At 43.7% G+C, this 72089-nt stretch overlaps 1 protein-coding gene across 1 annotated transcript; it reads left to right on the plus strand.

Annotated features, from left to right (window-relative positions):
- The first annotated feature begins 14645 nt into the window (after positions 1-14645).
- On the plus strand, positions 14646-40307 carry PIN1 (peptidylprolyl cis/trans isomerase, NIMA-interacting 1). The gene is made up of 4 exons (XM_069231781.1): positions 14646-14780; positions 25273-25473; positions 37076-37186; positions 39801-40307. The coding sequence occupies exons 1-4, from the start codon at positions 14723-14725 to the stop codon at positions 39908-39910; spliced, it is 480 nt and encodes a 159-aa protein (XP_069087882.1). The 5' UTR covers positions 14646-14722; the 3' UTR covers positions 39911-40307.
- Positions 40308-72089: the final 31782 nt, after the last annotated feature.

Consider the following 72089-nt stretch of genomic DNA (forward strand, 5'->3'; position numbering starts at 1 on the left):
TTGAGGGCTGGCACGTATTTTTCTGCCTCAAGCTTTTACTGCGAGCAAAAGACACACATGGGAAAGACGGAGGAAGAGAAAAACGTAAAAGCATCACAATGGGAAAAAGCAGAAAGGTGCAAGAGCGAGCTGAAGGGGCAAGGGGTGTATTTAAATGGATTGAAGAGGCCCAAGATTGCTTCAGGATTATGCTACCTAAGAATTCCATGTTTGCACATTTAATTTCAGCAGCTAGGAATTTACGAGGCGGGCTTTAGGCACCGGCACGTTTTTATTTGCAAATTAGGCACTGATCCCAGGCATTCCCAAATTTCACCTAGGCCCGCTGCAGCCCGCTTTGTCGTAGGTCTCCTGAAATTTGACCACATTTCCCCTGGCTTGCTAACCCTCCAATGGCTCCCCATTAAAGTGCGGGCCTGTAGGAGGCTGGACTGGCTTGTAGTGAGTACCAAGGGGTACTTGCACCAGGCCCAGTTATCCCTTATTAGTGTATAGGGTGTCTAGCAGCTTAGGCTGATAGATAATGGTAGCTTAGCAGAGCAGCTTAGGCTGAACTAGGAGACGTGTGAAGCTACTACAGTACCACTTAGTGTCATATGCACAATATCATAAGAAAACACAATACACAGTTATACTAAAAATAAAGGTACTTTATTTTTATGACAATATGCCAAAGTATCTTAGAGTGTACCCTCAGTGAGAGGATAGGAAATATACACAAGATATATATACACAATAGCAAAAATATGCAGTATAGTCTTAGAAAACAGTGCAAACAATGTATAGTTACAATAGGATGCAATGGGGAAACATAGGGATAGGGGCAACACAAACCATATACTCCAAAAGTGGAATGCGAACCACGAATGGACCCCAAACCTATGTGACCTTGTAGAGGGTCGCTGGGACTATTAGAAAATAGTGAGAGTTAGAAAGATAACCCTCCCCAAGACCCTGAAAAGTGAGTGCAAAGTGCACTAAAGTTCCCCTAAGGACAAAATAGTCGTGTTAGAGGGAAAATGCAAGGAAAACACAAATCAGCAATGCAACAACGATGGATTCCTGACTGAGGGTACCTGTGGAACAAGGGGACCAAGTCCAAAAGTCACAAGCAACTCGGAGATGGGCAGATGCCCAAGAAATGCCAGCGGTTGGTGCAAAGAAGCTCTTACTAGGCTGAAGAACTGTGAATACTGCAAGAACGACAAGGGCTAGAGACTTCCCCTTTGGAGGATGGATCCCCCACGCCTTGGAGAGTCGTGCAGAAGTGTTTTCCCGCCGGATGGACGCCAACAAGCCTTGCTACACGCAAATCGTGCGTTTGGCGTTTTTGGACGCTGCTGGGGCCCAGGAGGGACCAGGAGGTCGCAAATTGGACCTGCAGAGAGAGGGGACGTCGAGCAAGACAAAGAGCCCTCACTGAAGCAGGTAGCACCCGGAGAAGTGCCAGAAACAGGCACTACGAGGATGCGTGAAACGGTGCTCGCCGGAGTTACACAAAGGAGTCCCACGTCGCCGGAGACCAACTTAGAAAGTCGTGCAATGCAGGTTAGAGTGCCGTGGACCCAGGCTTGGCTGTGCACGAAGGATTTCCGCCGGAAGTGCACAGGGGCCGGAGTAGCTTGCAAAGTTGCGGTTCCCAGCAATGCAGCCCAGCGAGGTGAGGCAAGGACTTACCTCCACCAAACTTGGGCTGAAGAGTCACTGGACTGTGGGGGTCACTTGGACGGTGTCGCTGGATTCGAGGGACCTCGCTCGTCGTGCTGAGAGGAGACCCAAGGGACCGGTAATGCAGCTTTTTGGTGCCTGCGGTTGCAGGGGGAAGATTCCGTCGACCCACGGGAGATTTCTTCGGAGCTTCTGGTGCAGAGAGGAGGCAGACTACCCCCACAGCATGCACAAGCAGGAAAACAGTCGAGAAGGCGGCAGGATCAGCGTTACAGAGTTGCAGTAGTCGTCTTTGCTACTATGTTGCAGGTTTGCAGGCTTCCAGCGCGGTCAGCGGTCGATTCCTTATCAGAAGGTGAAGAGGGAGATGCAGAGGAACTCGGCTGAGCTCATGCATTCGTTATCTAAAGTTTCCCCAGAGACAGAGACCCTAAATAGCCAGAAAAGAGGGTTTGGCTACCTAGGAGAGAGGAAAGGCTACTAACACCTGAAGGAGCCTATCAGCAGGAGTCTCTGACGTCACCTGGTGGCACTGGCCACTCAGAGCAGTCCAGTGTGCCAGCAGCACCTCTGTTTCCAAGATGGCAGAGGTCTGGAGCACACTGGAGGAGCTCTGGACACCTCCCAGGGGAGGTGCAGGTCAGGGGAGTGGTCACTCCCCTTTCCTTTGTCCAGTTTCGCGCCAGAGCAGGGGCTAAGGGGTCCCTGAACCGGTGTAGACTGGCTTATGCAGAATTGGGCACATCTGTGCCCAAGAAAGCATTTCCAGAGGCTGGGGGAGGCTACTCCTCCCCTGCCTTCACACCATTTTCCAAAGGGAGAGGGTGTCACACCCTCTCTCAGAGGAAGTTCTTTGTTCTGCCATCCTGGGCTAGGCCTGGCTGGACCCCAGGAGGGCAGATGCCTGTCTGAGGGGTTGGCAGCAGCAGCAGCTGCAGTGAAACCCCAGGAAGGGCAGTTTGGCAGTACCAGGGTCTGTGCTACAGACCACTGGGATCATGGGATTGTGCCAACTATGCCAGGATGGTATAGAGGGGGCAATTCCATGATCATAGACATGTTACATGGCCATATTCGGAGTTACCATTGTGAAGCTACATATAGGTAGTGACCTATATGTAGTGCACGCGTGTAATGGTGTCCCCGCACTCACAAAGTTCAGGGAATTGGCTCTGAACAATGTGGGGGCATCTTGGCTAGTGCCAGGGTGCCCTCACACTAAGTAACTTTGCACCTAACCTTTACCAGGTAAAGGTTAGACATATAGGTGACTTATAAGTTACTTAAGTGCAGTGTAAAATGGCTGTGAAATAACGTGGACGTTATTTCACTCAGGCTGCAGTGGCAGGCCTGTGTAAGAATTGTCAGAGCTCCCTATGGGTGGCAAAAGAAATGCTGCAGCCCATAGGGATCTTCTGGAACCCCAATACCCTGGGTACCTCAGTACCATATACTAGGGAATTATAAGGGTGTTCCAGTAAGCCAATGTAAATTGGTCAAATTGGTCACTAGCCTGTTAGTGACAATTTAAAAGTAATGAGAGAGCATAACCACTGAGGTTCTGGTTAGCAGAGCCTCAGTGAGACAGTTAGGCACCACACAGGGAACATATACATGCACACCTATGAGCACTGGGGCCCTGTGTGACAGGGTCCCAGTGACACATACATATAGGCCACAAACCTATGAGCACTGGGGTCCTGACCAGCAGGATCCCAGTGACACATAACAACCATACTGAAAACATAGTGTTTTCACTATGAGCACTGAGGCCTGGCTATCAGGATCCCAGTGAGACAGTGAAAACAGTGACAAACACCCTGACATACACTCACAAACAGGCCAAAAGTGGGGGTAACAAGGCTAGAAAGAGGCTACCTTCTCACACAACCCCCCCCCCAAACGAAGGACAATAAGGCTAACCTTGGCCAGTTGAGACTTTATTGTCTAAGTGGTGATAAGTAGAGAGTAGCTCTGCAATAGACTGGTTACTCCCTTTATCATCCACTATATGGTTACTTCCCTGTGGGGATGTAAACCACCCTGTTTGAAGTTTTTTAGCTAAGCAACAATGTGAAGATGTATTTTCAGAGTTTCTATCAGTAAGTTTTAGTTTAGAGCAGTGGGAATTGTCCACTGAACCTATTTGTAGTGATGGAAATGCCAGACAGGGATGCTGTCTCAGAAAAGCCATAGCTGGGCAAAAACTTTGTCCATCTGGCTGGAAGAGAGAACAGGGATGCTGTTTCTCTTGAGTTGGAGCAGGGCAGGGATACTGTCCTATGAGCTCCACACTAGGGCAGGGATGCTGTCCTAAGTGTTGTGAGGTAGTGCAGGGTTTCTGCACTAAAGTTTCTCTGGGAGGGTTGGAGGGATGCTCCATGTTAACTAAAATGGTGCTGTTTTTCTCACCAATGTTAGTTGTCCCACAGAGAGGTACTTCCACCTCAGGGAGTCCAGCTTTGCCAGCTGATGATTCCCTTGGAACAGGTGCCACCCCAGGAGAGGTTTCTCCCACCACAGGAATAGTATCCTGAATGGTAGGGTGGTTAGGGGATACTGTGATACCCTTTTTACCTGTTGATGGAGAGGGATCCTGAGTTTTCAGGCCTTCTCTCCTTTGCTTTTTCATTTCACTTGAAATGAGAGGGAACAATTCCTCAGGGATGCCCAGCATGGCTGCATGGGCATAAAACTCTACATCAGCCCAACCTGAGGCCTCTAGGTCATTACCTAAGAGACAGTCTACAGGTAAGCTAGGTGATACCACCACCTGCTTAGGGCCAGTAACTCCACCCCAACTAAACTGAATTATAGCTAAGGGAAGAAACTTAGTGGAGTTATGGACATCAATAATCTTATACTGTTGTCCAATGATGTGTTGATCAGGGTGCACTAGGTTTTCAGTCACCAAAGTGAAACTGGCACCTGTGTCCCTGTAGGCCAAGGCCTCAACACCATTTATTGAAACTGTCTGCCTGTACTTATCCATTGTAAGGGGACAAGCAGCCAGTGTGGCAAGGCCAATGCCACTAGGTGTGACAGAAACTGTCTTGGGACTGATTACATCAGTTTCCACTATGGACCCATAAGTGAACCCAACTACACCCTTTCCTTGACTGTTGCCAGCAGTCCCACCACTAGTACCACTACTGCTAGGGGCACTAGAGCTTGATGTATTAGTGGTGGTAGGCTCAGGGGGTTTACCTGGACAGGACTTATCCCCTGGCCTATGGCCTCTGTTTTTACACACAAAGCACCAGGGCTTTTTAATGTGTGCAGGTTGGGAAGAAGAGGAAGAATTTGTTTTATCCCCACCCTCTGAAGAGTGTTTAAGATTTGAAGTGGGATCTTTGTTTTTACCCTTATCCCCATGCTTATCTTGAGATTTTTCACCATCTTTCTTCTTATTGCCATCTTTGTCACCCCCTGTATGAACTTTTCTGTTCACCCTTGTTCTGACCCATTTGTCTGCCTTCTTTCCCAATTCTTGGGGAGAGGTCAGATCAGAGTCTACCAGGTACTGGTGCAACAAATCAGACACACAATTATTAAGTATATGCTCTCTCAGGATTGTGTTATACAGGCTTTCATAATCAGTAACTTTACTGCCATGTAACCACCCCTCCAAGGCCTTCACTGAATGGTCAATGAAATCAACCCAGTCTTGTGAAGACTCCTTTTTGGTCTCTCTGAACTTTATCCTGTATTGTTCAGTGGTTAAGCCATAACCATCCAGGAGTGCATTCTTAAGAACTGTAAAATTATTGGCATCATTTTCTTTCACAGTAAGGAGTCTATCCCTACCCTTTCCACTAAATGATAGCCATAGGATAGCAGCCCACTGCTTTTGAGGGACATCCTGTACAGCACAGGCCCTCTCAAGTGCAGCAAACCACTTGTTAATGTCATCCCCCTCCTTATAAGGGGGAACTATCTTGTGCAGATTCCTGGAATCATGCTCTTTTGCAGGATGACTATGGGGAATACTGCTGCTGCCACCATGGGTATCTAAACCCAACTTCTGTCTTTCCTTCTCTAATTCTAAAGACTGTCTATCCAAATCCAGCTGTTGCTTCTTGAGCTTCAGTCTGGTTTGTTCCACTCTCAATCTATTGAGCTCCCTTTCTAACAATCTGTCATCAGGGTGGGTGGGAGGGACATTTCTAGATACAGAGGTATGATGGGAATGAACAGAAGGAGACCTGTCCCTTACAGAGGGCACCCTAACAGCTTGGCTACCAGTATAATGTGAGAGCACACCATCAGTATGGTGTGATTCAACCTCTGTACCAACTATGCTAGACTGTCTAGTAATGGGCAGGCTGAGAAGTTTCTTTCCTGAACCTTTTCCTGGGGGAGTCCCTGGATCAGATTGAGAACCATTAGCTACTTTTTCACCAGATTTGGCACTTATGGCCTTATCCTGTACTCTAAGCATATTAATTAACAGTTCTAAGGAAGGATTCTTCCCTACACTCAAACCTCTCTCTATGCAGAGACTCCTTGCTCCTTTCCAGCTAAGGTGATCATATGCAAGTTTGGACAGTTCAACATTTTTGCCTGTGCCAGACATTTTTTAGAGAGAGTTAAAGTGATAGAAAAAGAGAAAAAAGTTTTCAGAACTTTTTTGAAAGACAGAAAAAACTTTTTAAACTTTTAAGAACTTTTTGAAAGTTTAGGAGTACTTTTCAGCACTTAGAAAAGAGTGAAAAGAGGAAATGCAAAACTTTTTGGCTATGTGTATATACACTGACCTTGTTTTGTATATTTTTCTCTTATGAAAAGTACAATGACAAGAGTGGTAAGTAGTCTCAAGCACTTATCCCACCACTGCACAACCAATGTAGGAGGCTGGACTGGCTTGTAGTGAGTACCAAGGGGTACTTGCACCTTGCACCAGGCCCAGTTATCCCTTATTAGTGTATAGGGTGTCTAGCAGCTTAGGCTGATAGATAATGGTAGCTTAGCAGAGCAGCTTAGGCTGAACTAGGAGACGTGTGAAGCTACTACAGTACCACTTAGTGTCATATGCACAATATCATAAGAAAACACAATACACAGTTATACTAAAAATAAAGGTACTTTATTTTTATGACAATATGCCAAAGTATCTTAGAGTGTACCCTCAGTGAGAGGATAGGAAATATACACAAGATATATATACACAATAGCAAAAATATGCAGTATAGTCTTAGAAAACAGTGCAAACAATGTATAGTTACAATAGGATGCAATGGGGAAACATAGGGATAGGGGCAACACAAACCATATACTCCAAAAGTGGAATGCGAACCACGAATGGACCCCAAACCTATGTGACCTTGTAGAGGGTCGCTGGGACTATTAGAAAATAGTGAGAGTTAGAAAGATAACCCTCCCCAAGACCCTGAAAAGTGAGTGCAAAGTGCACTAAAGTTCCCCTAAGGACAAAATAGTCGTGTTAGAGGGAAAATGCAAGGAAAACACAAATCAGCAATGCAACAACGATGGATTCCTGACTGAGGGTACCTGTGGAACAAGGGGACCAAGTCCAAAAGTCACAAGCAACTCGGAGATGGGCAGATGCCCAAGAAATGCCAGCGGTTGGTGCAAAGAAGCTCTTACTAGGCTGAAGAACTGTGAATACTGCAAGAACGACAAGGGCTAGAGACTTCCCCTTTGGAGGATGGATCCGCCACGCCTTGGAGAGTCGTGCAGAAGTGTTTTCCCGCCGGATGGACGCCAACAAGCCTTGCTACACGCAAATCGTACATTTGGCGTTTTTGGACGCTGCTGGGGCCCAGGAGGGACCAGGAGGTCGCAAATTGGACCTGCAGAGAGAGGGGACGTCGAGCAAGACAAAGAGCCCTCACTGAAGCAGGTAGCACCCGGAGAAGTGCCAGAAACAGGCACTACGAGGATGCGTGAAACGGTGCTCGCCGGAGTTGCACAAAGGAGTCCCACGTCGCCGGAGACCAACTTAGAAAGTCGTGCAATGCAGGTTAGAGTGCCGTGGACCCAGGCTTGGCTGTGCACGAAGGATTTCCGCCGGAAGTGCACAGGGGCCGGAGTAGCTTGCAAAGTCACGATTTCCAGCAATGCAGCCCAGCGAGGTGAGGCAAGGACTTACCTCCACCAAACTTGGGCTGAAGAGTCACTGGACTGTGGGGGTCACTTGGACGGTGTCGCTGGATTCGAGGGACCTCGCTCGTCGTGCTGAGAGGAGACCCAAGGGACCGGTAATGCAGCTTTTTGGTGCCTGCGGTTGCAGGGGGAAGATTCCGTCGACCCACAGGAGATTTCTTCGGAGCTTCTGGTGCAGAGAGGAGGCAGACTACCCCCACAGCATGCACAAGCAGGAAAACAGTCGAGAAGGCGGCAGGATCAGCGTTACAGAGTTGCAGTAGTCGTCTTTGCTACTATGTTGCAGGTTTGCAGGCTTCCAGCGCGGTCAGCGGTCGATTCCTTATCAGAAGGTGAAGAGGGAGATGCAGAGGAACTCGGCTGAGCTCATGCATTCGTTATCTAAAGTTTCCCCAGAGACAGAGACCCTAAATAGCCAGAAAAGAGGGTTTGGCTACCTAGGAGAGAGGAAAGGCTACTAACACCTGAAGGAGCCTATCAGCAGGAGTCTCTGACGTCACCTGGTGGCACTGGCCACTCAGAGCAGTCCAGTGTGCCAGCAGCACCTCTGTTTCCAAGATGGCAGAGGTCTGGAGCACACTGGAGGAGCTCTGGACACCTCCCAGGGGAGGTGCAGGTCAGGGGAGTGGTCACTCCCCTTTCCTTTGTCCAGTTTCGCGCCAGAGCAGGGGCTAAGGGGTCCCTGAACCGGTGTAGACTGGCTTATGCAGAATTGGGCACATCTGTGCCCAAGAAAGCATTTCCAGAGGCTGGGGGAGGCTACTCCTCCCCTGCCTTCACACCATTTTCCAAAGGGAGAGGGTGTCACACCCTCTCTCAGAGCAAGTTCTTTGTTCTGCCATCCTGGGCCAGGCCTGGCTGGACCCCAGGAGGGCAGATGCCTGTCTGAGGGGTTGGCAGCAGCAGCAGCTGCAGTGAAACCCCAGGAAGGGCAGTTTGGCAGTACCAGGGTCTGTGCTACAGACCACTGGGATCATGGGATTGTGCCAACTATGCCAGGATGGTATAGAGGGGGCAATTCCATGATCATAGACATGTTACATGGCCATATTCGGAGTTACCTTTGTGAAGCTACATATAGGTAGTGACCTATATGTAGTGCACGCGTGTAATGGTGTCCCCGCACTCACAAAGTTCAGGGAATTGGCTCTGAACAATGTGGGGGCATCTTGGCTAGTGCCAGGGTGCCCTCACACTAAGTAACTTTGCACCTAACCTTTACCAGGTAAAGGTTAGACATATAGGTGACTTATAAGTTACTTAAGTGCAGTGTAAAATGGCTGTGAAATAACGTGGACGTTATTTCACTCAGGCTGCAGTGGCAGGCCTGTGTAAGAATTGTCAGAGCTCCCTATGGGTGGCAAAAGAAATGCTGCAGCCCATAGTGATCTTCTGGAACCCCAATACCCTGGGTACCTCAGTACCATATACTAGGGAATTATAAGGGTGTTCCAGTAAGCCAATGTAAATTGGTAAAATTGGTCACTAGCCTGTTAGTGACAATTTAAAAGTAATGAGAGAGCATAACCACTGAGGTTCTGGTTAGCAGAGCCTCAGTGAGACAGTTAGGCACCACACAGGGAACATATACATGCACACCTATGAGCACTGGGGCCCTGTGTGACAGGGTCCCAGTGACACATACATATAGGCCACAAACCTATGAGCACTGGGGTCCTGACCAGCAGGATCCCAGTGACACATAACAACCATACTGAAAACATAGTGTTTTCACTATGAGCACTGAGGCCTGGCTATCAGGATCCCAGTGAGACAGTGAAAACAGTGACAAACACCCTGACATACACTCACAAACAGGCCAAAAGTGGGGGTAACAAGGCTAGAAAGAGGCTACCTTCTCACAGGGCCCAATTCAAAATTGCTTGCATCACCCACAGAGTGCTGCAGTTCTCCTCACACTCCTATCTAAACAAGAAACTGAAAATCTCCAGAGCAAATAGGTGTCCCAGAAATGCCCAATCCTTGCTCTTGGAACCCCCCACCTTCAGGTGAGAATGACACATGAATCAGCCCTTCTCTGGCAGTGCCACTAGAATCTGGAACTCTTGGTCTTCCTCACTTCATCTAACCATCTGCCTTTCAACCTTCAACAAGCATCTGCAATGCAATAGGTCTCACACTTGCTGGAGTTGGAGCTATTGGTGTTGTAGATGCATAACTGGATTTTTCTTGCCACATAAATTGGTCAACCCTGACACATAATTTGGTCCTCTCTGCCACATAATTCCAGTAGCCCTGCCAATAACTAAAGCACCTCAATTTACCTTATTTCTCTATCTGCAGCAACAACAAAAAAATATTGACATTATTTATTATATTGTTATTTTGGGGTCCCTCCAACCTTGTTTGGGGACCCAAAGATGACCTAGATAGAAAGAGCAAGTTGTGGTGTGAGCTATAGACAAAATAATTTGTAAAAGGAATGCCCCACAAAGCATTATGGGGCGAGTTTCTGAGTACAGAAAATATTGTAGTATCTTCACTTTAATGCTCAGAACAGCCCCTAGAGGACACCATCACAAAAATAGCAATTGTAAGAAACATGGTCATGTACCCATATAGTCAGCTACAAGAGGAAATAATGACATGAAAACAGAATGGCAGAAAGTAATGCAGTGTATCCATTTATATAACCCCTAGAGAGCATAGTGCCTTGCACATTTTCAGGCCTAGCAGGCCTATTACAGTACTATTAAAAAACAGCCCTTAAAACAAAAACTACTCTGAGCTGTAAAACAAAACTTCCAGCCATGAGAGAATTACAAAGACATTGAATGGTGGAAAGGTTATTATTTTGCCCTCCCCCCCCCCGCCAACCTAGTGTGGGGAACCAGAGATGACTTAGACAGAAAGAGTGTGTTGTGCTGAACATTTTGATGGTGGTCCTATTGCCTTCGGACCACCATATGATGAGTTATAGGCAAAAATGTTTTGTAAAAGGATGGCCCAACAAAGCATTATAGGGCAAGTTTTAGAGTCCAGCAAATATTGTAGTATCCTGATTGTAATGCTCAGATCAGCCCTTAGAGAACACCATGATAAAAAAAATAGCATTTGTAAGAAGCATGGTCATGTAACCACATATATATAGAACCTAGGAAGCACTGTGCCTTACACATTTTCAGACCTAGCAGGATTACTACAATACTATTACAAAGAAGGCCCTTTAAACACAAATTAATCCCAGCTATAAAACAAGATTTCCAGTTATAAGATAACTTTTTTTTTTAAAGCATTGAATGGTGGAATGGTTGGAGAGTTTACTGTTTTGGGATCCCCCCCAAACCTAGTATGGGGACCCAGAGATGACCTAGACAGAAAGAATGTGTCATGCTGAATGGTTTAGTGGTGGTCCCATTGTCGTAGGACCTTCATAGGCTGAGTTATGGGCAAAAAATGTTTTGAAAAACAAATGCCCCACAAAGCATTAAGGGGCGAGTTTCCAGAGTGCAGTGAATATTGTATTACTGGCTCTCCTGCTGTACTGGGAGAGTTGCTTCGAGGATTTCAGTGTTTTTTTCTGTTTTAAATGCTCCAGTTTGTAGTATCTTGACTGTAATGCTCTGAACAGCCCATAGAGGACACCATAATAAAAACTGAATTTGTAAGAAAAATGGTCATGTAACGATATAGTCAGCCTCTAAAGAGCCTAAAAACATGAAAACAGAATTACGGAAAGTAATGCGGTGTAACCATATATGTAGCCCCAAGAGAGTGCAGTGTCTTACATATTATCAGGCCTAGCAGGCTTACTGCAATACTATTACAAACAAGGCTCTTAAAACACAAAATACTCCAAACAATAAACCTAAAGCTGCAATCATGATAGAGCTTTGAAAGACATTGAATGGTGGGAGAGGTTACTATTTTGGGGTCCCCCAAAACCTAGTGTGGGGACCCAGAGATGACCTAGACAGAAAGAATGCATTGTGCTGAACATTTTGATGGTGGTCCTATTGTCCTAAGACCACCACATGGTGAGTTATGGCCAAAATTGTTTTGCAAAAGGAATGCCCTGCAAAGCAATATGAGACAAGTTTTCGAGTGCAGTGAATATCACAATATCTTGACTGTAACGTTCAGGACAGTCCCTAAAAAACACCATAGTAAAAATAGCATTTGTAAGAAACATGGCCATGTAACCATATATCCTAGAGAGCCTAATGACATGAAAAAAATGGCAGAAAGTAATGCAATTTAACCATATATGTAGGCTCTAGAGAGAGCAGTGCCTTATACATTTTCAGGCTTAGCATGCCTACTACAATACTATGACAAACAAGACCTTTAAAACACAAACCATTCCTAGCTTTTAAACAAAAGTTCCAGCCATAAGAGAACTTTAAAAGACATTAAATGGTGGGAGAGGTTACCGTTTTGGGATCCCCCAAACCTAGTGTGTGGACACAGATGTGACCTAGAAAGAAAGACTGTGTCGTACTGAATGGTTTGGTGGTGGTCTCATTGTCACAGTACCATCACAGGCTGAGTTATGGGCAAAAATGTTTTGAAAAAGAAATCCCTGCAAAGCATTATGGACAAGTTTCCTGAGTGTAATGAATATTTAATTTTTGGTTCTCCTGCTGTGCTTGGAGAGCTGCATTGAGAATGTATGTGTTTTTTTCTGTTCTAAATACTCCGGTTTGTAGTATTTTTACTGTAATGCTCTGAACATCCCCTAGAGAACACCATAATAAAAATAAAATTTGTGAGAAAAATGGTCATGGAACCATATAATCAGCCTCTAAAGGGCCTAACAACATGAAAACAATGTAGCACCTAGAGAGCGCAGTGACTTACACATTTGTAGGCCTAGCAGACCTACTGCAATACTATGACAAACAAGGCCTTTAAAACACAAACTACTTACAGCTGTACAATAAACGTTCCGCCATAAGAGAGGTTTTTAAAAAAACAATAAATAAAGCATTGAATAGTGGGTTACTATCTTGGGGTACCCCCAAACCTAGTGTGGGGACCCAGAAATGACCTACACAGAAAGAGCATTTTGTGCTGAACGGTTTCGTGATGGTCCTATTGTCGAAGACCCACCACAGGCTGAGTTACGGACAAAAATGTTTTGAAAAAGAAATGCCCCGCAAAGCATTATGAGCACATTTTCCAAGTGTAGTAAATAATGTATTTTCCGTTCTCCTGCTGTACCGGGAGAGCCGCTTTGGAGATTTCTGTGGTTTTTCTGTTTTAAATGCTCCAATTTGTATATTTTCAGCTGCTAAACTTGTAAGGAAGTGGTAGTCATGTAAAGCGCTGCTCAGATCGAATTTGCTCTATGTGAAACGTCACATACTCATGTAAAGTGCTCCTCCATTCGCGTTCGCGCTATACGACCCTTTTAAAAAATATAAATTACAAAAATAAAAATGTACCCCCTCCAGCTTGCAGCCTTTGTGCGCAGACACCACAAAGAAACAGCAGCATGCCCAAAACAAGGAAGAGGAAGAAACAACATATGGCCGTGCAGCGGCGAGGCAAAAGAAAAAAGTAGTGCACCACACTAAGCTATATTGCCAATTGCGCACCAATCCATGTAACATTGTCAGTTTCCAAGGTGATAACAAAGCAGCCTAAAGGTGGAACAAATGTAAAGCATTTACCTATGAAATCAAGGGAATTTGGAAAGGCAGGCCAAGGAACAAATAAAAGTGATGGGCGTGGTGCAAGCCCACAGATGTAGATTACAACATGTTTGGAGACAGCGCATGCGTGCTGCCTAGGCCTGACTTAAAAATGACTTCAAGCTCCTCTTATTTGATAGAAGTCTTGGTTAATTCACCCTTGACGGGACTTATTTACTTTCTCCAATGCATTGTGATCTGCTTTGTTTAAATGTTCATGTCCCCCACCCTCTTGTTGTAACTGTATCCAGTGGTAATTCCTGTATACTAACATTGATGTAAAAGTCCCAGTTCAATTACTATTAATGTAACACGATATAACTCAGTATTATGTGTGCTGTAAAGAGCTCTGATGCTTTCAGGCCATGTCTGCACTATACAAAATTCCAAATAAATAAATAAAGATGTAAATCAATGTAATTTTGTACCCAGTGGTTTACAGAAATGTGTAATAAATTTGCTTTCTAGGTCGCATTACCAAATGAACATTAGAATACATAGTAACACCGGCATGGCATCGCAATGCATCGATAGTTTAGGCTTCAAGAAACTGGAAGCTTTTAAAGTTTTCCTTTGCATGATCTGGTGGGCCGCAGAGAGAACACAGTTCTAATATGGCCACGTCCTTTTTGTTATATTTAGTGAAGTTATTCATTGAATGCAACCAGTCGAGCAGACTCAGGTAAACTAAGCGGCCATCTTTGAAAATAATATTTTCTTACTATGATTACAATAGCATGGCATATTTATCTCTTAACTTTATAGTGTATCATGAGCAAGTTTTTCAAAATGAAAAAGTACATAGAAAGCAGTAGGTGAAATGCATTGAACGCCGGTAAAATACCTCTAACAGACCAGAAAGAGCGTTTTAGCACTAATAGTCGTAACATTCAGTCATAAAAATGCTATCATTTGAATAAAATATTCTCTTATTTCTGAGGTATTGTGACTTTTATTTTCACCTTCTCGCAAAATAAATTGCGATATTGTAAGATGACGTTGCAAGGAACAAATGTGTCTAAATAAAATAAAAAGCCCTTTTAATGTTTAGGAAAGTTACCCAATGAGCGCCGGACTTAGGTGGCGGGACTGTAAAAATGAACCAATCGCAGGTATATTTTTTTTACCTGGGGTGAATTGGAAGCCGAAAGCCTAGCCTCAGTTTCTCCGTTCAGCCAACCAGAACCTGGCGCTACTCGAGGCGGTGACGTCAGCGCGCTGGGCGTGGTCCTTGTTGTTGGTACTTGTACTCTCCGCATAAACCAAACAAGATGGCGGACGAAGAGAAGCTTCCTTCTGGGTGGGAGAAGCGCATGAGTCGCAGTTCAGGTGAGGGAAGTAATTGTGTGATCTTGCTTCACCCGAGAAATGCGAAGTACGAAACAGGCACGATGTATAACTGCATCTATTATGTATGCATGGGTTCTTGCATCTTGCAGTCATGCTGCAGCAGAGGAGAACCTATGACTGTCCATTGTGGGCGGGGTTCTTGGTCCTGCATCCTTTCACGAGGCGGTGTGTTCTTACCCACTTATTATTTCCTGATGTGTTACTACGGCGTATATGATTTTCATGTGGAGAAGTGCAGCACAAGTGCCGATCGTTTGCTCACGTTTTGCTTTGAAGTCATGAATGTTTTGATGCTGTATTAAAGGCCCTTATTCCCATTGCGTATGAATCTTTCCCAATAAGGATCACCTGATTGCTTTGGAATAAGCTTGCTGGAGCGAAGGTAACGCCCCTCCTGTTCATTAAATGCCGCGAAAGACAGTCTGTTGCAGCCGGTCATAAGTAACGCAACACGACCTTCTTTGACTACCCAATATGATGTATTTGGGCGCTGTGCAGAGCTTAGCACTTCCTCCCCGTTTTGAGATGCATTGGAGCACCCTGGAGTGAATACTTAATCTTGACATTTAAATATGCTGAGACCCACCCCCCAGCAAAGGGGGAGGTGGAGTTAGTAGGACCTACTCCATTTGCTCCCACATGCATACATAGTGAAAACTCGCTTATTTCTGGGAGTACTTTCAGGACATGCGAGTAGATACTATTTAACAGTGTATGGATGGAAAAGAATATGGTGTTTGTAGAGTCCAGTGATGGTGTAAAATGCATGGAGAGTGTGCTACCAAACTTGGTTTATATCCAATCTGTGTTTCTTTCGCTTGTGGTTATAAGCAAAGGATTGCCAGCAGTAAATATAGTTTATAACAATCGCACGGTGTTGCCTGCATTTTTTTTTTATTGGGTCTTGTATTTATGCAAAGCCAGGTCTTTGTTTCTCCTCTGAATTCCCAGTGTACATTGGTGCAACTTATGTCCTGCTAAAACCTTTCATTAGTTGTTGCACAGTGAGGGAACCTGCTGACATATTTTTAAAACATTTTAAACAGCACCTAAACAGAGTGTGGGTTCCACTTTCACTCCCCATTGCAGGGTATTACAGGGGACTTCTTTCAATACCCAAAATGTGAGTTAGGCGCAGTAAGTCAAGTAACTCAACTGCTCTGAAGTTTTGCTGTGTTGGCCCTGCATGAAGACATCGCCAAAAAGCCCTTGCAGAGTGGCGACCACAGCATCGTCTGCATCTTTGTTGCATCTTGAAATCTCTTGGCACGTCTCTGGGCATTTTTGTTTTTCTTAGCGGGAGAAGTATGTACACTCAACAGGGGTGAAATGGTGTGGACGGGATTAGCAGCAACACAGGAAGATGGTGGGTAGCAGGGAAAGCAACCATGCAGACAGGACCGAAAGTAACATTAAAAAGTACCCCTAGAAAGCGGGGAGCAGTGGAAGGACACTGGGCAGAAGAAGCAGTACTTGGCTCATGCTCCAGGGTAGGGACAAATACATGACAAGAAGGCGAAGGACACATTCTCTGATGAAATAGAACCAAGAAATGATAGTAACGATTAAGCCCACCAATGGTAAGCAGTGGATGGGCTCTAGGACCACAAAGGAAACAAAATGTCCCGCAAACGACAGCGCATGCTGTTTCTTGCGGGGTGCAAATAGTGGGAGAGGGAGAAGGGAGCAAACTGTTAGAGGCCGAGGTGCCCACCAAACATACAGAAGGGCATAAAACAACCAACAGTGCCCTCAAACATTTAGGGGTGTTAGGTTGAAGGCAGGATAGGTACTGGGATGTGTCCTTCCTGAGGGGAAACAACCTTTACCATGCAACCTTTTAAAACTCAGGAACTTTACCATGCAGGTAAGGTTTTTTTTTTTTTTTATTTAAATTTTTTTTTTTTTTTCTTCAACGATCCGTGGTAGGGAGGTGAGGTTGATTTGAGGGACCGACGATGGGCAGAGGTAAAGGGAGATGTGCATCACTTTAGTGTTCAGGTAATGGGAGTTGAGAGTTTTTGTAGGATTTTGGCTGGGTAAAGTTTGAAGGGAAGTAAGGATGAATTTAGGGTTCAGAGAGAGGAAATTGTGGTTTATAGAGGTGGTTAGAGGTGAAGGTGAAACATAAACCTGTTTGAATCACGTCATGTCTGACAAATAATACATCATATACATTCTAAAGGGGATAACAATCAAATAAGTAATTGACACCATGGCAAATGTTATTTCAGATAAACACATACTATATGGCAACACTCTCTTGAGCTTAAGGAGGCTGTTTAAAGCTTAATCATCAATAAAAATGACAGCCAATATATATGTTCGGAAATTGGTTACATGCAGCAATTTTCGTTATTGCTAATTGTTTATGTTAAGCTCTCGGGAATACTGGGAAATGCAGTTTCAACTTTGATGGATTCAAGTTGTCTTGCAGGAAGGAAAAAAGTAGTGCAAACAGAGCCGCAAAACACTTTTTTTGTTGTTGTTGTTGTTGCAATAATTGCCATCCCTTTAACACAGCGTCCTGCGTACAAATATCTTACCTTTTTGCATGAAGGAATGTTTTCCTAAGATGTCGTTTATGTCCTTCCCACGCTACCCAGTGATATATACAACTGAAGGGCTACAAAGTTGGGAAGAACACTCCCTAACCATGACCGGTGACCTATTTTCAGATGGCCACCTTCTCTTCTTTGAACAACTCTGGTGGATCTTGACCTCCAGACTGGGAAGTTCCTCACCTGCCGCCAATTCCACAATACTTGCCATAGGCTTTGGCCGACCAGGGATGAAGAGCCTTCCACAAACACTGTACTACAAATGCTCCTCACCATGGGAGATGGGGATCACTTCATTGCATGACTTCATAAGGCGATTCATGCTCATACCAGTACCTTGCTGGGCCCTCTCCGCGCCAAAAAAGTTGATTATATAGAGAGAGTACTGAATGATAAGGAATGGACTCGGCATTGGCGTTTCCTCACACTATCATGACGAATGGTAGGTCTGAAAAAGTGTAATTCCGTATTCTACACTAAGCATATCTGACCCGCACACAACTTAACCACCACTTTCCCACAGTGAACTTAGTCTGTGATGCGGATCACTGACACATGCTGGGTTCCTGCCCCGCTCTGATTACCTTGGCATGGTATCCATACAACAGTTCGCAAGGTCACCAAACGCACTGCTATATATTATTTGCTTCTCAACGCTTAGCTTTAATAAAACCACTTAAAAAATGTCTTTGTCTTTTAGCTAGGTGAGACTTTTGTAATAGAACAAGCGCTGCTTAGAATTCTTCCAGAAGTTGCATCTTAGTTTTGATCTTTCTGTTTGTGTTTAAGAGTTGTATTTATTGATAATATTTTTGTATTCACCAGATAGGGAATTTTCCCATTTCAGCTTATGTGACTCATTCACCCATCATGGCTCTGGGTTACTATTTTTCTGCTTTCCCCACTCATACTACTCCTTTCTCCCCCACTTATTACTGCACACACCAGCCCACCCCACTACACCTAGAAAGTTTTGGAATAAGCATTCCTGGAGAAAAGTAGTGCTGTTTAGTTGGCCGGGTCAACGCCCTCCCACAGAGCCATGGTCATTCCCAGTTGTAGTCAACTCAGTCAATTATTAGCCGAGGAAGATGGGTTTTCTTTCTCTACCCTTCCCTCAAGAATGTGATTGTCATATTTTCAAAAGCGTATCTGCACCTATTGCTATGCCTGTCCGAACAGTGTGATTTTAAATAAGTTTGCCGACGGCCTTTACCTCCGGTTTTGTTTCTCTAAAATTTCAAACATAATCCAGTTAGTGCGTCATCACTCTCTTCTCATTGTCTTTCTTTAATACTGCTTGTTGTTCAGACTTCTTCCCCCATACTGGACACCATAATGACTTTAATAAAAAAAAAACGGGCTTCTACAACATCTTCAAAACCTGGAATTGGTCCCACCGTAGAACTTTCGGTCATCCAGTGAAGGAGTAAAACCCAGCCTTACATTTATGGAGGCTTTTGAGAATGATCCGTATACCCAGGATATGGTTCTACTTCAGTCTTTTCAGTGATTGTCGTAATATGCCAAATTTGTTGGTCATTTTTCGGACAGGGTTCGACCTAATGGAGAATTGCTGAAGGATCAAATATGTGTGTGATTGTGTGGATCTCAAAAAGCTTTTGGCGGTATCAAGGTATCTATAATAAATGCTGTAGAGGAAAAGGTCTTTGACTCGAATGATCCCTCAGCTATGGTGACAGATTCCAGCATGCTCTGGTTAGATGCTAGCTTAATGCAGCCAAAAGAGGGGCAAAACAAAACAGTCTTTTTTTTGCCTCTAGGACATCAAGAGGTAAAGTTGTCAATGATAGAGAAGGAAGGACTGACCTGTTGATTTTTGCAGGCTGATCACATGCCTTTTAGTAGATTTGTTCTCTATTAAGAAAGTGAGACCAAGCATAGCAAAGTTGATTAGAGAAGAGGCACTGCAGAAAGTTCTTGAATTTTTATCAAGACGGACCTCAGACGGTGTGGTGTGGCCAGGCACGATGGCTGATTAGACGTCTCTCGCTGAGCTCCTGTCTCCAGTATTAAAGATCCTGTATGAATCCTACCAGTTTCACTGCCATTACCCTCACGCCCCATTGCTCTAGTGAGGAAGGCGGCCTCACGGGTGGGAGTGAAGCACCCCCAGCTGTTGGAGCTGGGTCGGGGAGCCTGAAACTGAGAAGGGCAGTCATTGGGGGGGGGCCCTGGTGCGGGCCCAGCTCCCGCTACAACCTGGGTGCCTTTGGGGACCGTCCTGGCCCCCAGAGCCTAAAACTACTGTACATCTTCTGAGTTGCTTCATTGCTGGCACCTGTTGAACTGCAATCCCCACCGGGCCTAGATGGACAGGGATCTGGGTGAGGCCCTAGCGCTGCTGCCCATGTGATATGGGGGAGGGAACATGCTATGGCCACAGCATCTCTGCGTGGAATGGAATTATAAGTGGATTCACTAACAGGGAACTTAGATGGAGAGGGCCTACTTTCTATATCTATAATGCTTCTAATGAGCACAGAGCAGATGGTGGCAGGGATGGTTATCGTCGGCCAAGGGCGATTGCTCATTGTCGGCTGAAGTCAGGAAAATTCATCAATAGTTGCATACAGACAGGCACTTGTCCATTAAACCACCCTCCTCCCCCCCCCCCCCCCCCCCCCCGGTTGCTTCGTCCCCTGCTGACTGCTTGGTATGGACTGTTGACACAACCTCTGAGGGACTTGGAGATATCAATAGTTCCAGGTTGGCACCAGTTTAATTGGTCCACTGCTGACAAGACTAGACAGTGAAGGATAAATGCTCCAAGACGCACAGACAGACCTAATTGTCAATAATACTCCTTCAACTTCAGGTGAGGATGGAAGAAACCTGGACCCTGCTGGCACAGGGTAAGGGTCTAGCAACTCTACCCTGTTGCTGTCAGACCTTATGGCAATGATCCAATGCGGAAGTGGTCAACAGGATTGATGCAGTTGCTATCAACTTAAACCTACTCTGCTCAGACCTGTGGAAAATGTCTGTCTGGCTGTAGCGGAACAAAATGTGGATACCCTAGAAGGGGTCTGCAGCTTACATACTGTGTCCGACAGCACGCCTAGACGAACGCATAGAGGACTTCGAGAGATGCTCCTGGGGCAACAACCTCTTCTTTGTGGGTTTTCCAGAGAAGGCGAAGGGGGCTGTCCCACGAGCTGTTCCAGAAGACTGGATAACCACATCCCTCTTGCCTAAGAAGCTCTCAAAGTTCCTCACAATCGTATGGGTCCACAGAGTGTTGGCCCCTCCGCCAAAACCTGGGGCTCCCCCATGAGCAATTTTTGCATATCTTTTTTAATTTCCGCGATCGTGATGCTATTCTCTAGTGAGTCAGGGTCCGGGGCCTCCACTGTTCAAGGAAAAACAATAACTAAATTCCTGGATTATACCCAAAGAGTACAAGACCAGTGAAAGACTTTCCTAGCTGCTGAAAAGCGAATGAGAGATTTGAATTTGAAATACAGCTTACTTTCCCTCCAAAGCTCTGAGTGCAATATGAAGGTTGTCTTACTAGAAGAAGCTAGTGAATGGTTGGATACCCTGCTGCAGACTGTGGGTTGGAGAGCAGGTCCCCAGGAGCGGGGTCTCACTAGGTCTCAGCTCCAGTCTGCCAACTCCGAATACGAAAGGGATGACAAAGGAGTCTGGAAGGCAGTCAACCCCTGGAAAGAATAAAAGTTTGTTCCAATGGCACTCTACATGCATCAACGGTACTAAGGAGTGCTTTAGTCGGCGTCAAAGTGCTCCTGACGCCCCTAGTTACAGCATCAGCATGGACTGATTCTGAGGGTGTAAATAACAATCTGTGCATACCAAGCACGATGGGGGAGGTGGCCCCTATATGCACGCTGATCTGCACTCTGGGGCGCATCCCTGTGGAACTACCTAGTCCAGTGGACTTCTCACATTTACGTGCAGCAATCAATACAGAACTAATGCTGGGGGGAGGGAAGAGGGGGGGAAGGGGACAAATGGATATTATTAATATATTGACAGGAGTATCAAGGTGAGAGATACAAAGGGAAGCTTGAGTCTGGTTTGCCTCGCACCTGCTCTGGTATCCTCCCCCCAGTGTAGCATAGACGTTTAGATATTTGTTTGGAGTCCCAACATTGTTTGCCTCCCTATTTTGGGGTAAAGAGGATGGCCGTGGCAGGCCTTCGGCCAGCATGAAGCTGGGTGGGAGGACATGGCGCAGCTGCCCGGAGGGAGGGAGTTCGGAGACTGTTTTTGGTTTAAATTGTTGAATAATTGAGGTATTGTTTATTGCTGTTGTGTATTGCAGACCCATCTGCTGTTTTCTGGATCACCTAATTGAAGAGATGCTGAAGACATGCATGTACCTGTTAGGCGATAGCAGTAGCCTACCAAAATAGTCTGATGTTTGACCAGGCAACTAAAAATGTATGACATCGAATGTCCGTGGTATTGCCCAGCTGGAAAAATGTACAAGGGTGCATGCATATCTTATTACATTATAAGCTCTCCATTGCGTTCCTACTTGATGCACTTATTTGCGGGGACTGTATATGACCTCTCTGAAGCACTTGGAGGGGACAGATATATACCACATCCTACCCTGTATATGCCAAAGGGCTACTAATCTGGGTGGCTCCAGAGGGCCCCTTTCTCCATCAGGATCACATTCTGGATCCTGTTGGTATATAATCCTATACGGCTTGCTGGATGAACATGAGATTTGTTTGATAAATATGTTTGCACCCATTATTGATTGTCATGAATTCTACACTACCTTGGCTAAGGCTGCGTCCCACTTCCTAGCAGTCGATATAATCATGGCAGAGGACTGTAATTATGTTTTAAATGGCAAAGTAGACAGACCCTGCCCGACAGCACTCTAAACCCAATATGACAGAAACAATTAGGATTATGGTACATGAACTGCACCTCGGTGACGTCTCAAGGGTCTGGCTTCCACATGCCCAGCAGTTCTCATGTTACACTCGCGCTGCTGGTACCCATAGTTTAACCAATTTACTTCCTGATTTCTGGAGCTTTGGCTCCTCCTCAAGTCCCTGGCATTGCCTGTTTGCCTCTATGCTGTAATATGGTTTACAGCAAAACTACCATCTCACAGTATAACAGTAATTGTGTATAATGGGCATGATTCACTATGGTAAGCTTAAAGTTTTGTGTAAGTTTAACATTGTTTGCTATTCACAAAGGCATTTTACTAGTAATATCTTTACGACAATGGAGTCAGGCTGTCCTGTCTTTGTGTGGATACTCCGCACTCGTAAATATACTTTTTGCTCATAAAATACCTTTGTGAATAGCAGTCAATTGTAAACTTACACATAGTACACTGTACAGCACACCACTTTATTCTACTATATGCCACTCCACTATGCGCCAATTCACTCTACGACATACCATTTCACTCTACGCCACTCCACTGTAGAACAAGACACTGTCACACACCACTCTACAGTACATCATACTACTCCACTCTATGCCCCTCCATTGAACGACACTCCACTCACCTCCATTCTGACACTGGCCATGCCACTCTGTGCCCATCTACGCCACTCTACTCTTTGCCTCTCCACTGTATGCTTTGGCACTTTACACCATCGCAATGTACCCCACAACACTTTTGCAACACTCTCTGCACCATTGCACTCTAGAATACTGTATGCCATTGCAAAACTTGCCACTCTGTTATTACACTACTGTACGACACACTATTCCATTGGACGACACTTCACTCTTTGGTGCTGTTTGCAACTCTGCTGTATGCCCTCATACTCTACAATACAACACTATATGCCACTGCACTCTTCCACTACAATTTACTTCACGCTACCAAACTGTACTCCACTCTATGGCACTCCAGTGTATTGCACTGTACAACACTCTATTACTCAGTGCCACTCTGCAAAACTCCTTCTATGCCACTCAACCCCAGTTTACTCTGCTCTAACACACTACTCCACTCTGACGCTTTCCCACACTCTGCAACACACCACTCCACTTTAACACTTTACTCCTCTCTACACCACACCATTCCACTCAACTCTGTGCAGCTCCACTCTGCAATTCTCTACTACACTCTGTGCGTGCCACTTTACAACACAATTCCTCTCTATGCCCCAACATTACAATTCATGCCTCTTTACGCCACTCCACCCCCTCTATTGTATACCAATCTACTACACTGTATGGCACTCTGACACTCCACTCCTTTCTACAACACTCCACTGTATGACTTGGCACTCCACTCTACAACACTCTTGTCCACTCCACTTGACGACACTCCACTCCTCTCTTTACTGCTCCCTGACACTTCACTGCACTCTACGAAACTACTTCACTCTGTGCCGCTCCACTCTGACTCGACTCCGCTGTATGCCCCTCCAGTGTATGACACTCAACCACACTGCACTGTATGTCACACTACTCTACGATACTTCATTCCATTCGTTGGAAAATCTACTTGCAAGTCATATTTTATCGAAGCGATTCTGTGTGGTGGAAAAAAAAATTCTTATAGGGTGAAAACAAATCAGAACACTTTACTCGGTGAGGTGCAAATGATAAATATTTTGCTGAAACCCAATTTCCAAGCGTTGTTTATATGCTACATAGTTTTATCAGTAAAACTGCCTGCTAGTGGGAAAGTTTGTGGCCTTTTTAATAGAAAATGTGCTGTCGGGAAATATCGGTCCACTACCACATCATGCTTTATTAATATATTTAGTATTTTTTTTTTTTTTTTCATAAACTGAGAAATATTCCTGCCCTGGTGACAGTGCTATTAGTGAACTAGGAGGCAAGTCAAGAGTTGTGTATCCTATACATGGCCTCTATTCTTATCGTGAAGCAAATGTTTAGTCTATTAAATGAAGAAAGAAGTGCGTACAGCTGAATTCGCATATTTCAAGGTGCTTTTAATACGTAATTATGAAGGAAAATTATGGCTCAATAAAATATTTGCCTAGGATTATGCAAGTTGAGAGAAGTTTACAGGGCAAAAACGTAAGTTAGGTCGAGTATATTATGCAAGTTACTAGACCTGAAGGTCTAGTAATCCTCCTCCCCTTCTTTTTTTTTTTTTTTTTTTTTTTCTTCCTTCCTTCTTATTTTTGAGGCCTGACGGGGTTTTGCCACATCTGGCACCTCAGGATCTGGGTAACTATGTCTATGATGACATAATTCACTGTACTTGAGCAGTGGCCGATCCTACCTACCTTAACTTCTTGGCGTTCATCACCAACCCATCCAGAGCATCTAGGGAGTCCACTATCCCCTCTATAATCTCCTCAGACAGTTACTATCTCACCTGCGGAAGCAAGGGCCATCACTACATATCTTCTTGTTTCCAATGGGGCTACCACTACTCCTACGTCAAGAACCATCCCGTTACTGCGCCACCCTCCATCATGAGCTACCCAAGGACAAGTCTTCATTGAAATGAACTCCCCATAAAAGCAAACATAGCATTGTTCATCACCAGTGTTGTCCTGAATGAATTTAAATTGCAACACATGTATCTGAGTTAGTTAGTCTTCATTCAATTAGATTGCCACTGCAGGAATAGGAAGAACCACAAGGTGTCCCTGCTTTCTAGAGGCCAAGAGCAAAAACTGTTGGCAAGCCTTTCCTGGAGTCCGCCTTCCATCCAGTCTCCCCCTCCGCCTGGGAGACTTGGGGGTAATTTCAAATGCATTATATGGGGATTAAGTGGCTGATATGACTAAGCCTTTTTTGTATTTATTTTGCATGAGCTCAGAAGTTATATTTTCTATTCAATATCTGATCATTTTAAAGATGTTAGTTTTTTGTTTTTTGTATAGTGATAGTTGTAGTGATTGTCTGCAATTGTGTTTGTGCGTTAACATTTGTAATTTTTCCCTTTTTTTGAGGCCGTGTATATTACTTCAACCACATGACAAACGCTAGCCAGTGGGAAAGACCCAGTGGCTGTGGTAAAATGGACCAGGGTGAACCGACTAAAGTCCGCTGTTCACATCTTTTGGTGAAACACAATCAGTCCAGGCGACCTTCATCGTGGAAGCAGGACAAGATAACGCGCAGTAAAGAAGAAGCTTTGGAGCTCATTAATGGTATGTATGTTCTTAAGAGGAAGATTTTCCCCTGTTGGCTATAATCCATTTGTCACTGAGCTGTTACTGAAGCTTTTATATGAATTCTGAGGGTGGCATTTTGGGAAACAGCTTGTTCTTCAAAGTCTTTGAACAATCTTTGAAGATTTGTCATCTGATCAACTTGGTCTTGGCCTATTGCTCGCAAAAGTTGTTATTCAGTAATGCCTTTGTTCTTTCTGAACCTATACAACTAGGACTTTTAAGGAGTTGCAAGGCATGTGCTCGTATGTTTGTGTGAATTTTGGTTTGGATTAGCTGATTTCTTGAGGCATGTAAAAATGTCATCTTTTTCCATGGTTCCTTTTGATTTTACTCTGCACTTCAGTCATTTCTTCATATGCAGTTTCTTAAGCTTGCTGATGATACATCAGCTCTGTTTAAAAGCAATGTCATTGTAGTGCAAGGTTACCATATTTTCCACTTTACTGAATCGCCTGCTGCATAGTGTGTAGATGTGTAGCATTGATGTAAAAAATAAAATAACTTGCTGGTTGATTACATGTAAATACATCTAGAAAGAACAAACCAAGCTGAACATGTATATCCAGTCTAAAACATGAACAAAAACGTTTTTTATTCAGTAACTTCAAACCAGAACGTGCTAGCCGAACCAATATTGAAATGCAAATGTATTCCAATCAAAAGATAACTGGTTAGATTTTATTTTTTATTCCCTAATGTGGTTTTACCCATTTTAGAAATGAAGGCTCATTGAGATCTACAGTGTTTAATATGAGGTAATTTACATTTGTAGACGAGTTTGCTCCTCGCATCTATTTTCACATGCTTGGATGGATAAGAAAAAGCATTAACTTCAGAGAAAAACTATGCTCTGAGCCGAGAAGGAGGAAAGACTATTGCTCTGCAACACCGTCCAGTAGTCCTAACCCAGTCTGACACTCCTGTCACACACTGCGGTTAGCCATTCTTCAAAATTCGTCAAAGGGCATCTAATTTAATTGAGAAGTAAGAAAAAACATTTTCACAGAAACCTCTCTTCTCTGATGGTGTACTGACCAGTACAGCCTTTTTCAGGGAACTTGGACAGCAAGGAAGAAGTTTACCACGTCAAACGCTGGAAGGCTGGAATTAAAAGCAGCCAGTCTGGCTTCTATGATACTTTCATCCCTCAAGATTTAAGTGTCCGACTATACAGACGGCATGGAATGGCATGGCAAGCAAAAAAACTGATGGATTAAACCCAGATCTGTGACTGGGGGTGAATGTTTGGTTTGTTCTGCATTCTGTCCATCATCTGTTTTTGCATTTGACTATACAGACGGAGCACGTAAGGGATGTGTTAGAGCCACTCTTCTTAAAAGCTCAAATGATCTGATATCCGCTCAGACCAAACGTCATAAACATCATGGCTGTTTACCTTGTAGAGGTTCACGATGCAGAGCCTTACTCTCAAACAAGGGTCTCTCATGAAAACCTTGAGTAGGTTCTCAGAAATTAACTACTGCAAAATGTATTTTGCAGTTGGGGCTTTCCTCAGTTAGACACATTTGCAGACGCAGGAAGCAGAAAATGGCCATACGTCGTATCCAGATACTGTCACCAGTCAAGTTGAAAGGGATGCCAGTTTGATAAAATCTTCAGGTAAGTTTGTCTACATATTTCCTTCAGTTCTCTTGGTCAAATCAGCAGTGATCAAGATTTCCCATTGTTAAGACAGGATAATCCTCATATCCCAGAAGTGGCTATACTGGTGGTGGTTTACAGACATTCTTCAATTATGGAGCAACTATACAAGGAGTGCCTGTGAAGACTGGTTCATCCCATACCGTATTCCAGCCTTCCGTTGTTGAATTTGACAGACTGGCTCTTGAACTTGTATAATATAGACATTTTAACTTATCACTGGACTGTAGGGATATACTGAAAGGGGTGGTGCGTCTTTCCACCAATACTTCATACACTTTCAAATGGAAGAGGTTCTGCATATTGGACATTCCAAATAAATTTGATCCTTGTAGATGCCAAGAAGTGCTGCTTCCCTATCTCTCTGCTGAGATCTGGGTCACACTTGCCTCCAATAAGGTGTACCTTGCGGCGATTATTGCCTACAGAAAATCTCCATCAACGGTAATGAGAGTTCTTAGCAGTTATAAGAAAAGTGTTTCCTCATTTGATCTCTACCTCCACCATGGGAACTTACGTTGTGTAGGTGATTTATTATTATTATTTTTTTTATTTTATTTAAGTGCCTCCTACCATTTAAGCCTATACATAAGGCTAATCTGCAGCATCTAAATTGGAAAGCTGCGTTTCTGGTGCTTTAGCCTCTGCTCAGGGTGGTCAGCCAATAGTAGTCAAACTAGTGTTCTAGCAAAGGTAGTTTTGGTTGGATTTCCGTGTCAGACCACTTTTTTTTTTTTTTTTTTTTGTTTATTTTTTTAACTAATATATTAATATTTTTTTTTTTTTTTCTCTCCTTTATGAAAACTTCATCCCTTGTGAAAAGTGTTCGTAACGCTCTTGATGTGTATGGGAATCTGAACATTGATTTGTATATTGTTGTTAGAATTGTTCTAGTAAGCAGGAAGCAGTCTTTCTAGGTGAATAGTTTCTTGTGCCTTACTATGTGATACCCGTTAGCAACTAAAACTCTAACAGAGATAAAGCCCACTCTACAAAGGTTAAAACTGATACAGCAGCTCTTTTGAAAAATGTACCTATTTCAGAAATATGTAAAGCAATCACTTGAAGGTCTGTTCATAAATTTACAAGGCTCTGTTTTCTTGATATGGACTCCAAAGTGGATGGCCCGGGAAGACCAACTTCTACAGTATTTTTGGATTATTATTATTAATATTATTTTTTTCCCCTTGTCAGTCCTGCTCTTTGTTTATGTGGGGTGATTGCTATTCTGTTTAGTGTTTGCTATTGAAAAGGATCCTCTTGAGGAGAAGGAAAAAAATCCTTATGTAAGTGCTTTCAATTAATAACTTAAGAATTGAGACAAGGTATTAGGACTGTTCCACCCACTGTATGACACACCAATCTGCCACTTTTTCCGGGGTGGTACCAACTACCTCAAAAGCCTGGTGGAAACACTGCACAGAAGGGAAACTACTCACTTCTGGACACTCAAGGAAGAATTACACCACCATGGAGCCTGAGTTGAATGTGTTCCCCATACTCTTCTACGTTCTGCTCCACTATGAACACTAACGCCGGCGAAGACTTCCACAGTGAGTACTGCCGCCTAGCACACAGTGAAGGGGGGGAGGAAAAAGAGTGACACACACACATAACACCCCCAACGCCATACACAAACAGATTCACTAACATCACATATTCACCCCGTCTCCCTCAGGAATAATGCAAGGACAACCAAAATTGAGGAAAAAGAGTGTAACAAGATGAATATATTAGTAATACGTGCATCCAAATCAAAAAGTAAATACATATTCACAAATCGAGGGACACTGCCCAGACCTCAATGTTCGTGGGCCACAAGGCCACATCACAAATTACCCTTAGCTCCTCCTCAGAGAACCTGGGGAGTCGTTGTGGTGTGGGTGTGTAGGGTGATGTGTTGGGGTGTGTGTTGTGAATTGCGTGGGTGGTGTAAAGGTGATGGTGGTATGTGGCTGTGTGTGTGCTCTTGCTGTCTCTCTCTGTTGGCAATGGTTAGTATTCGTAAAGAGTTGTGGGTAGTGTGTGTGTTTATAGTGGTATAGGTGTCAGGTGTGTGTTTGAATTGACCAATGTAGTGTTTTGTTAGGTTGTATGTATTTTGAGTGCAGCAGTATGTACCGCCAATGGTTTACCGCCATTGAATGTCTGCCGCAGTGATTTATGAGTCATAATGTTGTGGGTGTAGTTCTGTTGGCATAACGGTGTGGGTTTGGATACTGCCAGTTTATCACTGACCTTTGGTCTGGTGGACTTGTGTGTGGCTGTATAGTGACTGATTGGTATGTGTGTGTCATAATATGGTTGGCGGATATCCGCGGCAGTCGGCATGGCGGTAAGTGGAATCTGCCATCAGTGTCATAATGAGGGCCATAGTCTGCACACTTACAAGAGTAAAAAGTCTGGCATACATCCAAAATAATTAAAAAAAAGTTCTGGGGTTTTTAGGCAGAAAAGCCCCTCTCAAAACTGTAAATTGTGACATTGTAGAGCTGTACCAACATTGTTGCATGTAAAAGCACCAATTACTTTTTAACTTCATATAACACACAAACTAGGAACCATTTAGGAAAACCTAAGTTGATGCATATTAATAAAAAATGTGGACAGGGAATGTGAAAATGACATGATTTCAGAATAAACAAATACAATAACTTGTTGACGCAGTACAGGGTCCGTGCAAGAGGTCTGAGCAAAAGAACCTCGGACTGTTAACAAATACAAGAAGGTTCTGCACATGGCTTCCTGCCCTTGAAAATTACTATTGCTTATTTTCAGAAATGCAAAAGTTCACCAAGAGCCTGAACGTGGAATTGCTTGTTCTTGTAAAATAAAAGTGCATTTCTTTCTGAGAATAAGAATTAATGTCAATGCATGCTAACTCAAGCTAATCTAGATAAGACATTGATACTCATTTTTAAAAACTCCCCTACACCGTACCAGACAGCACATTTGCTTTGTTGCGAAAGACTTATTGAGGACAAGCTTCTAGCTCATCTGTGGGGGTAGGGAGGGGGGATGGATGGAACCCCCCCCCCCCCTGCTTTTTATTATGGCACTTCTTTTTTTGTACTTTCTACTCAGTTGTTTTGATTTAGACCTTCTAGCTCCGGTTTGCCCCTCCGTGGAGCATTGCTTCTTTACCTCCTCTCATACTTCCTGCTTTCATGTTTTCTCCAGTCTCCTCTTTTCGGGAACTATTTTTATTTTATTTTATTTTTTTTATTTATTTTACAGCCACCTTCTCCATCGTGTAGTTTCTCCTGCAGTGCTTTCCACGTTGTGTGTGTGTGTGGTGTTGTTGTTGTTTTTTTTTGTTGTTTGTTTTGTTTTCCAGCCACAGTTATAACCTGCTATCCCACATCCCGCAATTTCCCCCAGCTTGCTTTTCCCCCTCAGGCTCTGCAGTCCTTCTTCCAGTTTGTCGCCTGTACCTACTCCCGTTTTCATTTTATTTAAGAGCTGTTGCTTTTGTCAGATCTGTGTATTTTTACTTATTTTCTCTATATAACATAGGAGAACCATGCAGCATTCAGTCCTCAATGACTGAGGTCAAGACCTTCAATGCGTTAGTTGAGTTGCATATATTGATACACATTAGACTGAAATAGCGACTAGGAGTGGGGTGGCGGGTCCTTTGTAGAACATATTAGCTGCAACGCACTGCTGTCTGTTACTGGCCTATGCTGATGCAGTGTGCTTTGCGTTCTAGGTCTGAGCTGTGGTGACTGCGAGTTAGTTTGTGCTTTGCTTAGTTTTGCTACATGCCATGGAAAGAGCAGAATATATTCCATAGCATACTATAGGTCAGTGAGCTAACAAATAAGCAGGTAGAGCTAAGAGCCCACGCACAAGCCTGCTCCTCTCATAGACTAGCATTGGAACTGCCCTCATGTACTTTTTAAGTGGCCAGATTCTGATCTGGAAGAAGTACCCCTGTTGTGTTTAGTGTTACCAGAATTGATAGTAATCCTGCTTACTAGTGACGTTGGATTTAATATTACTCTTTTAGAAAGTGGGCATTTCTCTGCACTTACTGCCATCTGTGCCTTACAGCCCTGTCTTCAATCCACGTCTGGTCTGTGCTGATTGACTGCTCCCCTTGTGCATTCCAGCCAGACAGCTATAAACGCAGGACACTGTCTCGTCTGCTTACTGAATAGGCCTCCCGGGGCAGGTAGGGTGGAGGGGTTCTCTTACATTTCAAAGGCCAGTGGCCTACCCTCACACAAAGGACTGATAGCCCCTTCACAGCAATCCTGGCAGACAGGTGGACTGGCATGAAATGGGAACTTGTGCACTTCAGAACCGCTCTTTGAAGTCAAACTGGGTCTCTGACCCCACCAAATAAGACACTTCTGGGTCTACACCTGCACTGTCGGAGGAATTGCCTGGCTGACCAAAGGACTCATCTGAACTGCTTTGCTGAGAAGGACTGCTGCCCTGCTGGCCTCTGACCTTGCTGGAAGGACTCTGCCTCCCCCAAACGTGCTCTCAAAGGGCTTTGATTGAGTTTGCCTCCTGTGCTCAAGTTTCTGGGCCAACAAAGACTTCGGCTCCTAGCTAGTTTTCCGACTTCAACACCAACTTTAGCGACCCCAGCACCACCACCACCACCACTGCTGCCTGCTCTAGCTCCATGTTCTTCACTGCAAACAATGACTGCAGCCTTCAGCGCAAGTCTGATGTTGCCGCTGAATTCATGCAGTGTGATCGTGACACTGCAAAGTCGACTTACCACGTCTTCACCCACTGGATTCATCAGTATGGAACCGATGCCACACCTCCCCAGACGCCGCAAGGGACGGATGCCGCACCAGCTCCAGTGACGCTTCATCTCCATGACTCAGTGCCACGTCTGTTTCTTCGTTTTCAAAGGTACTGCACCTGTACGACTCCATGACTGGCACATGTACCAGATTGAGTTTCTAAGCGCTTTAATGGGATTTAATCTTAAAAAATTCATAACTTTGCTTATGTACATTGGAGTTTCATCGTTTTGACCTTACTTTATTCAGATAAATATATTTCTAAACCCTGTGTGGTGTATGTTTTCATTGTTACTGTACGAGTTATTGCACAAATACTTTACACATTCCGTCTAAGTTGAGCCTGACTGCTGTGCCAAGCTACTACAGGGTGAGCACAGGATAATTTGGGTTGTGTTGTGCCTTACACTGACTAGGATTGTGATCCCCACTTGGACAAGGGTGTATACCTCTGCCAACTAGAGGCACAATTTCTAACATCTTTTAAATCAAATTAGGTTTTTGTGCAGCGCACATCCTCAAATATATAGAATAATAATGAACAAAAAGAGTCAGTGAAATACTTTATTTCATTACAATCACACAATTAGTTCAACCTCTCCGCACTCTCCCTTGTGTACTTATCCCCTTTCCCTGTTTTATCTATCCGTTGTGAGCTTCTCTCCCACCTACTTTTTTTTTATTTTTTTTTATTCGCCTATGTCATTTGGTAGGTGGGTTTACACTCATGTGCATACCTTCCAAATGATGCTGCTACGTCAGTCAATCAATTGGGGATTTGTAAAGCGCACTACTCATCCATGAGGCTCTCGAGGTGCTGTGGGGAGGAGGAGGGGGGGGGGGGGAGAGGAGGAAGGTGCTGCTACTGCTCGAACAGCCAGGTCTTGAGAAGTTTCTTGACGTTAAGGAGGTCTTTGGTCTGGCGCAGGTGGGTGGGAAGAGTGTTTCACATTTTGGCAGCGAAGTGCGAGAATGATCTACCACCAGTTGTAGTTCGGCGGACGAGTGGGACATCATCACACTTTTTTCTCCCTCCTCACCCCACCAGCCGCACTCAATTTTTTGCTCATGCCACATAGCCTGAGGAAGAAATGCTTTTTTGCCAGTACTGTACACCATTGCAACAGGTATTTATAAAGCCAGTGCATTCCTTAGATGTGACGTATTAGCTTTGCCATTGCCTGTTTTAAAATGTCTGGGATGCTTTAGTTCATACGACCTTAAGAAAAAGTGTTGTTGCTGAGCAGAAAAGAACAGTGGCCCACTTTCAACTAGGCAGGCTGTGTTTGTTTGTTTTTTTGTTTTTTAAGCCTACTCGGCGGCATCACAGCTGGCTGGTTGCGAAACTACATCTTGCTGTGTATTCAAAGACCGAGTTTAAATGTCAGGCTCTGTCCTCTTGGTGTTTACTCTTCTTTCTCTAAATTTTAAAGAAAAAGATTTTAAATGACAAGCTTGCTGGGTACAAAATTTAAGTGTCTGTAAATAAGCGGTGCAAATACTTCAGAATTCTGAAGCACTTTTTTTTAATTCTGAAATGTGGTGGAAACAAATATTTTAATAAGATAACAAATCAGTACACTAGGTGATGCCAATTCCACACATTTGTTCACTGTATACTTTTGTCAGTAAAACTGTATATGCAAACCTAATGGTCACTTTACTTGGAAATGTTTTTGTAATGGCAGTGCGCTTGCATGTGCCCTTCCGCTCTCCTCTAGCCCTACAATGCTGGTGTACATTGTTTAAACACATTAGCAAACCAATAGCTCTGGTGTAGGTGAGACATGTTGGCTTTGCCAATGCTTGTTCCTCCTTGCATTTGTGAAGCATCTGTCCTGTGTCTGGGGTTTGCAGAAGTCCCTGTGCTGCAGAAAAAGAAAATTAACTGTTAGATCTAGTCCTTTTTGCTTTAGACCTGTACTACCGATTTGCGCAACTGAAAGGGTCCTGAACATTTCTTCAGTCAAGGTAATTAGCATAAACATTGGCTGGGGATGTAGGTAATTAAGCTGCAAAGGAGCAGTAATTTTAAAAATCCGTATTTACATTAAAAATGGTGCTATAAATGTTGCTGCTTTTTGTGTCAAAATGAATGCACTTCTGCCACCTTGTGACTGTAGAAAATCACTAATAAAGCGGAGATCAGTTTTTACCCCGAAATAACCAAGTTGGATTTTGTTTTGATCACTAGATCAGATTTCTTGCTTATTTGTGGTATGATGTTGTTAAGCTTACGTCTTTAAGGAGCATAGTTTTAAACCATTTACCTTCAATTCTTTTGGTATATTTAATTTTAATTAAATGTTCGTTAGAGGCATAAGATTGCTGTTGTGTAACACAAGTGTCACCTGGTAGAGTATGGCCAGGTGAAGGGGCCACTTGCCTCTTACTGATCCTATGACATTTTCTTATCCACAATGCTGTGCAAATCTCAAACTTTGAGCAAAAATCACACATTTTTCTTGCATTTCTGTGACATAACCTTCCGGATTCAAAACTCCATAAAATTCCCTTCACTTGTCTTAATAAAAAATGTAGCCCACTTGTGTGTCTGGGCCTAATGAGACTCCCATTGACCTTGGCTTGATGCGTGCCTTTCATAAGCACTACTGCCAGCCGGAGAGGTGTGGCAGCATTTCTATTGGGACAAGTAGGGGAGCGCTGGGTGGTAGAATCTTCCAGAATCCGGGGAAATCCATGAAATTCCTATCACAGAAATGTAAGGAAAATGCACGATTTAAGGCAAAGTTTTAGGTTTGCATGGCATTGAGTTTAAAAAAATAAAAATAATATGGGATCTACACAAAGCACACCACCCTGGACTCCCCTAGATGTCTAGTTTTCATACATGTGCAGGTTTGCTAGCTTTCAGTAGGTGCTGACTGATATAGGGCCCAAAATCCACAGCTACCCACTTGGCCAAAAAAACAGTACGTTTTGAGTGGAAGAATGTGATGTATCCATGTTGAGTTTTGGGATGTTTCTAGTCGCGGGCATTGACCTGCCCACACAAGTACTGTTTTTATTGGAAGATCTAAGGGAATGCTTGGTGGAAGGAAGTTTGTGTCTCACTGCATATTCCACAACTTTCCATAGGCAAATGTGTGTGGGTTTTTTTTTTTTTTTTTTTTTTTTTTTTGGGAGGGAGGGAGGGAGGGGGGGGGGGGGGGTGGTTGGTCGTCAATTTGGGTAAAACAACCCAGTGAGAGCCATGTAAGTCACCCCATCCTGGAGGTTCTCTGTGTCTAGTTTTTAGAAATGTACATGTGTACCAGGCTTCCCTAGGTGTTATGGCCAAAAATCCACAGCTCCCCTTTTTGCAAAAAACTGGACTGTTTTGAGTGGAAAAATGTGATGTGTCCATGTTGCGTTTTGGGCTGTCTCCTGTCTGAGGCATTAAGCCTATTTTCACAAGTGAGGCACCACTTATTTTATCATAAGACATGTGGGAAAATAGAATAGTAGGATGTTTGTTATTACCAATTTGATTTCGCTGCATTTGTGCCTTCCAAATGTAAGCCAGTGTGCAAGAAAGAAGACATTTTGAAAGTGCTCTCAATCATATGCTAGTATGGGTACCCATAAAATCAGAGATGGACAAATAACCAATGCTTCTAAACTCCACATATGTTGTCCCAGTTTCAGAAATACATAGGTTGCATTGATGTTCATTTTTTACTGCATATTTCACCATAATAATTGGTCTATGCTCGGTGCACCATGAAAACACATTGCACTTAAGTTGTTGGCTCTGGGTACGTTGAGTTCTTGGAAAACATACTAACTCACTATCTATCTCTGCAGCCAGAGGTGCCTATCCGAGCTAATGGTTTATTGCTATTGTGAATCTGCTATTGTGACTAAAAGTTACAGATGAGAACTTTACAAATGGCTTTTTTTTTTATTTATTTTTTACTAATTTTCAATATTTCTTTATTTCAACAGTTAGTTTCCTTGGGAAAACCTTGAGGGGATCTACACAAGACCCCTTGCTGATTTCAGAATTTTGTCTACTTCTAGGAATCTATAGATTTTCTGGATAACCCATGGGTTTCACACTGAGTGTAAATTGAGAACACAAAAATAGGCAAAATGGACTACCTCTTTTTTTTTTTTGAAAAATGCCAAAACTTTGGGTTTTTTTTAAATTTCTTTTTATGTGTGTGTGTGTGTGTGTGTGTGTATGTATGTGTGTGTGTATATATATATATATATATATATATATATACACACACACATTCCGCTCTGCGTGTTCATGAAAGCTGGGAAGATAGTGACATTAGCAGAGCAAACCGTTTGATGGCATTTTGGCGGGGGCGGGGCGTACACTCTTATCCAGAGAACATCGTCTCTACTTTTCCCCAAAAACTAAATTTATATATACTTTGCCTACCTTCCTTGTCCTCTTCGAGGAAATCCACAAACCCTGGGTTATTTTAGATTCTCCACGACGTTGGTTAAAAAAGGACACACATTTGGCGTACCCACCTTAAGTGGGGGGAGAGTTAAAGAGCCCCAAATGTGAACTATCCCAAATAGCCAAAAAAGGGCCCTGCACTTGGGAGGGGTGAGTAAGGCCTAGCAACTAAGGGGTTAATGTGTTCTTTTCAGAAAGATGTTTGTGTACTTTACTGTTTTCAAGATCAAACCACTGCCACTGAGCTCTACCCTACTCGGGAAGTGTCCCTCACATTTGGAAGTTACTTACAATTTATAGTAAATGTAATCACTTAATTAAAGCTCTTATTTAACAAATTACTGAATTGTAGAATGCAGCTTTGTAAAGCCCCCTACCTGAACACATGATTGGATGTCAAACTCCAAAAGTAAATGCATGCTTTATAAATCTACAACTGATAAGTAAACTTCAACATGCATCTATTTGACATCAGTGATATTCTGTATAGGTGTACTTTATAAATGTTGCAGAGCATCTCTTAGCTATTTTACAATATCTACCTATTGCATAACCAAACTGTTTGCTATATTTAATAGGTTTGACTTTATTTTTACTATATTTTCACATTGATCCATTGTTGCCATTGCTTTCTTCCTCTCTGAATGTCACAGAAGTGGTACAGCTGTGACTCCTGTATTCTTCAAATGCTTGTTTTTTGTGCTCACTGCTTTCTTTGCACTGGCAGGTTACATTCAGAAGATAAAATCTGGCGACGAGGACTTTGAGGCGCTGGCATCCCAGTTCAGTGACTGTAGTTCAGCAAAGGCTGGCGGTGACCTGGGGCACTTTGAGAGAGGTAGGACATGCTCCTGGTTGTAACATGCTTTGTCAGTGCATGCAGGTTGGTGTGGGAGAATGGTAGAAATGGTTGTATAACAGGATACTGGATTGCCCCAATCATCTGCAGCACAGGGACATCTGAATTTGTTAAAATCAAATTGTATGCTTTAAAGTGTGACTGCTTCCCGTCCTGATCGGACACATTGGCAAACCATATGAAACATACTCGTTGTAGAGTGTATCTTGAGGTGAGCATGAAGGTTTGAGAACTTAAGGCCAACATTGATTTGAATAATGCTTAGGGGTTGAGCTGTGAAAGTTGTGTGCTTTTAACTTACAGATTCCACCATAATGTCTTGAAGCAAATAGTTTCCCACTCTGACCCAAGTCGACTCTGGTATGCTGTAATTCTCAAGTTGAAGAACCTAGCAGTTTTGAATGCACTGCTGGCTCACGTGCATCCTAATCAACTGAAAAAAAGAGGGGGAGTATCCTATAACCCGTACCTGCTTAGGATACCAACTTAACAATACTCACACAAAATTAGCAGGAAAGGGACAAATTCAATAATTATTGCACAGAACTAATAGTAACTCTTGGTTCAGAAGGGTAAAGCTATTTCCCTTATTTATTTCATTTAATAATACGCAACAGCATCAGAGTCAGAGGAAAAATGCTTATCTATACACTAAGGTGAACCTATATACACTTATATATACACATTTACATGAATACCAGGCTTATGAAACAGACAATACATACAATGTCTAAAACCATGTGCCCTACTCCAACATATTATAGGATAGTCACAAAAAAACAGTAAACGTAGTGATCAACAATCACATGGTGGCCAAGGGTCTTGCACCCAGCTGTATGCTACCTAAATTTTTTTTTAGAAAGGTAGTACGTAGTGCTATACACATTTTTGGGAATCAATTAAGTTTTTGCCCAGACTCCTTGGACCCATTAGAAATATGTCGACGCGTTTTGGCCTAACAACTCAAGGCCTCATCAGGACTGTCTGAGAACGCTGGCACCACTCTATTTGCTTGCGGCACTCGTTTAAAAAAAACCGGCAACTGTATATTATTTACTAAATGTTTTCCTGTATTATGCCGGTCAGCACAAGTGAGCGATCTCTGTGTCATCGGACGATGCTGTAACACTGCTCAAACTCTATCGTGCGTCGTGGGCTCTTTAACTGGCAAAACGTCTGTGTTCATCTGAGTGTTATTTTGATTTATATATTCACAAATACAGATTGTGACCAATAAATAGTGTGTTTAGGAAGTTGTTGTGAAATACCCTCTAATGTTGTATATAATTCAATAGGCTCTCATGTATACCTAAGGTTCCTTCCTGATGAATTTAGATTTTAGAGTATCTTTTAAATAGGTAAAGATGCATTTTTCAATTCCTGCAAATCGTTTAAATGTTTCTGTTGCCGGGTTTCACTAAGTTGTGGCTTATTTAGATAATCATGGATCAATAGTATATGTCCCTATCCTTTCTATCTTATTTGTTGTGTCTGCATGCATGTAGCATGTATTTTGTTATTCACTAAAATCCAAGAGACCTTTGGGCATAGATTTTGGATGAGTGTTGTTGATGGTATCTTTAATGTCCATTTGAGGTTAGATTTTTAGGGGGCTTTTCCCACCCATGTATGCTCTACAGCTTCTTAAATGCAAAACTATTTCTAGGCCTTTGCAACTGGAAAAATCTTATTACTGCCTGTGCCTCAAACCTCAGTAACGTTTCTGCAACTGCACTTGCATGCACTCTGCCTCCTGGATATAACACAACTGCACTTTATTTCCAACATAATAAACCAACAAAATAGCAAAAGGCAGACAAGCTAGTACCCATCCCCTGGTTTACCAAAATGTTAGGAACAGACCACCGGTTTTTGGAACCCCCCCCCCCCCCCCCGGTCTCCTTGCCTCCAAAAAACTAGAGGGCACACGCATAAGACCACTGGACTAATATCACTAGAGGTGTTTATTAGAAGACAGAATATATACAGGATTGTGGTAACAAACATCACATTACCTGTGTTGACATGAAAAGAACAAAACCTAAATAGGAAGGTGTTTAATGTTGTGGACTGTAACGCCCCTTGCTGCAGAGTCTCTGTGATGACCCAACTTCTTATCAGCTAGTAACCTTTATACCAGATAAATTTGCTTCCTGGATTCTAAGATGCACCTCTTTGCCTGAGCAAGCTGACCACTCTGTATTTGTACTGCTTCACATGGCAATCGTGAAATTAACCCAGTGACTACTGATACAGATGTAAAGACACTTTTGGGAATTACTGCAGCCCCACGGATCTACTGTTAGTTCAGTCTGCTTAATATTATTTTCTTTCTTTGTATCTTGCTTGGTCTGGCTTGAATAGTAATTTCACATGGCAGTTTCAATTTCTAATGTACTGTAGTTGTTCACCTGAAACTTTGGTTGATTCACAAGGTGTCTAGTATCTGGGCTGTGGAGTGAGGCTTAGCAACGCTGGTTTATTTACAAATTTAGAATGTACAGTAGATCATTTCAGACTGGTGACACTTTTGAACAACCACTTTAAAGTTGTGTGGGAAACTGATACTTTTTTTTTAACTTACTTTATTCAGGACACATGCAGAAACCATTTGAGGATGCGTCTTTTGCCCTCAGGCCGGGTGAGATGAGCGGACCAGTGTTTTCAGATTCTGGCATCCACATAATTTTACGCACAGAATGACGAACCTGCTTGTGAATGACCTCACTGGTGAGGGAGCGCAGTAGGATGCAATGCCGGGTGGGGATTTAAAAACAAAACTGTATGCGGCTGATGAGTCTTCAGTCCAAAACTTCATTTCACGTACCAACCTCGATGGGGGTCCAAATAAAATAATCAACTTTTTAGAACTGCATGAAAAGCCAAGGATTACGAAAAAAAAAAAAAATCCAATTAAATCAACCTTGTATAAAGGCGGGTGCTTTTTTTTTTGTTGCAGTATAAAATGTTAATCTTGGCAGTTATCTGTATCCTGTTCCGGTTGACCAGTCTCCGTCTGCAAATATAAAAAGTGAATTGTGGAAAGCTGGATATGTTTGAATGAAAATAAAGAAAGCTCACTTATGTAGCGATAAAGTAATCGTTCTGTTTGCTCATGTTTTACAGTGATCAAGGAGCTTTTTCTTGCTCCCAATGTTTTAAGACTTGCATGCCACCAGAGGACTGATGAGCATCGTATCCTTTGCCACCCCTTGCTCATGTGTTGTTCCTAAAAGCAATTTGGAGTTTTTTTTTTTTTTTTTTTTTTCTCTCTTTCTTTTCCTCTCCTTCACCCTCTTCTCCAGACTCTGAGGCTGATACTCTTTACTTACTTTTTTTTGGCTGTTTCCCGGCAGTTTTACGGTTTCATAGTTTTAAAATTCCTTTCACGTTCGCTCTATGTGCAGGATTTCACAGTGGATGTGAATATCTGTTGGAGCAGGTTGCGAATACCTGTGGAACAATACTTTTCAGTGCTTCCTTGCCCATGATATTAAAGCTACAGTGATTGAGGTGGTCCACCGATTTGCAGATTGCTTAAGGAATGTAGTGACTTTTTTTTTAATTTATTTTTCCCTTATGTAAGTTGTTAAAGTTATGACAATAAAATGTTTTGTCGGCTATATTTTTAAATGTAGATTTCATGTACCTGTTTCTTCCACAGGGTAGCCGCATGTGCTCGTTTTTTGCATGACTTAGTCAGTACCATTCATATCTGCCCCACTGCTAGTAAGAGGTTCTCTTTTCAGGGGTGACGCTTCATGCCTGCTCAGACACTAAAGGCACGGTTTATAGAGCATATGCATTAGTCTTGGCAAAACTGAATAAAGGGTTGTCATGTTACATATATGAGGGTATAGAGCACAAAAATACTATGTGGGTTTCTCATGTCCCTCGAAGTAGGTAAAGGAATTCCCGCCTTTTACCAGGATGATGGACAGCTTTCGAAAACGACTCCACTGCGTTTTACCGCCGATTCCGGTGGTGCGTTGTTGATGCTCAGAAGCACGAGGACATCTCCACAAAGACGCACTAGTAACAATCACATTGCCAAAGGAACACAAGGTTGCTGGAGACGTTTTTACCCCGTGGCCCATCATGTACCCTTAGTGCACAATATAAACGGGGCGTATAAAACATGCTAGGTTATGCTTACTGACATACTCGTAGAAAATACTCCGGTTGGGTAGGCCACGATGCTCATTTTACAGAAACTAAACCTCAAAGGAAGCACTTACAAATATAATCGTAGCAGATGCCGCAGTTGAAGCTCAGCTTCTGGAAAGGACCAGCCACCCTAACTCTCAGACTTGGCAAAGATAAAGCAAGGCTGTGCGCTCCCGCCTTTTACCAGGATGATGGACAGCTTTCCAAAACGACCCCACTGCGTTTACCACCGATTCACGTGGTGCGTTGTTGATGCGCAGAAGCACGAGGACATCTCCACAAAGACGCACTAGTAACAATAACATTACCAAAGGCCCACAAGGTTGCTGGAGACGTTTTACCCCGTGGCCCATCTCGTACCCCTAGTGTACAATATAAACAGGGCGTATAAAACATGATAGGTAACGCTTACTGACATACTCGTAGAAAATACTCCGGTTGGGTAGGCCACGATGCTCATTTTACAGAAACTAAACCTCAACAGAAAGCACTTAGAAATATAAACGTAGCAGGTGCCGCAGTTGAAGCTCGGCTTTCTGGAATAGGACCAGCCACCCTAACTCTTGGGCTTGGCAAAGATAAAGCAAGGCTGTGCGCTCAGAGATCCCATAGCAGAAAAAGATCTAGAATCCTTCCTGGAGGTGAACTGATGATGTACTGGAGCGTAATCTGTATCTGACTGTGACGCTCTGGTTCACGAACCCCTAGTGTACTATATAATCGTAGCAGGTGCCGCAGTTGAAGCTCCGCTTTCTGGAAAGGACAAGCCACCCTAACTCTTGGGCTTGGCAAAGATCAAGCACGGCTGTGCGCTCAGAGATCCCATAGCAGAAAAGAACTAGAATCCTTCCTGGAGGTGAACTGATGATGCACTGGAGCGTAATCTGTATCTGACTGTGACGCGTGGTTTCTATCTTCCTCTCCTGGAGACACAGAGTAGAAGGTTTCTCCCTTCATAAAGCACCTGTAAGCTCCGCCCGCTGAGCCACGCCCCGTCCACCCTCGAAGTAGGTAAAGGAATTCCCGCCTTTTACCAGGATGATGGACAGCTTTCCAAAACGACCCCAATGCGTTTACCGCCGATTCCGGTGGTGTGTTGTTGATGCTCAGAAGCACAAGGACATCTCCTCAAAGATGCACTAGTAACAATCACATTGCCAAAGGCACACAAGGTTGCTGGAGACGCTTACCCCGTGGCCCATCACGTACCCTTAGTGTACAATATAAACGGGGCGTATAAAACATGCTAGGTAACTCTTACTGACATACTCGTAGAAAATACTCCGGTTGGGTAGGCCACGATGCTCATTTTACAGAAACTAAACCAATAACAATAAAATACACACACTCTTTTAAACCTGTCTGACTAAGTATTTTTTACCCATGATTCTAATTATGTATTGTATGTGCATATGTGTGTGTATTCGTGTGTGTGTATAAATATATATATATGTGTATGTATGTGTATATGTTGTTTCTGCGCCTGGCATGTTTGTGGATCATTGCATGGGTTGTTATACTAGATATATATGAATTTCTGCTCTCTTTTTATCACACTTATCTACTCATCACTCTTATGTCATGTCTCTATCAAACTATCCTCCATTCTCACTCGGACTCATCCCAAATCCCTTCGACTACTTTCATCTCCTAAATATCTCTGCCTAAGCTCTTCCCTCCACCTCCACATCTAACTCGCCAAACCTCACTCTACCTCTGTGACCTCCCACACAACCCTACTAAATTCTCCTGCATTCATCTCACCCTGCTACTATGCTCTCCCTAACCCTGCCACATCCTCTTTCTCCTCCGCTCCCCTTTTATTCATCTCAAGCCTTTGGATTGAGTAAATGAAGGATAAACTCCCAACTAACACTTCTGGATTTCTTTCCTCCTCCACCCCTCCATTACTCCAGTCAATCTAACTAACAAACTCTCATATCCGCAACTCAAATTAACTCATAATAATACTAAAACTGTACTCCTTATTTAAATTATACTAATCCATCACTAATCCTTGTTGGGTACCGGAGTAGCATGCTACTCATCGAAAAGCGCTTCGACGCCTCGTCAGGGGTAGTAAGCGCTATATAAATACGATTACAATACAATTACAATGTCCCTCTTTTCAGTTGCAGTTTTTTTTTTAAAGGTCAGCACATGTTCACACACCCATTCCCCATTGGAAAGACCCGACACAATTTAAGCTGTAAATTATCTGATCAGAACATCTTTTTAAAACCCACATAGTCAGAATTTTATATTCTAGTTACTGAAAGTGCATTGTTAGCTTGTAATGACTGGAATGGATGTGATTACCCTGGTTTGAGCTTTGCGTCACAAGACACCTGCACCCAAAACTACAGAGTTGGATTTTGCAAGTGTTTTGTGAATGTCCTGGCTGAATAAACCACAATTAAAAAATGAAAGTGCTTCTCAATTCTTATTTACTTTATAAAAATGTTTATGATTCCCTGTGCAGTTACAGAAAGCGCATAGCTATGTTCTCTAAGCGGATGAGCATCTCCACACATGTCTTTTTGAGTAGCAGTCCTTCCACAACTTCTGCAGTTCTGGGTCTTTGCAGTCTTCCTTCCGCCCATGTTGGACTTGCCTCTTGAAAGGCACTGGTCTGTTGCAATCTCTTGGAAGTCTCAGGGCATGCATTGTCCTCTTTTTGATGACTAGTGTAACTTGCTAGCTCTGGAAACGAGCCTATGGGAGAGCTATTGGCTTTGTCAAATTTTTATTTTTTAATAGCCATGTTGTACAGCAGTGTGGCTGAAAGTTGAGGGGGGAAAATGAGCTATGACTCAACTACTGCTGATTGTGAGAAGAGTGACCTGTTTTCTTAGTAGGGTATTATTATGTAAGGCCTTCACAAAAAAAATAAAACAGATTTTATCTTGCTTCCAAGCAGAAGTTTGCTGTGTTGACAAATGAAAGCAAACCAGTGGAAAGTAATTGTAAGGGGGAGATGCTCTAAGCCCTTTTTAGATGGTCACAATAGATCTCTAGCGACCTCACGTGCTGTCTCAGTCAAGACCTAAGAAGCCAAGATAGCGAGAGATGGTCTTGGCCATGACTGCAAAAGGGGCTACTAATAAAAGTATTTGAAAGAAAAGTCTGTTTTTTGCAGCTGGAATCTTTTCTGGATTCACATGCTGTGCATTATTCTGCCACCTAGTGGTTGGGTCTGGAACTCTCCAGTGTATTAGTGCCCCCAGACCCGCCCCCGTCCCCCCCCCCGCCCCCGTCCCCTCCTCATTCCTCATTGTTTGGCATTGCCCACCATTTGATGTCTAATCCAGCCTCTACTGATGTCATGCACCCTCCCTTGAGCTTCCTCTTGTGATTGCCAGCTTCGATTTCTGTTCTTTATTCTGCTGTTGGGTCTGGGAGTTTGGCTGAAGGCTGTCCAATCTACAAAAAGAAGTTTGGACGAAGTTTCACCGAGGAAATACTGAAGAAGACCACCCAAAAAAATATCTAATGATTTATCAAACGTCAACCAAAGTAAGTGGCCCACACAAGAGGAAATATCCCATCTAATGAAAGAGGTAGAGGAATTGCTGGGGGAAAAAAGGCAATTGAAAAAGTGCCCAAGAACGAGATCAATCAGGAAATTACTTGGCATATTTCCTAATTGCAAAGCAGAATGGAAGCCTCTGTTTTATAAACGGGTTCATAAAAACACAAAAATTAAAAAGGACACTTCAAGATGTCATATCTTGGCTACAACAAGGAGACTATACAGCAACTTTAGATCTCAAAGATGCTTGCTTACTCATCCCAATAATTCACAGACACACATTCTGCACCAAAAGTATTTACAAAGTTCCTAGCAACAGTGGCAGCGCACTTACGAAGGCAAATGATACATGTATATCCTTACTGAGAAGACTGGCTGGTGAAAGCAGACTCTTTAAACTAACACAGAAGAAATATACAAAAGGTCATATCTGCACTTTTCATTCTGGGGGTTGTCAAACACAGAAGTCTTCGTCAAAACCAGAACACGAAAGTATTTTTTTTCTTTTTTTCGTCTTCTTCAGAGCAAGGATCAACTCATCGTTCATCAGAAGCAAAAGCTTATACTTGCGAGAAAAGGATAGTATCAGCACTTCAAGCACTCTTCTCTACCAGATGGGGCAGCCTCGAACAGTGAGGACTATTTGGGGGGGGGGGGGGGGGAGAGAGGGAGGGAGGAAGGAAGGAAGGAAGGAAGGAAGGAAGAAAGAAAGAAAGAGTTGGGAGGCTCTAGTAGTCATCACACAGAGTAGGGAGATGCGATGGCTTGGTGGAACAGGTCACATTTAACAGTGGGAATACCATTTGGACACCCAACTCCCACAGTAACCATTACTTACCAGATGCTTCACATATGGTTTGGGGCACTTGTATGGACTGACTCTAGGTCAGAGAACTATGAAAGGAACAGGAAACAGTACAAATATCCATGTAAATGTGCTAAAGACAGTGTTCCTAGCCTTAAAGCCTTTCAGAAAGACCTGTGGGGAAAATATCTGCTGGTTAAAACATGCAATAGAACAACAGTGTTCTATCTCAACAAGCAGGATGTAACTAAATCCTTTGTTCTATCAAGTCTAGCTCATGAAATCCGGAGGTAGTCCATTCAGAGACAAACATAACAGCCCTTAGGGAAAGATTTTGCCAAAGCAGACAAGCATCTTTCTCCAATGAGTGGCAACTCAATCAAACTGGTATTCAAGCAATGTGAAAAACGAGCAAAAGATCTCTTCACAACTCAAGATTGCCAAATGCCTATTCTTTGCATAGAGACACCCACATCAACACTCTGTTGATAGACTGGTCAGGGACATTTCCTTACACTGTTCGCCAGATACCTCTGTTACACAATATAATCAACAAATGCAAACAGTCCAAGATGATGGTAATACTCCTTGACCCTCACTGGGCGATACAAACTTGGTTCTTGGACACAGCAAGAAAACTGGCTAATTATGCAAGGGGTGGGAGAGTTCTCCAGCCAGAATCTTTAAGTCAAACTCAAAGTTTGGACATCTAGGTCTAACAGAAAAAAAAACAGTGGTGATTCTCAGAAGCAAGAAGGCCAACAACAAAGTGCTACATAGCTATGTGGGAAAGGTACTCATGGTGGTGCCAAAAACTATTACATGACCCAACAGTTCTAAAATACCTCACACACCTAGGTTGCAAAGTAACGTATGCCTCACTAAAGGTACATTCAGCAGCAATAGCGGCCTACACAAGAGATCATATATGTAGGAGTTGCTTTAAAACATCTGTAATAAAGAGATTTCTGGAGGAAGCAAAACGGATAGCACCACGTACAAGGGTGCCAGCCTCTACCTGGAACTTAAATCTGGTATTATCGCAACTAATGAGGAAACCTTTTGAACTGTTCCTCATGTCCTCTCAAAGAATGAACACTTTGAACACTCCATTCTTTATTGCAATGACATCTCTTCGTAGAGTAAGCGAATTACAGTGTCACAATCCAAGAACCATACTTGCTAATACACAGGAACAGAGTAGTCATGAGGACAGATCCACATTTCTTTTCCTAAGGTAATCACACACTTCCACATAAACCAGTCAATTCAAATACTCATTTTCTTTTTTTCTAAGAACCAGAAAACCATGTGGAAAGAGCGTTACACACACTAACATACTAGATGCAAGAAGAGCGGGCAGATACTATGTGGAGAAAACAAAACCTATTGGAAAGGGAGAGTGTAAGGAAATGGCTCCCTGTTGCAATTACCCCCCACTTTTTGCCTGATACTGATGCTGACTTGACTGAGAAGTGTGCTGGGACCCTGCTAACCAGGCCCCAGCACCAGTGTTCTTTCACCTAAAATGTACCATTGTCTCCACAATTGGCACAACCCTGGCATCCAGGTAAGTCCCTTGTAACTGGTACCAAGGTCCCTGATGCCAGGGAAGGTCTCTAAGGGCTGCAGCATGTCTTATGCCACCCTAGGGACCCCTCAATCAGCACAGACACACTGCTTGCCAGCTTGTGTGTGCTGGTGGGGAGAAAATGACTAAGTTGACATGGCACTCCCCTCAGGGTGCCATGCCAACCTCACACTGCCTGTGGCATAGGTAAGCCACCCCTCTAGCAGGCCTTACAGCCCTAAGGCAGGGTGCACTATACCACAGGTGAGGGCATATGTGCATGAGAACTATGCCCCTACAGTGTCTAAGCAAAACCTTAGACATTGTAAGTGCAGGGTAGCCATAAGAGTATATGGTCTGGGAGTCCGTCATACACGAACTCCACAGCTCCATAATGGCTACACTGAATACTGGGAAGTTTGGTATCAAACTTCTCAGAGTAATAAACCCACACTGATGCCAGTGTTGGATTTATAAAAAAAATGCACACAGAGGGCACCTTAGAGATGCCCCCTGCATTTTACCCAATTGTTCAGTGCAGGACTGACTGGTCTGTGCCAGCCTGCTGCTGAGAGACGAGTTTCTGACCCCATGTGGTGAGAGCCTTTGTGCTCTCTGAGGACAGAAACAAAAGCCTGCTCTGGGTGGAGGTGCTTCACACCTCCCCCCTGCAGGAACTGTAACACCTAGCAGTGAGCCTCAAAGGCTCAGGATTCGTGTTACAATGCCCCAGGGCACTCCAGCTAGTGGAGATGCCCGCCCCCCTGGACACAGCCCCCACTTTTGGCGGCAAGTCCAGGAGAGATAATGAGAAAAACAAGGAGTCGTCACTGGCCAGTCAGGACAGCCCCTAAGGTGTCCTGGGCTGAGGTGACTCTGACTTTTAGAAATCCTCCATCTTGCAGATGGAGGATTCCCCCAATAGGATTAGGGATGTGCCCACCTCCCCTCAGGGAGGAGGCACAAAGAGGGTGTAGCCACCCTCAGGGCTAGTAGCCATTGGCTACTAACCCCCCAGACCTAAACACACCCCTAAATCGAGTATTTAGGGGCTCCCAGAACCCAGCAAGATAGATTCCTGCAACCTAAGAAGAAGAGGACTGCTAAGCTGAAAAACCCTGCAGAGAAGACGGAGACACCAACTGCTTTGGCCCCAGCTCTACCGGCCTGTCTCCCCACTTCTAAAGACACTGCTCCAGCGACGCTTTCCACAGGGACCAGCGACCTCTGAAGCCTCAGAGGACTGCCCTGCATTTAGAAGGACCAAGAACTCCCGAGGACAGCGGCTCTGTTCACCAAAGACTGCAACTTTGCAACAAGGAAGCAACTTTGAAACAACTCCCGTTTCCCGCCGGAAGCGTGAGACTTGACACTCTGCACCCGACGCCCCCGGCTCGACTTGTGGAGAACAATCACTTCAGGGAGGACTCCCCGGCGACTACGAGACAGTGAGTAGCCAGAGTTGACCCCCGAGCCCCCACAGCGACGCCTGCAGAGGGAATCCCGAGGCTCCCCCTGACCGCGACTGCCTGCTTCAAAGACCCGACGCCTGGTAAAGACTCTGCACCCGCAGCCCCCAGGACCTGAAGGATCCGACCTCCAGTGCAGGAGCGACCCCCAGGTGGCCCTCTCCCTTGCCCAGGTGGTGGCTACCCCGAGGAGCCCCCCCCCTTGCCTGCCTGCATCGCTGAAGAGACCCTTGGTCTCCCATTGATTTCTATTACAAACCTGACGCTTGTTTGCACACTGCACCCGGCCGCCCCGTGCTGCTGAGGGTGTACTTTCTGTGTGGACTTGTGTCCCCCCCCCCCCCCCGGTGCCCTACATAACCCCCCCTGGTCTGACCTCCGAAGACACGGGTACTTACCTGCTGGCAGACTGGAACCGGGGCACCCCCTTCTCCATCGAAGCCTATGCGTTTTGGGCACCACTTTGACCTCTGCACCTGACCGGCCCTGAGCTGCTGGTGTGGTAACTTTGGGGTTGCTCTGAACCCCCAATGGTGGGCTACCTTGGGCCCAAACTTGAACCCTGTAGGTGGTTTACTTACCTGCAAAAACTAACAAACACTTACCTCCCCCAGGAACTGTTGAAAATTGCACCAAGTGTCTAGTTTTAAAATAGCTATATGTCATTTATGTGAAAACTGTATATGCTATTTTGCTAATTCAAAGTTCCTAAAGTACCTACCTGCAATACCTTTCATTTGAAGTATTACATGTTAATCTTGAACCTGTGGTTCTTAAAATAAACTAAGAAAAGAGATCTTTCTATACAAAAACCTATTGGCCTGGAATTGTCTCTGAGTGTGTGTGTTCCTCATTTATTGCCTGTGTATGTACAACAAATGCTTAACACTACTCCTTTGATAAGCCTACTGCTCGACCACACTACCACAAAATAGAGCTTTAGAATTATCTCTTTTTGCCACTATCTTACCTCTAAGGGGAACCCTTTAACTCTGTGCATACTATTCCTTACTTTGAAATAGTGCATACAGAGCCAACTTCCTACAGAGAGGCACTATTTGTAGACAACAACATGGGAAAACCAATGACAAAAGGTTCAATCTCTGAGTGGATTATGGAAACGATCCAGATGTATCCCACAATTACCTATATACAACTTCAAACCAAACGCACACTACTTGCAAAAAAGGAGCAACAATGGCCTTTCTAGCAAATACAACATTGCAGGATATGTGCATGGCAGCTACTTGGTCCTCAGTGCATACATTCATGAAACATTAATGTATAGACATTCAAGTGAAGAAGGAATCTCAAGTGGCACAAAGGGTATTAAAACATCTATTTACAAACTCAAGCTCATTTTCAGCCCATCCACTACAAGAATAATAATAAAAAAATAAAAAAAGCTAGAAAATCAATCCACAGCACTTGAGTCCAGAAAAGAGTCATGCTGCAAAACTAAATGGTTTACCTGTAGAAGCAGTTTTTTGGTGCTTGAAGAATTTTGTGGCTTCACAGCCCAGCCTCCCCTGTCCACTCCCAGAAGATGAGGGACCAAGAAAAAGTTTAATGCAATCTGAAGATAATGACCACACGTCAAAGCATCCAGGAAGGGTGTATGACGTCAGGGGAGGCTGGATTACACACCATCTGGTGGGACAGTTTATGCCCAACAGCGGCAAGAAAAAATTAACAAGAGAAGGACTGCTATTACACTGGAGATTTCCAGACCTAACCACTAGGTGGCTGAATAATGCACAGCATGTGAATCCAGAAAATTCTTCAAACTGCAAAACTTACCCTGCAGGTGCGAAACCATTTTGTTATAATTCTATTTTCTCTGAAAAGTGGTGCCTCTTACATAGTCTGAAATCACACAGCTGCAGGGTGAAATTGTGCGTTGGGCCTAGAAAGGCTAAAAATAGCTTTTATTATGGTAAATGTGGAACCGAATTTTATGCAAGCATGGTCTGAGGAAAGAATGTTTATTGCCTTAAAAAAAATGTAAAACCAATTTAGGCGCAAGAGCTCTTAGAAAAGCTGACTTTATGATATACCTGTCTTTCATTCTGAAGAAAACCTGAATGGTCTGAGTGACTTGCTGTAATGTGTCCAGCAATCTAATGCTAGAATAAATGTGGTGCTTCTACAGCAAGCCACTGCCACATGAATACAATTCATCTGGGCTCTGCTTGCATTATGTTGCACCTGTGCAGTTCAGTGTCAAACTGACCTTTGCACTGTCTACGGGCTAACCAACATAAAATTGTAAACTGCTCCCACTAATGGTGACCGGTTGCACTATTTGGTCTGAGCAAAGGTTTTGTGCTACTTGTCAGCACAAATATTTACTGCCAGATTGTTGTTGCAAATGTTATTAGTAACCTCATCTTCACTAGTGCAATATTATCTGGCTTGTTTTACCTTCAGTTACTACTACCTAGCCATTTACCAAATGAGAGCATGAGCTGCCGGGGAACTGCTCATGTGACAGAAATCAGCCAGGAGAAGCGCTGGGTCAAAAAGCGTGTATGTCTACCTGACCCAAAGAGCTCTTAATACATAAATAAACAAATTGCAAACTGGGCAGCCTGCAGATCAGACAGAGATCAGTTCCTCACAGTTGCCGGGTTAATAAAATGCCATGTGCCTTGCAGCTGGATGAGTTGACATGATCTGTCGCACATGCACAACTTATAGAGTTGCAAATGCGCTGTCTTAAACCTGCCTGCAATCGACAGAAATGAACAGTAGAAAAGGGAAATCTTGCCTTCACGCTTAACCCAGATATTGTAAGGCTTGTACTAAGCCAAAACTAATGACGTATTCCTGTAGCTGTCAAACTGCGCATCCTGTCCAGCGGTTCAAGAGAACTAAAATTCAATTGATCACCACAGTATTGGTGACTTATAAAATAAATAACTGTGCAGTCTCCTTTATGTTATTTTTTCCCCATAGGCTGATCTACTTGAACAACCCACCCAGTGCATGTATCACCCTCAGGGAAAAACAATTAAACCAACTAACTACGTCATGACCAAATCCCCTTCATGGGTTGCTTGCTGAACTTGTCAAGAAGGAATTCATGTGGTATCTTCTTTCCAACTAGGATAGATATATAAAAAAAAATCTGAAAACTAAAGCATTAATTGAAGATCATTTTAGTGCCCAAATTGATAACAATTGTAAAATCTTTTTTTTTTTTTTAGCACTTCCGGGGAAAGAAATACTTATATCCTTGTATTTCTCAGCTCCCTTTCAGACACTGGTTTCTTAATGCTGTTATCTGTCCACTGTGGAACCTTTTAGGGGCCTGAACAATATAATTTTACTGATTGTGTTTAAAAAAAAACAAACAAAAAAACTCCTTGATGCTGCTCTACTAGCTTCTACACAAATAGCTGTTTCCAAATATAGCTCCCTTTTGAAGATTGTTCACATTTTCTATTGTTGCTTATAGGGGTTATAGGCCCTTTTGTGCTAACAAAATTAAACAGTTTGATAACTTGCTTAAACCATAAATGGGCTGGATCCATTCATTATACTAAAAGTAAGCTAGTCCTAGTAATGCATTTAAAGCATTGCTAATTATCTCGGTACTTGTAACACTAATGATTAGTGTGGGGGTGTGTGTGTATATATTTATTTATATACATATATATATCCACATCCTACTGGCGGTTGCAAGTAGGTAGTTCTAGTTAGGACCTAGTTTCTCTAGGAAAAAAATGTTTTGTTTTGCCAATAACTTTGGTGCCGTTTGAGGAATCTTCACAATATTTTCAGAATTAGTAGAACAGTCAGTTCAGCTGCAGTTGAAAGTTTCAAGGTGATTTGGCAAGTGGGGGCTGAGAAAGAGGTGGTGTCCCAAAGCACTTTTCCCCATAAAGTTTCCATAGGGATTTTTAGACATGATTACAGCCCAAATAGTTGGACAAAATTACACCAAAGTTGGCAGAAAGGGAACTCTTGGTCCAGAAAGAGCCATTTTTAGGTTGAGCTTTGGCAGCGCACAGCGCTGTCTGCAAGACATGTATTCAATATGGGCTTTTAACCATGCCCACTCTTGCCATTCTTTGTTGTGCTTCTCTTAAATGCTTCACTTATATTGGTGCATTGTGCTGAATATCCTTCCTTTTGCGTGCCCACCCAGGTGATTTCATTTATAACATTTTTGTTGGCCTCCCGTCTGGCTTCAATTTTGCCTACTCGAGAGATGGATCGGGCAACATGTTACAAGCTCTTTTCGAATACCGCAGTCAGAAGGGTTTTGGATCCATTTTTTTTCGTTCATCAATTTGTTATTTTTTTTTTCTCATTCCGCTTAAACGAGCGCAACCTCTCGCTCTTGTGAAATTGTAAGTGCTGGGGTACATAAAAACGTACAGTCTCTGGCACCATCTGCTGGCGGAATGACTGCACAAACCGGTATATATTTTTCATCATCCAGAATTTCCTTGTGATTCTGCATGAAAACGAGGATCCTTATCCTTGTCCGGATATGTTAGGCAACATGTTGCTACGATTATTTCAATCAATTTCTCTCCTGTTAGAACCAGCGTAAACAGATGTCATTTTGCGTCTGTCATTCTTAAGGTTATCAGACTCCTTGCCAACCGCAGACCCACTGTTTCCAGTCCTGGTCTTGCCTTGAATAAGCTACTGCATTCTGCATTCTGGGAGCTGTATTCCTTGTTCAGATCTTTGGGACAAGTTCTTAAAATAGTGCGGGACTAATTTTCATAAACAATGCGCGATTGGCATTAAGTGACACTGGAAGTAATGTTGGAACAGAAGAAGATAAATGGAAGTGCTTTATTTAGGCAGGGACACAGCGATTATGTGACGGGAAAAGACCAAAGTATGAGGCAAGGTTGAGCTATTTATGTGGCAAGAAAAGTAAAGTTAAGAAATTACCAAGCCAATAGTTCTAACTCAAGCAAATTCGAGACCTATTTTATTGCAAATGCTTGTTATCTGGTGTAAATCCTTTCAATTGTGTGAGTAATTCAAGGAAAACCAGATTTGTATATCTAATGATGCAGATGCTCCGTGGATCTCATGCTGAGAGCTGATTGGCTTCCAACACTTTAACCTTGAAGTGTCGGCTGCCATTTTAGAACCCCCTCACCCCCCTCAAAAAAAAAGTGAGCAAGTAGGAATGCCTTGTTCCCCCTAGCTTTGGTACTGTGCTAGAGCAAAAAAGTATTTTATTTTTATTTAAAATGTTCACCAAAAATCTCGGCGAACCAGAGAATCTGACAGAAAGCATTTTTCCGCTGCTCCTGTGTTTTATTATTATTATTATTTTTTTTTAAGCCTGAATACCCCACTCTTCCCCCCCCCCGGGGTGGGCCAGGCCCTGCATGCATGTATATATTTAATTGACGGGAGAGGGGCACATCCGGTGCCTCTCTGTGCACTTAAAAGTGCCCCGGGACCACCACCTAGCCCGGGCCATAAATTTAGAAAAAAATGGGGAGCGGGAGCCATGCGGTCCCTATCTCCAGAGGTGCCCACACTCGGGAAATAGCAGTTTGCTTTCACTTGGCAGTATCTTTGACAGCCCCTGCCAAGCAACAGCAAACTGTAAATCTGCTCCCAGCAGACGGGAGCAGGAATGCTGCTCACTGGTGGTGGACTTTTAATCTGTTTTAAGAAAACAGATGAAAGGATTGCTCGCCCATGCTTTTTTTTTTTTTTTTTTAAGCTCCCTGCATTCGGGAGCAATACCGGCTCAAGCAGGAGGTGGGGAGCCAGCAGGAAACGTGCCCCCACGGAATAGGAGCACATCGCCACCAAACAAAAAAGCTCTTACTACATTTAATTGAGAGGGAGTACCCTTGTTTGCCGGAGATTCAACTTGGTGTAGTCTTGTCATCTTCTCCACAGCAGGATTCTTGTTACCAGTACGAAGACACTCGAGGAGCAATCACATTGCCTAAATCACATTCACACAAGATCACTGGAGACATTACCTTGGGATTCTTTACGCAGGTGTAATGTCGAAAATGCACTATAAATTTACCAAGAGAGGTAGCGCTTACTAGTTAGATAGTAGAAGGTACTCCAGTTGGAAAGCCCTTTTGCGCAAAACTGTGGGCTCTATTTGGATAAATAATCGGCTCAGAATGCATGCTGGCACCAGTGCTCATTTTACAGAAATTAAATCACAATGGGAAACACTTGCAAATAGAAACAAAGCAGGTGCCACAGTTGCAGTTCTCCTTTCATAAAATACAAATTATCCTACATTCTTGCTGTTTGCCTATGGCTGCATACGGCCTACAGCCAACCCCCCCGCTGTGTTTAAAAAAGAAACATAAAAATTCACTGAAAATAAAATAAATGTTACAGGGACATTAAAGTTAGGAATTAGCATTTTTTTTTTTTTAAACTTAGAAATTAAGTGAGAACCCCAAAGGTTACAGGGACTGTATAGTTAGGAAACAGAAGTAAAAAAACAAATAAATTCACTTAAAAAAAAAAGTTTACAGGGACGTTCTAGTTAGGCTCACTTTGTAAATGTACAAAACAATACAAATTCAGCTGTCATAGTTAGTGTTACCACAAGTAACTGATTTGCACCCTCACCACGCACAGCTAATTACACCACATATTTTATCATTAATTAGATCTTCTATGGCACCATTGATATTATCACTACAACATTTGCTATAAAATTGATGAGGAAATTGCATGGCTAGGGCATGGGTTACAGTTATTTGAAATAACTAACAGCTGAATTTCTGTGGTTTTATGCATGAAAATTCAGAACCTAAATATAACATCCCTGTAACCTTTGTGTTTTTTTTTGTTGTTGTAAATTTTGAAGGTTTTGTAAATGTGAATTCCTAGCTATAATGTCCCTGCAACCTTTGTTTTGTGTGTGTGTGTTTGTGTGTATAACATATATATATATATGTTCGATGGCATGTGTAACTGCAGATACACAAGCTTTACATATGTGCGCCATCTAGTGTTGGGCTCGGAATGTTACAAGTTGTTTTTCTTCGAAGAAGCTTTTTTGAGTCACGAGATCGAGTGACTACTCCTCTCAGAGTGCGAATGGGCATCAAGTCCTTTGTTAGATTGTTTTCTTTCCGCCGTCGGGTTTGGACGTGTTCCCTATCTGCTCTGGTAGATCTCGGATCGGTAATATCTGAACTTCTCTATCTTTCCTTTAAACGTTGGTATTGGTTTCAAACGCGTTTTCCATACTACTCTCGATCCGATTGTATCGTCGGGATCGATTAAACACCCTTTCAGGCGCCCGGGCCCTTCTTGAACCTTCTCAGGCCTACTCCGTCACAGGGTCATGGATCGGACTCCGTTTCAGTTCTGCCCTCGGTGCCACTCTAAGTTCTCCTACACCGGCCAGCACTCGGTGTGTAACCTCTGCCTCCCTCCGGACCACAAAGAAGAAACCTGCAAGGCGTGCAGATCCTTCTGCTCCAAGAATGCTCTGCGGGATCGGAGATTGCATCAGCTGGAGATGGCATCGAAGTTGACCGAGCAAACACCTGTCACTTTCAGTGAGGAACAGATGCAGACTGCGACTCAGACCGTGACTCAGATGGGGACAGCCAAGTTATTCCTGCGGCGCAGTATGTGAGTGCGCCAGCCCCTTCCCATCTCCAAAAACATCACAAAAAGTCAACTCAAATGGTCTTGGGTCCACCACTGCTTACTGACCATGGTTGAGCCCGAAAGTTACAACTCGATGACCGGCCGTTGTGTTCAGCGTCGAAAAAGACCAAAATGCGTTCGACCAAGCAGACTGCCATGCCTGTTTTGGGATCGAGTCACAAGGTGGAAGCGTCCACTTCGGAACTGAAATTTTCACATACCACTTCGGAGCCGAGGCAGCCAAGCTCCTCTTCGGAGCCGAAAAAACTTCCATCTGCTTCAGAATCCAAGATTTTCGGCCTGATTAAAGCAGGCAATCACCAAGCTTTCGGAGCACACAACTATAGGAAGCATATATATTCCATCTACAGAGAAATCAGCAGACATTGGGCCCATTCTTGAAGTGATGGACCATAAACAATGGAAAATACAGATTCAAAAAGACACTGGGAAGATTATTGCCTTTCCTTCTTCAGTAACAAAGAGGAAGCTGTCTTTCCAGGAAAGTTTGGATCCTGGGCCTTCACCTGGGAAAATATTTAAGCACAAGGAGGAACCAAAGATAGTACAACAGTCATCTTCACCACACTCTCCTGTGCTTCCCACTCCACCACCTCAAACTCCACCACCACCACCTACACAGTATTCTATACAATCTCCTGTCTCTTCACTGGGGATTATATGTGCGACAATACTTACAGTGTAGACCCATGGTATGTATGTGACTGACCCTATCCCATCTAATGACCCTGATCTATATCCCACTAGGCCATCTCCACCAGAAGACACCACAGCCTGTAATCAGGTGATTACTAGAGCAGCAACATGGGTACTGTCAATTATCCACAATGGTTTTTGCCTAGAACTCCTCTCCACTCCACAAAATATTCCCCCTCGTTCACACAGGCTTTCTCCGGAACACATTGCTCTGCTAAAACAAGAGGTAGAATCACTTCTACTCAAAGGTGCAATAGGGATAATACCTTTCACTCAACAGGGAACAGGAGTATATTCTCTATACTTCCCCATACCAAAAAAGGATGACACTGTGAGGCCAATCCTCGATCTCAGACCTCTCAATCAGTATATTCTCTCAGAGCATTTCCACATGGTCACTCTTCAGGATGTCATCCCTTTGTTACAAAAACAAGACTACATGACAGCATTTGAGCTAAAAGATGTTTACTTCCATATTCCCATACATCCAGCACACCACAAATAATGGAGGTTTGTGATAGCAGGCAAGCACTACCAATTCAAAGTGCTACCCTTTGGGGGGTAACAACAGCACCAAGGGTATTTACCAAATGCCTAGCAGTGGTTGCAGCATATCTCAGAAGACGGTATATACATGTCTTTCCCTGTCTGGACGACTGGCTCATAAAAGCCAGCATCATTCAAACCTTTCAGCAACACACACACTACACAATGTAGGGTTCACAATGAATTACCAGAAGTGTAACCTTCAGCCAGCACAAATACAACCATACCTGAGAGCAATTCTGAACACTCAGTCAGCATTAGCTTACACAAACCCACAAAGGATTCTAGCGTTCCACAGTCTCATATCTCAGCGACAATACAATCAAACCTACTCTGTAAGGTTTATTATGAAACTGTTGGGAATGATGGCATCCTGCATATCAATAGTGCCCAGTGCACATCTAAACATGAGACCCTGGCAACAGTGTCTTTCACAACAATGGTCTCAGGCACAGGGTCAACTTCACAATCTAGTGTTGTTGGACCGCCAAACTTACAACTCTCTGCAATGGTGGAATCACACCAATTTATCAAAAGGGTGGCCATTTCAGGACCCTGTGCCACAGACCATAATCACCACAGAAGCATCAATGACAGGTTGGGGTGCCCATTTCAGCAGTTTTAGAATACAGTGAAAATAGGACTCAATCCTTCAAACTTACCATATAAACCACTTGAAATTGCGGGCACTCTTCTTAGCACTCAAAGCACTCCAGCCACAGATCACACATAAGACAGTGTTAATAAGGACAGACAACATGACAACAATGTATTATCTCCAGAAACAGTGGGGGACACACTCATCTCAATTGTCCCATTTAGCACAGACAATTTTGAAGTGGACAATTCACAATCACAGTCAACTATTAGCAGAGTATATCCCGGGATACACAACCAACTAGCAGACCTCTTAGATCCTTCTCCTACCTCGCCCCCAAGGCCTGGGACTCTCCCCACCAACCTCTGCAAGACCCAGGACCTCCTGCTCTTCAGAAAAAACCTCAAGACGTGGCTGTTCGAGCAGTAACCCTACTCCCCCTCTCCCCCCTCCCCCCAGCGCCTTGAGACCCTCACGGGTGAGTAGCGCGCTCTATAACTTTTTTTGATTGATTGATTGATTGATTGAGCACGACGCAGCAACAAATACACAAATGGGAGATTCACCCACAAGTAATTCAACAGTACTTTTACATGTGGGGGACACCAAATATAGACCTCTTCACAACAAGCTAAAACACAAAATGCCCAGACTTCGCATCCAGGTACCCATACCCTCAATCCAAGGGCAATGCTCTATTTATCATTTGGGCAGGGATATTTGCTTACACTTTCCCTCTCTCCCACTTATTCCGTTTCTGGTCAACAAGATCCGTCACACTTCCCACACTATGATAATCATAGCTCCCACATGGGTACATCAATACTGATACACAACACTATTGGATCTCTCGGTAGAGATCACATCACAAGCTCCCAAACAGACCAGACCTTTTGACTCCAAACAAAGGTCAAATCAGGCATCCCAATCCCAGTATGCTCAACCTGGCGATTTGGCACCTGAAGTCATAGAGTTTGGATATTTACTGCTTCCGTCAGAATGTATGGACATTTTAAGGGAAGCATGTAAACCTACAACCAGGCAGTGCTATGTAGCTAAATGGAAACGTTTTGTATCTTACGGTCACCCCAAAAACATTGATCCTTTTAAAGCATTGGTACAGAATATTGTATGCCATTTGCTTCACTTACAAAAAGAAAATCTTGCATATTCATTCATCTATTAAAATTCATTTGACAGCAATATTAGCCTACCTCCAAAACAGACAGCATACCTCTCTGTTTAGAATTTCTGTCATCAAAGTTTTTATGGAAGGCCTTAAAAGAGGTACTCCACCTAAAGCTCTACCAGCTCCTGCGTGCAATCTTGCGCTCAAAGGCTTATGGGTCCACCATTTTAACCCATGCATTCTTGCGCTCTTCAGTTTCTCTCATGGAAAGTTGCTTTCCTGGTACCAATTACTTCCTTAAGGAGAGCAAGTGGATTTCAAGTATTCATTTCAGAAGAACGCTTCTTCCAAATTCACAAACACAAAATAGTACTTAGTACAAATCCAAAATTTCTACCCAAAGTGTTCTCACCATTTCACATCAGTCAGTCAGTGGAATTGCCAGTCTTCTTTCCACAGCCAGATTCAGTTGCTGAAACAGCTCTCCACACTCTTGATCTCAGAAGAGCTGCTGTCTATTATATAGACCGCACAAAAGATTTTAGAAAATCTAAACAACTTTTTGTGGCTTTTCAACGGCCTCATAAAGGTAATCCTATTTCCAAACAATGATTAGACAGATGGATAGTAAAATGTATCAAACTTGCTATCTTAAAGCTAAAAGGCAACTATTAGTAACTCCTAAAGCACATTCTTCTAGAAAGAAAGGAGCTTCAATGGCATTCTTAGGAAATATACCAACGGCAGACATATGCAAAGCAGCCGAATGATCCACATCACACACATTTAATAAACACTACTGTGTGTATGTGCTATCTCGCCAGAATGGAAATGTTGGTCAAGCAATGCTTAAAACACAGTTTCAAACTACTCCAACTCCTATAGGCTAGCCACATCTTATTTTAGGAGGGGGCTGCTTTTCAGTGTATGCAAAGCATGTGTATTTGCAGCTACATGTGCCATTGAACAGAAAATGTCACTTACTGTGAGAAAGTAGCCTCTTTCTAGCCTTGTTACCCCCACTTTTGGCCTGTTTGTGAGTGTATGTCAGGGTGTTTTCACTGTCTCACTGGTATCCTGCTAGCCAGGGCCCAGTGCTCATAGTGAAAACCCTATGTTTTCAGTATGTTTGTTATGTGTCACTTGGACCCTGCTAGTCAGGACCCCAGTGCTCATAAGTTTGTGACCTATAGGTATGTGTTCCCTGTGTGATGCCTAACTGTCTCACTGAGGCTCTGCTAACCAGAACCTCAGTGGTTATGCTCTCTCTTTACAAATTGTAACTAACAGGCTAGTGACCAATTTTACCAATTTACATTGGCTTACTGGAACACCCTTATAATTCCCTAGTATATGGTACTGAGGTACCCAGGGTATTGGGGTTCCAGGAGATCCCTATGGGCTGCAGCATTTCTTTTGCCACCCATAGGGAGCTCTGACAATTCTTACACAGGCCTGCCACTGCAGCCTGAGTGAAATAACTTCCACGTTATTTCACAGCCATTTTACACTGCACTTAAGTAACTTATAAGTCACCTATATGTCTAACCTTTACCTGGTAAAGGTTGGGTGCTAAGTTACTTAGTGTGAGGGCACCCTGGCACTAGCCAAGGTGCCCCCACATTGTTCAGGGCCAATTCCCCAGACTTTGTGAGTGCGGGGACACCATTACACGCGTGCACTACATATAGGTCACTACCTATATGTAGCTTCACAATGGTAGCTCCGAATATGGCCATGTAATATGTCTATGATCATGGAATTGCCCCCTCTATACCATCCTGGCATAGTTGGCACAATCCCATGATCCCAGTGGTCTGTAGCACAGACCCTGGTACTGCCAAACTGCCTTTCCCGGGGTTTCACTGCAGCTGCTGCCAACCCCTCAGACAGGCATCTGCCCTCAGGGGGTCCAGCCAGGCCTGGCCCAGGATGGCAGAACAAAGGACTTCCTCTGAGAGAGGGTGTTACACCCTCTCCCTTTGGAAAATGGTGTGAAGGCAGGGGAGGATTAGCCTCCCCCAGCCTCTGGAAATGCTTTCATGGGCAAATTTGGTGCCCATTTCTGCATAAGCCAGTCTACACCGGTTCAGGGACCCCTTAGCCCTGCTCTGGCGCGAAACTGGACAAAGGAAAGGGGAGTGACCACTCCCCTGACCTGTACCTCCCCTGGGAGGTGCCCAGAGCTCCTCCAGTGTGCTCCAGACCTCTGCCATCTTGGAAACAGAGGTGCTGCTGGCACACTGGACTGCTCTGAGTGGCCAGTGCCATCAGGTGACGTCAGAGACTCCTCCTGATAGGCTCCTTCAGGTGTTGCTAGCCTATCCTCTCTCCTAGGTAGCCAAACCCTCTTTTCTGATTATTTAGGGTCTCTGTCTCTTGGGATTCCTTAGATAACGAATGCAAGAGCTCATCCGAGTTCCTCTGCATCTCTCTCTTCACCTTCTACCAAGGAATCGACTGCTGACCGCGCTGGAAGCCTGCAAAACTGCAACATAGTAGCAAAGACGACTACTGCAACTCTGTAACGCTGATCCTGCCGCCTTCTCGACTGTTTTCCTGGTGGTGCATGCTGTGGGGGTAGTCTGCCTCCTCTCTGCACTAGAAGCTCCGAAGAAATCTCCTGTGGGTCGACGGAAACGTCCCCCTGCAACCGCAGGCACCAAAGAACTGCATCACCGGTACCTTGGGTCTCCTCTCAGCACGACGAGCGAGGTCCCTTGAATCCAGCAACTCTGTCCAAGTGACTCCCACAGTCCAGTGACTCTTCAGTCCAAGTTTGGTGGAGGTAAGTTCTTGCCTCCCCACGCCAGACTGCATTGTTGGAAACCGCGACTTTTGCAGCTACTCCGGCCTCCGTGCACTTCCGGCGGAAATCCTTTGTGCACAGTCCAGCCTGGGTCCACGGCACTCTAACCTGCATTGCACGACCTCCTAAGTTGTTCTCCGGCGACGTGGGACTCCTTTGTGCGACTTCGGGTGAGCACCGTTTCACGCATCCTCGTAGTGCCTGTTTCTGGCACTTCTCCGGGTGCTGCCTGCTGCTGAGAGGGCTCCTTGTCTTGCTCGACGTCCCCTCTGTCCCCTGACGCAATTTGCGACATCCTGGTCCCTCCTGGGCCACAGCAGCATCCAAAAACCCTTACCGCACGATTTGCAGCTAGCAAGGCTTGTTGGCGGTCTTTCGGCGGGAAAACACTTCTTCACCGCTCTCCACGGCGTGAGGGATCCGTCCTCCAAAGGGGACGTCTCTAGCCCTTGTCGTTCTTGCAGAAACCTACGCTTCTACTGTCCAGTAGCAACATCTTTGCACCCACAGCTGGGATTTCCTGGGCATCTGCCCATCTCCGACTTGCTTGTGACTTTTGGACTTGGTCCCCTTGTTCCACAGGTACCCTCGACTGGAAATCCATCGTTGTTGCATTGTTGGTTTGTGTCTTTCCTGCAGAATTCCCCTATCACGACTTCTATGTCCTTTGGGGAACTTTAGTGCACTTTGCACTCACTTTTCAGGGTCTTGGGGTGGGCTATTTTTCTAACCCTTACTATTTTCTAATAGTCCCAGCGACCCTCTACAAGGTCACATAGGTTTGGGGTCCATTCGTGATTCACATTCCACTTTTGGAGTATATGGTTTGTGTTGCCCCTATCCCTATGTGTCTCCATTGCATCGTATTGTAACTATACATTGTTTGCACTGTTTTCTAATACTATTACTGCATATTTTGGTATTGTGTACATATATCTTGTGTATATTTGCTATCCTCATACTGAGGGTACTCACTGAGATACTTTTGGCATATTGTCATAAAAATAAAGTACCTTTATTTTTAGTATATCTGTGTATTGTGTTTTCTTATGATATTGTGCATATGACACTAAGTGGTACTGTAGGAGCTTCACTCGTCTCCTAGTTCAGCCTAAGCTGCTCTGCTAAGCTACCATTATCTATCAGCCTATGCTGCTAGACACCCTATACACTAATAAGGGATAACTGGGCCTGGTGCAAGGTGTAAGTACCCCTTGGTACTCACTACAAGCCAGTCCAGCCTCCTACACTTACCCAGTGTACATCTGTTCGTGGCATGTACTGGGATATATATATATATATATAAATAATTCAATGGGGACAGGAACTATAACGTCTCTGTAACCTTTGTTTTTATCAGTAAATATGTGTGTGTGTGTGTATGTATATTATTATATATATATATATATATATATATATATATATATATATATATATAATATCACAGAAATAAAGGGTAGAGGGATGTTATAGTTAGGAAATAGATTTAAAAAAAAAGATATTCACCAAAAAAACACAAAGGTTAGATGGCCGTTATGGCGGCCGTTATATTTAGGTTAACACTTCAAACCTATAGAACCAGTGAAATTCATCAGTTATAGTTGAATGAGCTAACTATAACCTGTGCCCCCATAACACCCTGCTTATGACCTGACATGGTCCGTGACATCACTGATAGCATCACTGATCACATCATCCAATAAGTGTAAATGCTTATATCAATGTACAAATGGCTTTGTGAGTGGTTTTGTGGATTAGTGAGTTGCTGTATGGGACAGTGAGTGGATCTGTAAGTAGTCGTATGGGTTAGTAACTCACTGTGTGATTAGGTATATTTGCTTCATTGAATGGGTGTGTGAGTGGCTGTTTATGTGAGCGAGTGAGTTTTGGAGTGGTTTTCTGGGCAAGTGAATGGGTGTCTGTATCAGTGAGTGAGTTTGTGATGCAGTTACTGAATGGGTGATTGAGGGGGTGTTTGAATGACTAAGTATAGGAGCCAATCAGATCTGTGCACAAGATTGTTAGGGGGTCACGAATCCTTCGCGTCCCTATGTATACAAATTTGTATTTCTTTAAATTTCTCAAATTACTTAACGGATTTACACCAAATAACAATAAAGGCTCTTTCTGGACCAAGAACTACCTTTCTGTCAAGTTTGGGGTAATTCTGTTAAGTGGTTTTTGCGCTATTGCTGTTAAATTTTCATATGGAAATTAACATTGGAAACGCTCAAAATCCCCCCCCCTTTATCTCGGTCCCCGCTTGACGGATCACCCCGAAATTTTCCAGACAGCACCTCACGCGACTGCTGAATGTTTTGGGAACATTTCATGAATATTAGGCAAGCAGCGCCACAGATATAGAAAAGCAAAAATCAACTTTTTCTATAGAAACTTGGGCCTACCTATAACTACCTAGTGGCGACTGCTTTAGATATATATATATATGTTCGATGCATGTGTAGCTGCAGATACACATGCAATGCATATTCTGCCATCTAGTGTTGGGCTCGGAGTGTTACAAGTTGTTTTTCTTCAAAGAAGTATTTTCGAATCACAGGATCGAGTGACTCCTCCTCTTCGGCTCCATTGCGCATGGGCATCGACTCCATGTTAGATTGTTTTCTTTCTGCCATCGGGTTCGGACGTGTTTCTTTTCGCTCCAATAGTTCGAGTCGGAGAAGTTCTATAACTCGTTAATTCTCGTCGGTATTGTTTCGATCGCGTAACATCTCTCGTCGACACTTCAGTACGGTCAGATCAAACATCTTTACTCGCCCTTCGGGGCACACGCGCCCAACTCGGGCCTGGTCGGGCCGACGGCGTGGAAGCCTCAAGGACCGGACCCCATTCCGCTTTTGTCCTCGGTGCCACGCCAAATTCCCATATACAGACCAACATCTCGTCTGTAACCCCAGACCATCGAGAGGAAAATTGTGAGGCCTGCAGATCTTCCGTTCGAAGAAAACTCTCTGAGACAGAAGAGCACGAAGACTGGAGATGGCGTCAAAGAGCACACAACGTCTCGACGTCGAGGAAGAGGAGATCGAGCACACCGCAGTCTCCGTCCTAGGCTCCGACTCCGAGCAGGAGTCTGAAGAGGACAGATCGGTCACGGCAGGACAGCAACTGAGTACGCCTGCCCCTGTCCCATCCAAGCCCAAACATAATGCCTTGGGAACGCCACTACCAGAGGGCCATGTCTCGACCCGCAGAAAGACCCTCGGTGGCCAAGCAATAACTTCGGCACCGAAAAAGGCCACGCCACCGAAGCCTTCGGACTCGAGCCGAAGCACCGGCTCCGAAGCAAGCAGACATCGAACCCTCGAGTTGAAACTGCAAAAATCGCTTTCGGAGCCGAGGCCAACATCCACTCCCAGCTTTTCGATCCTGAAAAAACCATCTTCGGAGCCGAAAAGGCCAGTTTATATGGAGGAGCATGGAGTTTCCAAGTACTTAAAGAAAGCCATACATTTTAGGCGGAACACACACAAATGGAGGACATTGATGAAAGGCAGGCCAGAAATCACATTCACAAGGACAGTGGCAAGATCATAACTGCACCTCCTCTGAAGCCTAAAAGGAAGCTGGCCTTTCACGAACAATTGGACACTGCTCAGCCACCAGCTAAAGTGCCAAGGCCTAAACAAAAAACTCCACCTCCACAATTTCCACCTCCTCAGTCTCCTCCTCATTCTCCTCACCTGCTTGTCTCTCCACCTACTACTCCCACACCTGTACAATCTCCTGCACATTCTTTCGATTCACAAGACAATGTGCATCCATGGGATCTCTATGATCCAGATCCCATACCTGATAATAGCCCAGACTGCTATCCTTCCAAACCATCACCACCAGAAGATAGCACCGGATATAATCAGGTTCTGGCTAGGGCAACATCCTACCACAATGTTGCCATGCACACCGAGTCCTTAGAGGATGGTTTTCTCGTCAGCACATTATCCTCTACGCACACTACCTACCAGTTCCTTCCCATGCTTCCAGGCATGTTAAAGCATGCACACCACATATTTCAAGAGCCAGTCAAAGCCAGGATAATTACTCCCAGAGTGGAGAAAAAGTATAAACCACCTCCCTCTGATAAACACAACAACTGACGCCTCATTCTGTAGTTGTCAGCGCGACCAGAAAGAGAGCTAACTCCCAGTCACCTGGTGATGCACCACCACCAGACAAGGAGAGCAGAAAATTTGATGCTGCTGGCAAAAGGGTAGCATCGCAGGCAGCCAACCAATGGAGGATAGCCAACTCCCAAGCACTATTGGCTTGGTATGATAGGGCCCACTGGGACGAGATGAAGGATATCATACAACATCTCCCCAAAGACCAACAAAAAAGAGCACAACAAATAGTCCAGGAAGGGCAGGCTATTACTAATAACCAGATTAGATCAGCCCTAGATTCAGCCGACACAGCAGCTAGAACAATTAATATTGCTGTTACTATACGGAGACACGCATGGCTTCGGTCTTCAGGGTTTAAGCCTGAAATTCAACAGGCAGTCCTTAACATGCCGTTCAATCAAAAACAGCTTTTTGGCCCTGAAGTAGCTACGGCTATTGAGAAAATGAAGAAAGACTCAGACACCGCTAAAGCCATGGGTGCTTTGTATACAACACAATACAGGCGATCCTTTCAGAAACCCCAATACAGAGGTGGTTTTAGAGCACAAACACCTGAGGCATCCACTATACAATCAAAGCCAACCTACCAACCTCAATACCAACGAGGTGGGTTTAAAGGTAATTACAGAGGCCAATTCCCCAGAGGCAGGGGAAAATGTCAGCCTACAAAACAAGCCTCACAGACAAAACAGTGACTTACTCCATCTCTTCCCATCTCACACCTCACCTGTGGGGGGAAGATTGCAAAGGTTCCACAATAATTGGCTACCCATTACAACCGACAACTGGGTATTATCCGCAATGGTTATTGCATAGAATTAACACAAATTCCCCCAAATATACCTCTAAAACCACCCAATCTCTCCTCCCAACATATCTCAATGTTGCAAGAAGAAGTGAAATCGCTATTACTCAAACAAGCCATAGAGTTTGTACCACAACATCAGATAGGAACAGGGGTTTACTCACTGTACTGCCTCATTCCCAAAAAAGAAGGAACCTTAAGAACAATATTAGATCTCAGAACTCTCAATCTTTACATCCTGTCAGAACACTTTCACATGGTAACACTACAGGATGTGGTCCCACTGCTACAGCAGCAAGATTTCGTGGCAACATTAGACCTCAAGGATGCGTATTTTCACATACCCATCCATCCAGGCACAGAAAATATCTCAGGTTTGTGATTCAAGGAAAACATTACCAGTTTAAAGTGTTACCCTTCAGAATAACAACAGCTCCCAGAGTTTTTACAAAATGTTTGGCAGTGGTAGCCGCCTACCTAAGAAGACAACACATTCATGTCTTCCCATATCTCGATGATTGGCTAATAAAGTCCACCAGTCATACACAGTGCCAAAATCATACACATTATGTAATACAAACCCTACACACCCTAGGGTTCTCCATAAACTACCAAAAATCCCTCCTATAACCAGTGCAAATTCAACAGTATTTAGGAGCCACGCTAAATACACAAACAGCACTTGCAAGTCCACAAAGAGTGCAAGCATTTCACAATGTACTAGCACAACTTCAGCCAGACCGATAGTGCACGGTCAAATTCGTAATGAAACTGTTAGGCATGATGGCATCATGCATCGCCATTGTCCCAAAGGCAAGATTACTCATGTGGCCTTTACAACAGTGCCTCGCACAGCAATGGTCCCAGACACAGGGTCAACTCCAAGAGCTAGTGTTGATAGACCGCCAAACATGCATATCACTTCAGTGGTGGAATTCCACAAATCTAAACAAAGGGTGGCCTTTTCAAGACCCTGTGCCTCACACCATACTTACAACAGATGCATCAATGATTGGATGGGGGGCACACCTCAACAAACACAAATTCAAGGACAATGGGACAACAAACACAAACAATTTCACATAAATCACCTAGAATTGCTAGCCGTATTCCTAGCACTCAAAGCTTTTCAGCCTCTTCTCACTCACAAGAACGTCCTTATCAAAACAGACAACATGACAACAATGTATCACCTAAACAAACAGGGAGGTACCTATTCATCTCAACTGTCCCTCTTAACCCAAACGATTTGGCATTGGGCAATCCACAACAACATTCACCTACTTGCACAATACATTCCAGGGATACACCGAGATCATCAACAAACACACAAGTGGGAAATTCATCCCCAAGTGCTTCAGACATACTTTCACCACTGGGGAACGCCAGACATAGACCTATTCGCCACCAGCGAAAATGCAAAATGCCAAAACTTTGCATCCAAGTACCCACATCCTCTATCCAAGGGCAATGCTCTATGGATGAATTGGTCAGGGATATTTACTTATGCTTTTCCCCTTCTCCCGCTCATTCCATTTCTAGTCAACAAACTGTGTCAAAACAAACTCAAACTCATGCTTATTGCACCAACGTGGGCACGTCGACCCTGGTACACAACGCTGTTAGATCTCTCAGTGGTACCACATATCAAACTCCCCAACAGACCAGATCTGTTAACCGAAAACAAACAACTGATCAGGCATCCAGATCCCAAAATGCTCAATCTAGCGATTTGACTCCTGAAGTCATAGAGTTTGGATATCTACAACTACCAACTGATCGTATGGAAGTAATTAAACAGGCAAGAAAGCCCACTACCAGGCAGTGTTATGCAAACAAATGGAAAAGGTTTGTATATTACTGTCAATCTAAACAAATTGCCCCTCTTTCAGCATCAATACAAGTCATTGTAAGTTATTTGCTTCATTTACATAAAACAAATCTAACCTTTTTGTCCATTAAAATACACCTCACTGCAATCTCTGCGTATTTGCAAAATATACAACACAGCTCTTTATTTAGAGTCCCAGTTATCAAAGCCTTCATGGAAGGATTAAAATGCATTGTTCCACCTAGAACACCTTCAGTGCCATCGTGGAATCTAAACATAGTACTCACACGACTCATGGGTCCACCATTTGAACCTATGCATTCATGTCAAATTCAATACCTGACATGGAAAGTTTCCTTCCTAGTTGCAATCACTTCATTAAGAAGAGTTAGTGAAATACAAGCTTTTACTATTCAAGAAACATTCATACAAATACACAAACATAAACTTGTACTTCGAACAAGCCCAAAATATCTCCCAAAGGTTATATCACCGTTTCATATTAAACAGTGGAACTACCAGTCTTCTTCCCACAGCCAGACTCTGTAGCAGAAAGAGCCCTGCATACATTAGACATTAAAAGAACACTAATGTATTACATAGATAGAACTAAATCATTTAGGAAAACCAAGCAATTATTTGTGGGGTTCCAAAAACCACATACTGGTAACCGTATCTCAAAGCAAGGGCTAGCTAGATGGATAGTAAAATGCATTCAAACGTGTTACCTAAAAGCTAAAAGTCAGCTATTAGTCACACCTAAGGCACACTCCACCCGCAAAAAAGGAGCTACAATGGCTTTCTTAGGAAACATACCAATGGCCGAAATCTGTAAAGCAGCCACTTGGTCAACACCGCATACATTTACCAAGCATTACTGTGTACAGGCCACAGTAGGACAGGCTGTACTAAGAACACTATTTCAAACAACTTCAACTCCTACAGGCTGACCATCACTTATGGGAGGTAAAACTGCTTTGTAGTCTATGCATTGCATGTGTATCTGCAGCTACACTTGCCATCAAACATAAAATGTCACTTACCCAGTGTACATCTGTTCATTGCATGTTCTGCTGCAGATTCACATGCACCCTCCCACCTCCCCGGGAGCCGGTAGCCGTTTAAGTTCAACATTCACTTGTACATATGTGTGTATATATATATGTGCAGTGGATCCGAAGAGGAGGAGTCACTCGATCCCATGACTCGAAAATACTTCTTTGAAGATAAACAACTTGTAACACTCTGAGCCCAACACTAGATGGCTGAATATGCATTGCATGTGAATCTGCAGCGGAACATGCAACGAGCAGATGTACACTGGGTAAGTGACATTTTCCATATATATATATATATATATATATATATATATATATATATATATACCTACATACATACATATATATATATACACACACACACACTGAAAAAAAACAAAGGTTACCAGGACATTATGGTTAGGTTAACATTTTACACACACATAACCATGGAAATTCAGCAGTTATTTTTATGGTAAGAAACTATAACTCGTTGCCTGAAGTTACTTTACGGCACAAGTTAATAGTTTTTTCAGATAAGTATAACTGCTGAATTTCCATGGTTTTGTTTGATGGTCACCAGTATGTAGTTATATTTAGCCCCTGGTTGCCTTAGGTAAATCATTTTTGTTCTGCTGATAACTTTGCTGCCGTTTCACAAATCCACAAAATTTTCAAAACTAGTTTGCCACTCAGCTGCTGTCTGGAAAGTTTTGGGGTGATTTATCTAGTGGGGGCTGAGAAAAAAAGGGGGCCCCAAAATGTGTTTTCCCCATGCAATTTCCCATAAGGATTTTAGACCAGACTTGAGCCCGTACCTCAGGACAGAATTACACCAAATTTGGCAGAAAGCTAGGTCTTGGCCCAGAAATATATTTTCTTGTAATTTGGTGTAAATCTGTTTAGCAGCTTTGGAGTTATTAAAGAAAAAGAATGTATGTATATGTAGAGAAGTGGATCCACACGTCAACAATAATGCCGTGATTGGCTGGATGCAACCTGACAGGACAGTTGAGCCACTATTTTGTGCATCAGGACTCTGTCCTGTGGGAACAAATAAAAGCAAACAAAACTGAAAAGTGATAAAAGGGGTCAGGGTAGAGGTCCCTTGACCCCGTGGGGCTGATGAAGGAATCTGTGATTGACCACCTCATTGGCAAGGACTTGCCCTTTTTTGGGGGGGGAGGGGAGGCTGTGCGAGGGTCTGTAGTGCTCAGTGCCTATAACACCCCTGTGTGAATCTGCAAATGATATAGAACTCATTAAAAAACAAACACCCACTCACAGACCCACTCTCGCACAATACACCCCCACACAACTACTCTTACACCCAGTCACATGTCCACACAGCCTCTCACACCCACTCACGTCCATGCGGCCATTCACACAACCATGCAGTCACTGATAGATCCACTCAGAGACCCACAGAGCCACTTACACACCCACTCCCAAACCCATCCAGCCACTGATATACCATTCATAGACCCAAGCAGCCAGTTACATACCCACTCATACACTAACCTACACTTGCACACCCACTCAGATCCAGAAAACTAGGCCTAGAAACACCCAATCGCAGACCTACACAGGCACTTAAACAGTCACACTTACACACACACCCATACAACCAGTCACACACTCATTCAGACACCAGAAAACCACTCATACCCAATTTGCATACCCATACAGTCACTTGTACACCCTCTTACAGACCCTGGGAACAACTCACACACCCATACACAAACCCACAAACCACACACACACATTCAGTTACCCACACAACCACTCACATGGTGCAGCTTATAGACCCACACAACCAGTGACATACCCACAGACTCAGAACATTTACAAAAACACTTAATCAAACACGCATACAGCAACTTAGCCACTCACAGATCCAGAAAACCACTTGCACACCGATACAGAAACTAGACAGCAATACACACCCACACAGTCACAGCTACCCACACACCCAGGCAAGGATACAGTTATATAAATTGCAATAGGATATTTGTGTATTAAATATGTTGCTGTTTTGAATTGAATGTGTGCTTTCGATTGGGAATGGATCTGCGCATCCGTCAAAGATCATC

Source organism: Pleurodeles waltl, chromosome 4_2, assembly GCF_031143425.1.
Source record: "Pleurodeles waltl isolate 20211129_DDA chromosome 4_2, aPleWal1.hap1.20221129, whole genome shotgun sequence".
NCBI classification, from domain to species: Eukaryota; Metazoa; Chordata; class Amphibia; order Caudata; family Salamandridae; genus Pleurodeles; species Pleurodeles waltl.

Coding starts and splice junctions, on each gene's coding strand:
- PIN1 (XM_069231781.1), top strand. CDS start 14,723: ATGGCGGACGAAGAGAAGCTTCCTTCTGGGTGGGAGAAGCGCATGAGT. Junction 25,474..37,075: donor AGCTTTGGAGCTCATTAATG/GTATGTATGTTC, acceptor TTGCACTGGCAG/GTTACATTCAGAAGATAAAA. Junction 37,187..39,800: donor CCTGGGGCACTTTGAGAGAG/GTAGGACATGCT, acceptor TACTTTATTCAG/GACACATGCAGAAACCATTT.